The sequence below is a fragment of the Corylus avellana genome, chromosome 1, assembly GCF_965113065.1.
Source record: "Corylus avellana chromosome 1, dhCorAvel1.hap1.2, whole genome shotgun sequence".
NCBI lineage: Eukaryota > Viridiplantae > Streptophyta > Magnoliopsida > Fagales > Betulaceae > Corylus > Corylus avellana.
The window spans coordinates 47913311-47974258 of NC_142490.1; the positions used below are offsets into that span (position 1 = coordinate 47913311).

At 38.6% G+C, this 60948-nt stretch overlaps 10 protein-coding genes, 1 non-coding gene and 1 pseudogene across 13 annotated transcripts in view; 6 read left to right on the forward strand and 6 right to left on the reverse strand.

Moving 5' to 3' along the window:
* OPT3 (oligopeptide transporter) overlaps window positions 1-2753 on the forward strand; it is a 4517-nt gene extending 1764 nt beyond the window's left edge. For both annotated transcript variants that reach the window (XM_059583187.2, XM_059583186.2), the window contains 4 exons: window positions 159-728; window positions 1201-1456; window positions 1609-1791; window positions 1875-2753. In XM_059583187.2, the coding sequence (XP_059439170.2) occupies window positions 159-728; window positions 1201-1456; window positions 1609-1791; window positions 1875-2492 (1627 nt within the window). In that variant the 3' untranslated portion in view covers window positions 2493-2753. The remainder of the gene's footprint in view (window positions 1-158; window positions 729-1200; window positions 1457-1608; window positions 1792-1874) is intronic.
* Window positions 2754-3722: 969 nt separating this feature from the next.
* Window positions 3723-7310, reverse strand: LOC132170677 (SNF1-related protein kinase regulatory subunit beta-2). The gene is made up of 4 exons (XM_059581748.2): window positions 6704-7310; window positions 5599-5777; window positions 5334-5496; window positions 3723-4219 (listed from the first exon to the last, which is right to left on the reverse strand). Exons 1-4 carry the CDS (start codon window positions 6911-6913, stop codon window positions 3893-3895), a joined length of 879 nt encoding a protein of 292 aa, XP_059437731.1. The 5' UTR covers window positions 6914-7310; the 3' UTR covers window positions 3723-3892.
* A 1708-nt stretch (window positions 7311-9018) lies between these two features.
* On the forward strand, window positions 9019-10141 carry MTACP3 (mitochondrial acyl carrier protein 3). The gene is made up of 3 exons (XM_059582331.2): window positions 9019-9141; window positions 9382-9590; window positions 9762-10141. Exons 1-3 carry the CDS (start codon window positions 9126-9128, stop codon window positions 9927-9929), a joined length of 393 nt encoding a protein of 130 aa, XP_059438314.1. The 5' UTR covers window positions 9019-9125; the 3' UTR covers window positions 9930-10141.
* Window positions 10142-10302: 161 nt separating this feature from the next.
* LOC132171104 (Pollen Ole e 1 allergen and extensin family protein) lies at window positions 10303-12623 on the reverse strand. Its single transcript, XM_059582330.2, has 2 exons — window positions 12349-12623; window positions 10303-10689 (listed from the first exon to the last, which is right to left on the reverse strand). The coding sequence occupies exons 1-2, from the start codon at window positions 12596-12598 to the stop codon at window positions 10346-10348; spliced, it is 594 nt and encodes a 197-aa protein (XP_059438313.2). The 5' UTR covers window positions 12599-12623; the 3' UTR covers window positions 10303-10345.
* A 4981-nt stretch (window positions 12624-17604) lies between these two features.
* On the forward strand, window positions 17605-18611 carry LOC132171818 (nuclear transcription factor Y subunit B-3-like). Its single transcript, XM_059583221.2, has one exon. The coding sequence runs from the start codon at window positions 17764-17766 to the stop codon at window positions 18319-18321; it is 558 nt and encodes a 185-aa protein (XP_059439204.1). The 5' UTR covers window positions 17605-17763; the 3' UTR covers window positions 18322-18611.
* Window positions 18612-22086: 3475 nt separating this feature from the next.
* NUDT2 (nudix hydrolase homolog 2) lies at window positions 22087-34041 on the reverse strand. 2 transcript variants are annotated; one of them, XM_088516751.1, is made up of 14 exons: window positions 33953-34041; window positions 33734-33801; window positions 30955-31415; window positions 30625-30850; window positions 30432-30500; window positions 30277-30341; window positions 24823-25219; window positions 24035-24100; window positions 23804-23941; window positions 23366-23443; window positions 23229-23279; window positions 23098-23132; window positions 22893-23001; window positions 22087-22753 (listed from the first exon to the last, which is right to left on the reverse strand). In XM_088516751.1, the coding sequence occupies exons 7-14, from the start codon at window positions 25192-25194 to the stop codon at window positions 22184-22186; spliced, it is 1419 nt and encodes a 472-aa protein (XP_088372877.1). In that variant the 5' UTR covers window positions 25195-25219; window positions 30277-30341; window positions 30432-30500; window positions 30625-30850; window positions 30955-31415; window positions 33734-33801; window positions 33953-34041; the 3' UTR covers window positions 22087-22183. The 2 variants fall into 2 exon arrangements, with proteins under 2 accessions (XP_088372877.1, XP_088372881.1); XM_088516755.1 differs by lacking the exons at window positions 24823-25219; window positions 30277-30341; window positions 30432-30500; window positions 30625-30850; window positions 30955-31415.
* LOC132172120 (Homeodomain-like superfamily protein) lies at window positions 33856-38624 on the forward strand. The gene is made up of 3 exons (XM_059583571.2): window positions 33856-34407; window positions 37346-37974; window positions 38283-38624. The coding sequence occupies exons 1-3, from the start codon at window positions 33971-33973 to the stop codon at window positions 38303-38305; spliced, it is 1089 nt and encodes a 362-aa protein (XP_059439554.2). The 5' UTR covers window positions 33856-33970; the 3' UTR covers window positions 38306-38624.
* A 1757-nt stretch (window positions 38625-40381) lies between these two features.
* On the reverse strand, window positions 40382-40792 carry LOC148589980 (uncharacterized). The gene is made up of 2 exons (XM_088516000.1): window positions 40766-40792; window positions 40382-40579 (listed from the first exon to the last, which is right to left on the reverse strand). Exons 1-2 carry the CDS (start codon window positions 40790-40792, stop codon window positions 40382-40384), a joined length of 225 nt encoding a protein of 74 aa, XP_088372126.1.
* Window positions 40793-41041: 249 nt separating this feature from the next.
* LOC132171452 (uncharacterized) lies at window positions 41042-45053 on the forward strand (annotated as a pseudogene).
* Window positions 45054-45994: 941 nt separating this feature from the next.
* On the forward strand, window positions 45995-48091 carry LOC132172851 (nuclear transcription factor Y subunit B-6-like). Its single transcript, XM_059584418.2, has 2 exons — window positions 45995-46111; window positions 47313-48091. Exons 1-2 carry the CDS (start codon window positions 46060-46062, stop codon window positions 47945-47947), a joined length of 687 nt encoding a protein of 228 aa, XP_059440401.2. The 5' UTR covers window positions 45995-46059; the 3' UTR covers window positions 47948-48091.
* Window positions 48092-48470: 379 nt separating this feature from the next.
* On the reverse strand, window positions 48471-48542 carry TRNAT-CGU (transfer RNA threonine (anticodon CGU)). The gene has a single exon. It is a non-coding gene; the product is annotated as a tRNA-Thr (tRNA).
* Window positions 48543-49176: 634 nt separating this feature from the next.
* TRM10 (tRNA (guanine(9)-N1)-methyltransferase-like protein) lies at window positions 49177-51936 on the reverse strand. Its single transcript, XM_059584417.2, has 3 exons — window positions 51374-51936; window positions 50138-50497; window positions 49177-49510 (listed from the first exon to the last, which is right to left on the reverse strand). Exons 1-3 carry the CDS (start codon window positions 51929-51931, stop codon window positions 49301-49303), a joined length of 1128 nt encoding a protein of 375 aa, XP_059440400.2. The 5' UTR covers window positions 51932-51936; the 3' UTR covers window positions 49177-49300.
* Between the last annotated feature and the right edge of the window lie 9012 nt (window positions 51937-60948).

The following is a 60948-nucleotide window of genomic DNA, read 5'->3' on the forward strand; positions in this document are numbered from 1 at the left end:
TGGAGAATTTGCATATGGACAAAGCAAAAGTAATCCATGCTAAAAGAATTCATACATCAGTGTAAAGCAGTTAATCTGAATATGTTTTATGATTGACTGTTACTTATTTCCAACAATTTGATATTGATGGAATCAAGTACTTTTTTGTTTATCTACAGAGCACTACATGAAAGGGAGCCGAAAAACAAAGGCCTTACCCGGATGAAATTTTTCCTTATTGCCATGACTGCGAGCTTTCTCTATTATGCACTCCCCGGATATCTGTTTCCAATTTTGACATTCTTCTCTTGGGTGTGCTGGGCATGGCCCCGTAGTATCACAGCTCAGCAAATTGGGTCTGGTTACCATGGACTTGGTGTTGGTGCCTTCACTCTTGATTGGGCAGGGATATCTGCTTATCATGGCAGCCCTCTTGTGACTCCCTGGCCTTCCATCCTCAATGTTGGGATTGGATTTATTATGTTCATCTACATAATTGTCCCTTTGTGTTACTGGAAGTTTGATACCTTTGATGCTCGGAAATTCCCTATATTTTCTAATCAGCTATTCACTCGCACCGGGCACAAATATGATACCACGAAGGTCTTGACGCCACAATACGATCTTAATGTTGCTGCTTATGATAGTTATGGGAAGCTCTATCTTAGTCCTCTGTTCGCCCTATCTATTGGATCAGGATTTGCAAGATTTACAGCAACACTAACTCATGTGGCACTATTTCATGGCAGGTAGGCCACTTTCGAACTTTTGAGTCATGTAAGCAGTTACACTTTACTAGATATTTGCCATCTTTTCCGGTGATTATCATTTGTTGTCTGTATACTGATACCCAATTATAAATTACACCAGATGGTGACCATTAATGTCAACATTAAACATTGAAGTATAGGCATATCTTATAAGCTTTCATTTCTGATGTGCTTGCTACCCAAGAATGGTAGATTTAAAAGATAGATCAAAATGCTGTGACTTCTCTCATGTTTGGAGAACAAGAGAAATGATGGTTTGGGTTACTTGTCTTGTTTTTATAGTTACCTTCAAATCATCAGAACTAGCAGTTTACTGATAAAAAGAACTGGCTATGAATATCTTGTTTGCCTCCTGGTACAATCCGCTACTTCAATATATATATACAATCTCAAGTGTAATTGACTAATTAGAATCCAGATTGACAAATTATAATTAGTTTCCTTTGTCTAGTGATATTTTGAAGCAGAGCAGATCAGCAATGAAGAATGTGAAGTTGGACGTCCATGCTAGATTGATGAAAAGTTACAAACAAGTGCCTCAATGGTGGTTCCTCATTTTGTTACTAGGGAGCATAATACTATCCTTAATAATGTCTTTTGTGTGGAAAGAAGAGATTCAACTCCAGTGGTGGGGGATGCTATTTGCCTTTGCCTTTGCTTTTGTTGTTACCCTCCCAATTGGAGTCATTCAAGCAACTACCAACCAGGTGATGAATCAACTTTCTTATTTGTTGTGTTTCTTCTTGTCTTTGCCCTTTTGAAGGACAAGAAAATCATTTTTAATGTAGAGCTGGAAGGAGTAAGATCTTGTGAATTCTATGATGTTAACATCTCAATGTTTTTGTTGACTACTATGCAGCAACCTGGATATGACATCATAGCACAATTTATAATTGGTTATGTCCTGCCCGGAAAACCCATTGCAAACTTGCTTTTCAAGATGTATGGAAGAATCAGCACCGTCCATGCTCTCTCTTTCTTATCTGACCTCAAACTTGGGCATTACATGAAAATTCCACCACGGTGCATGTACACAGCTCAGGTCTCTGCAGCTCAAATTTATATATTAATATCAGAACTTTGTTCTTAGAATGCTAGTTGCTAACCAGCCCTTTTGTTTTCCAGCTGGTGGGAACCATTGTTGCTGCTACGGTGAATCTTGCAGTTGCATGGTGGATGTTGGGGAGCATCGATAACATCTGCGATGTTGAAGCACTCCATCCTGACAGCCCCTGGACTTGCCCTAAATTCCGAGTGACTTTTGATGCTTCTGTTATATGGGGCCTGATCGGGCCAAGGCGGCTATTTGGACCAGGAGGGATGTACCGGAACTTGGTATGGTTGTTCCTCATCGGAGCGGTCTTGCCGGTTCCTATATGGGTATTGAGCAAAATCTTTCCTGAGAAGAAATGGATTCCCTTGATAAATATACCAGTTATATCATATGGTTTTGCTGGAATGCCACCAGCAACTCCCACCAATATAGCTAGCTGGCTTATCACTGGAGCCATCTTTAACTACTTTGTGTTCAAATACCACAAAGGCTGGTGGCAGAAATATAACTATGTTCTATCTGCGGCATTGGATGCTGGGACAGCTTTCATGGGTGTTCTATTGTTCTTTGCTTTGCAAAATGAGAACAAAGAATTGAACTGGTGGGGGACTAAGCTCGACCACTGTCCTCTGGCGCAATGCCCGACTGCTCCAGGTATTGTGGTTGAAGGATGTCCAGTTTTTAAATAGTCACACACTCTGCTAAAGAGATGGATGTTTGAAGATTTGAAGACAAGGTGGAAACAGTGCAGTTTCAAAGGAGGAAGAGAGATTATGCTAGAGTTGGGTATAGAGCAAAATTGAATAACCAATTGCTTTGCATTTTTGTACATGCATGCTTGTTTACTCTCATTGAAAGTGAACAAGGGTCTTCCTCTTTGTACTTGATAGTAGGAAGTTGATATTCGCTTTGGAATATATATATGACTGTCAGTAGTTTTGACAGTTTCACATTATTAATTAAGATGTGTGCATTGCAATGTTTCCCTACTACCTTATTCTGAGCCTCTTTTTAGAATCTTTCGCCTTTTCGTTTCCTTTTAGGTAAATCTTCAACCATTCTCTAGTTGCTAAAAGTGCCTAGAAAAAATGATGGGGAAAAAAGAAGCCAGAATCTAATAAGAAAAAGCAGTTGAAAAGGTTAAAATTAAAGGTCAATCTAATAAAAAAAGCAGTTGGAATCAAATATTTACTGCGTTTGCTGGGGTTTGTACTAGAAATCCAGATGGAATCCAATTCCTACAGAGAACTTCTCTTTCAACCTCTAAAACCTTAGGGGACCTTTTATAGGTGGCAGGTGGTGCTTGCTTTTCCACGGAATAGGTCTAGGAGAGATGCGGTTTGTACTAGAAAAAGTTATAAAGAAAAACTTACAGGGAATCCAATTCCTAGAGAGAAGTTCTCTTTCAATCTCTAACTGTTGAACCTTTTTCTATGGGCTGAGAGTTTGAGTTAAAGAGTAACCGTATTCCGAAAAGCATGTGCTGCTTACTTTTCCAAGGAATGTCTAAGAGAGAAGCCGAGTTATAACCGTGTATTCGGGCAGAAAATGAGAAAACCCGAATTCTCTACAAGGAATTCCGGGGGATCCAAGTCCTATAGTAACAGCCCTATCTCCTATAAAAGCTACCACTCATCATGCCACTATACATCTTTGTTTTTTTTCCATTTCTCCCTTGTATCTTAATTCAGCGTGGCATTTGGAAAGGTTGTAGTTTGCCAAATACACCATTTGTGTGAGCTCGCATCAAATGGCATATTGAAAAGAATCAGTTCTACTCTCTATTCCTGCTTTAGCTTCTCCACTGCAGGAACCCTACAATAATTTAGGAACAGTTAGCAGTACAAATTCAAAGTTTCATCAAAGACTTTTAGCAGAAGGGCAGCTCAACATCACAAACAGGAAGAACAAGCAATAAATTTGTGGGGTCGAAGGTCATCAAGAAATTGCATTATGTGAAATACAACAGTTGAATTTGATCTGATGCACCTGCCTGAGTAAGCTATTGGAATAACATTGCCTCTTAGAATATTTTTAACTACATAAACGCGCTTAAGATTACAAAAGTTGGCATAGATGTTGTGTATGTTTATCTCTGCAAGGACTTGTAGAGCACCACTGTCACATACTTGGCCAGAAACCTATGAGTTGTACCAAGTGCTACCACAGATGGGCCACTCTTCCCTTTTTGCATGTAAAGATGATTCAGCACAACATGCTGAGGTCTTGACAAAGGAGGCGGAATCTCCATGTTTGATGCAGGAACGTTGAGCAAAGTCATCTGTAAGTGTGGAGGCACCAAAGGTGGCTCCTTTGCAAAATCTTCAGAGCCAAGTTGCAAATTGGTATAACTTGATTCTGGGGACTGAGGAGGTTCAAAACTAGAAATGCTTTCGATGTCTTCTGGAACATAATCCTGCACAATACATCAAGAAACAAACACCATTCAGTCTCAATTAGAAAATCGCTGCCCTAAAGTAGCCAAGCCTTATTTTCCAAAATATTTTGACAAATGGAAAGTTAAGTGTCTCTGCAGCAGAACCTTAAATGAAAGCAAACACACCAAGACACAGATATCCAAAACAAAAGATGTATGGTTAATACATGCACTTGCATACTATTGCCATCATGCCATATTAAATTGATTGCATCACAGGATACATCCATGTGCAAGCACGGAATAAAACATAAAACGTAATACAGCAAAGATTAAAACTGAATGGAGAACATTAATAATTATAGAGGCATCAAGAATGTGAAATTGAGAATGAATCAGAAGTTGCCACAAACTTGACGCAGACAATCAACCAGGACAACATCTATCCACACAAAAGCTACCATAGCTGACTAGCTATTTCTAATGAGGTGGTCGCTGAGAAAAGCTAATTTCTCGGCAAATCACTTCAATAGGCCCACAAATATTGACCGTGCAAGCTCATCTTGCATTGATGCACCCCACAACTAATGTTTAAAATAAAAATAAAATAAGAGGAAAATGAAAATCCCATGGTCAAGAAATAACAGGTTTTGTATTTTCATACTTACCAGTAAAAGTTTTTGTAATTTCATATGGAGCACTAGAGGTTAATCTTAGTCCATTGAATTCAGCAGCAAAAGAGAACTTTGTCTCTATTCAGATCTCAGAAAGAGCAACAGAGAGAGATCGAAGAAGATTGTACAAGCTAGATTTTTGTGTTTTCATGCAATATTAAGCAAGATGAAGGCAAAAAAGAAATGGATTGAGATAGTTGGAAATAAAATGACATGTAATATAATGTACAACCCAAAACAAGGTTGATTGCTAACAAGAATTAGTTGGTATCCCAACCACTAGTTGCTGAAACAAAGTCACTGTAAAATCAAGTTCAAATGAGTTCAGTTTATACACAAACCCCTGGTCATATCTTTAAAAGGCATCAAAACTCATAAATCTGGCTTTAGTGTTCTCATTGAGATAATTTTTTAATGCATAGAAAGCATTCATCATCATACAAAGCATAGACGATAAAAGTGGAGAAGAAGATATTAACCTGCAAGTCCAAGACATTGAAAGCGTTGCCTGCCTCATCTTGGGCCCAGGGAAAGTCAGGGGCATACCTCCACTGTCCATCAACAATAAACCTATACTGGTAAACACCAGATGGCAGAACTTTCATTATAGTGAAGTCTTTTCCTGATTTCTGCAGGGGCATTCTGATCAACAAGGTAAAAGGGATGTTAGGTGTTTAGACAGTAGTTTATGGAGCACAAGTAGAGTTTAAAGAGTGAAATAGGAAGGCACTGAGTTTCTGGAACCTTGTCCTCCAATTATCCCACGATCCCTCCACAGCTACTTCCTTGCCATCATAGCTCCATGTAATCATTGTTGGAATTCCTTGCTCACTGCACATGTCTTCATAAGCTGAAGCAGTTTGCATCCATGAATGGCTTGAACTGTACATGTCATCAGGCCTTTGTAATGGAACCACGGGGACCTGGAAAGAGGTAACGAATAAGATTTACGAAAAGTCATGCTTTGATAGAACCATGCATAGGAACACTGAACACACATCAGAATGAACATGTCACATACATGTGCAGTTAACGGCAACATATTTCAGGTTGAATTTGCTAATAGTGATTCAATGGTATTTAAAATCTTCCTCGAGGGACCTTAGATAAAACATAGGACAACAAATAAAGCGGCAAACAAAACCATGCTTCTGTCGAAGTTTAAGATCATCTCCCTGGTAAGCTGGATCGGATCAGCAAGTCACTTCTTTCGTACAGCAAAACCAAAATTCAGCACTTTGGGTGCTATTTTTGCATTTAAGGCTTGTGCCCCCGAACAAGTGATTATACTTTTAACATTCTGTCCCCGATTCCAGTGACCAAAACTACAACAAGCTCATCACAGAAACTATATTCTGAATGCATAAACTAACATAGAAGCACGCATCGCAAGAGGTAAAAGCAATTAACTTTTTCATCTGTTTACCGAAGAGGCGGATACAGGAAAAATGTATAACTAAATGCTTTTGAAACACCGGTATTCTCTTTGGACTTGCATCGAACGGGTAGTGAGTGTTCCGGAGAAACACGAAACACGACATCGAGGAGGTAAAATCTATTTGGAGGTATCTCCAAAAGATCCCAAACAACAAAATTTAAACTTCAATTCTGCTGAATAATCCACCACCACCCATAAAACCATTTCAAACCAATTGATCAGATTCCCTTTTGCCACAATACTAAAATTAATCACTGATGCATAAAACCCCACATGCAAAATACCGAACTTTAGCAATAACTGATGTCAAGTCTAAACCTCCCTACTCAAATTTATAACAATTAAAGACATGCATTTAAATAAGAAAATAACAGAAAAGAAAAGAGGCACAGAGAGAGAAAAGGAACTCACTTGAGGAGTGAACATCAGAGGTGACTGGGTGGCCCTTGGGCTATGCGGAGGGGACTGGCCCATCAAGTCAGGAGGAGACACACCATGGGCTCCACCCGGTGCAGCCATGCCTTCTTCCAAACCACCACCACCACCACCACCTTCTACACCACCTTCCTCACCCCCAGATGGGCTACCACTCCCATCTTCTCTTCCATTCACATTACCCATTTTTATTATGACCGACAAAAAAACAAAAAAAAAAAAAAACCCCAAAAAGGAAAAAAACCCACTTGCAGAATCTCAAATAAGAGTCCCCCACAATAACACAATTATACTTACACCCACTATAAATTAAGGAAAATCAAGAGCAACCCATCAAAGAAAAGCCTTTCCGGATGCCCCATTTTGGAGAATTTTGTCCCCAAAACAAAACTGCAATAACAATCATAATGTCAATAATATTTTTTTAAGGCTTTTGAGAAGCACTGAGGAGCACAAAACAGAAAGCGAAAGGCAAAGGGTTAATTAAAAATCAAGTAAATATAAACTCCGACGAGTTTGGAAGATCCAATGGTGGCCCATTGAAATGATGTTTTGGGGTAGTGGGGATGGTCGTCACGTCATCATTTTGACAAAGTCCTTTCCTTTCGTTTCTTCCCAACTTTTATTATTTACTGCTAATTTTTTCAACTCTCAATCCGCTTTTTTTTTTTTTTTTTTTTTTTTTTTAATCTCTGCTTTAGGCGACTCAGAATGAACGCCATAAGAAAATTGCTCTTAATATTTATATTTTAATTCTTTTGTCATTCTTAAAATAATAAATATAAATTCTTTAATCAAGATGTGCTCATCTGGGCGTTTATGTGACTCACCTCCACTATTATTCTTATTTCCCATTATTATACGTTGGGTAAATTGTTCTCACTTCCTGAGGTAAAAGAGGAAAAAGATGTGAAGTGAAAAAGACACGAGCTTTTCTCTTTTTTATTTTTCAACTTGTTTGAACTATTTCATGACATGACTAGAACTGGTTTTCTACTTTCTATGTTTCTATGGTTTGAAAAAAAAAACATGTAACTTATGCTTTTTTTTTTTCTTTTTTTTCTTCATAAAATTACTCTTAGTCAATCAATTCATCACTCTATTTGCAATGTTTTTCAATATTTTAACTTGTTTGATGTGTCGACCCTACTAAATTTTTTCAGAAAGACAAAATACTCCTAAAACTGTAACAAATTGAGGGTTAGTACATGTGGTATTGCAACGTTAATTACAATAAAATTTAATTATTTAATAATTAACTTGATAAGGTTCATCTGGGGCAACACAACAAACACCTTAATACAACTAGTAAAGTGCAACCAAAAGATTGGCCCAGCCCATTTAAAGCTTGGCATCTTAGCCAAGAATTAGGCTGCTATGAGTGGCGGTTTGAAGTCGCACGATTCCTCTAGTTTCAAACTTTCAACCACGAAGGGACTTGGACGACTGGGAGAGAGCAGCCAGGTGTCATTATAGCGCTATGACTTCTTTCGGGCAATAAACCAAACACATAGGCAACGTAGCACCAAACGAAAGAGCCAAGCACAGTTCTAATCTCGTGAGTGTTCGATCACCTCTTGCTTGCCTCCTTATATTTGTTTCTTTGTGGCTCCAAAATCCAACACTCATGTCACCAATAATACTACCCAGTACTAGGTTTCTGAACTTTCTGTCAATTTCTCTGTGATGCTTTTCTAATCAAAGTTAGATGGCTTGTGTTATTTCATTTTCCTACTATTGTAATAACATCCTGGTTCTGTATCACATATGCAAGGTTGGACTAGTTTTCTACAGTTTGTTTGTGTCCCTGAAATTGTAAATTGAATAACCTTTTGCCAGGAGAATTATTTGTTGTTTTGAGTATTTGACAAGCAATTTGGAATTGATTTTCGAGCAGACCATATGAGTGAACATCAAGATTGGTCCACTGGGTCTAAACCCTAGCTCAAACTGCACGTGCTCCCACCCACCTACATACACACACAAACTGTGTTGGGGAGACAAACACTCGGGGGGTCGCCATATGTTGTGGCTTTGATGTAATATGTTAGGATCTCATCTTAAGATTATGCGTGTCAGGATTCGGCGGTGTGCATGCCTATTATAGGTAAGTGCCAATGCTGACGGAATCATCAACATTTTGTTAAAAGAAATCTAAGAACTGTGTTGCTTTGCAAAGCTCCTACATTGCTTTGGTACAATTCTCCTATGCTTTTTATGATTTTCTTAACTTTTAACCTGGGAGTTTCCTGGAAGTTTCCTTGGTGGCATATGATACAGTTTGGGGTCCCAATCACCAAACGGGTATGCTATGCATAAAAACTACTAGAAGTTGAGATTTTTACTGTATTTTGCAAGGGATCGAGTAGTTTTCACCTGCTAGACCTTACTAGCTGCAATGGTCATATGTTTAGGTGAAGTCTAATCTTTGAAGCCAGAATGTTGTGGTTATTGTATAAGCCCCATCTAATTCAAGCTGTTATAATTGTAAACACATTCCTTACCCAGTAGCATATTTTAGATGTTAAGAACCTTTCTAACTGGTTTGAATTTCTGTGTTCCTTTCTTGACATCAGTTTTGGTAATAACCAGTTCTTGTTTGAGTACCTCAAATGAAGCAGATTTATGTTAATTCAATTACTTGGATTTCTCAGATCTCCTGAACATGCAAAGCATAAGAAATTCCATCTTGAGGCATGTGAGGGTGAGGGGATCGGCTGAAAGGTGGTTTTTAGCTGAGAACCGGAATGTGCTCCAGCAATTGAGCCACCAGATGTGCTCATCAACAACTACCGGCCCTGATCAAATAATGGATCGAGTGATTGGACTGGTTAAGAAATTCGACAAAATCGATGCCTCTAAGGTAATAGATGGTTATTGTCAAAACTCACTACAGACTCTTATCATTTGTCCATCTTAAATTTGCTTTTGTGCATTCTTGTTGGACAATTTTCTATGTTGAGATAAATGTTTTTACAAAATTAGGCTACTAGTGAAATGAAATTAATGTTATTTTCGAATTATGCTGGAACAGGTTACCGAAACAGCTGATTTTCAAAAGGACTTAAGCCTGGACAGCTTAGACAGGGTAGAGCTTGTTATGGCTTTTGAGCAAGAATTCTCCATGGAGATCCCTGACGAGAAAGCAGATAAGCTTACGTGCTGTGCAGATGTTGCAAAGTACATTGTTTCTGTTGCTTAGCAAAAAGTTGTGGAGAAGTCCTCTTATGTTTTTCAATCTTACCATGCATTCAAGGTTTTATTGGAGGATGTGCACTCTATGGTTTCTTGTTATCGATTACTCTTATTGGCTGCAAAATTTCTCTTTGGGTTCGCCTTGATGTTGCTTTAGAACACTCTGTGTTCTTACATAATTCTCTTATAGTTATTGATACTACAATTCAATCATTTCAATTTTCTTTTGTGGAAGAACTATAATATATGGTATTTCTCACTATGAGAACTTACTATTATTTACACACATGCTGTATATGTTATTACTTTCCTTTTTATCCATGCATCTTTACAACTGATAGGTTGAGCAGGATGGTACCCTTGTAACTCAATGCTGTGACTGAAGCGCCATCCAGATGAGCCATGGTGCTCTATATATATTGCCTACCATATCATCTCTTTGTCACCACTTCTCTTCATGCATGCTTCCAAAGGTCTAGAAGTCATGTGCAGGAACTTTATCCTTCCAGCATTGTAAATGCGAATGCTGTTCCCAGCTGATGACAGTCTCAGTCCCTTTTGTTTTCTGACATAAACTGGCCGACAGGGTGAGTCCTTTGGGACTCGAAGAACTGTAATGGAACATGTTTTTTCCAAGTTGGGGACTGCATGGAGTTGGGAAGGAAGATCCACAATGAAATCTCCGAATTCATCGGTGACACCTTGTTGTGCCCATCTTGATCTACTCTTCTTCCCAGGGTTATGGCATTTGACGGCCACCAAAGCACCTGCAGATTTTAGAGTAAACCACATGGTGATCATGATGATGATGATGATGGGCAGATTTATCCACAATACCACTTAATTTGCAAATGATTGAAAGCTTTGAGCATGCATGATGTACCACTCAATGGGATAATGATTCAAAACCTTCAAATTGAACATGCACTTTTATACATAACATCGGGGTATATGTGAAAATCATGCTCTGTTAATCTTATTGGAAATGCATATGAAAACAATATAATCTAAGAATGCTTTAGTTTAATAGACCGGATTGGAGAGCAAAACTTTATCCTAAATGTGCATAGACAACATAAATTTTATGGTTAACTTATCTAGGATTAAATTCAATTAATACATCATTTTCAACTCTTACAAACAAATCGTTGTTTTTTCAGCATAATTAATGTATATATCCTTGTCCAATTTTATTCACGACAAAATAATCATAAATGCAAATGGTTGTTTCTGCCATTCATTTAGATCGACATAATTTCCTTTCTTTTTCTATTATTTTTGTTGGGCAGGGGTTTACAAACTATAATTGGTTGTTTTCAGCGTAATTATATCCATGTCAACAAATCATAAATGCATAATGATGTTTCTGCTTCTCATTTAAATCAGAATTAATCTTTATTTGTCAATATTTAAGGGGAGATGACGCTTTGATGTGGCATGATGGCATCTCCATTTGTCCTTCTTTTTATTATTATTATTTCGTAGGACACAACACAAATTTCCTCCATTCTATAGTTTCCTCCGACCTAACTATTTCAATAAGTGATAAGTGTTGTTCAACATATTTCGGTTTTTCAAAAATTTATGTTTAGGCTTCTAGGTTAGTAAAATGACTAAAAAATATTAAAAAAAATATATGTGAGAGATGTCACTCGTCACTTATTGAACTATGTTAAAGGAAATTTCTTCCAAACTGGTCCATATAAGGTCAATATGAGATTTTAATTGGTTACAATTTTCTGACCGAAATGCAGCCAATTTGGAGAGCTCTGAGAAAAAGATTGGTTGTCTGTTCCAGGCAGCTCAAGGTGTGGGACAGTTCCGGAGGTGAGCTCTACACCCACTCTCTTTGATTGAAGTTGTCCGAATTGGCTGCAATTCGGTAAAGTGGAGCCGATCCTCATGCGGGCTCATATGTCTTATGTTCTACAAGAGGTTATTACGTACTAAAAGTCTCCGACTCATAGGAAGACAGGACAAATCATGAATGTTTTTGGCACAAATCAAACAGAGTAAATAATTTGATGATCAATTAGGCCATGCATGTAAAAGTACTCCTGTACCAAATTCTGCAGCACAAAAGGAATCTGGCTGAGCAATCTATTTAGGCACTAGCCTTTTACCTATGGAATTTATTTTTCATAGAAAATATGATTCTCCAAGAGCCCTTCTGTCCTATTTTAATTACTTCAATTTATGACTACCTTGAATGAATGTTTATGGTGTGATGATGAAGGACAAAGGCATTCATTTTTCAACTAGTAGCTATAATTCATACTTGTTTCTCAATGAAGTCCAAACATATGTAGTCCATAAAGGACTATAAAAAAAAGTGTTTGCTTCCTGAGAAAAAAGCAAAAGAAAATTGTTATAATATTCTGATAAATTAAAGAAGCTGAGCCTAATAATTCAAACATGTTAAAAACCTGATACGGGCCAGGCACGAAGTTGATCATCAGCATGCAGGCACGCTTCGCAATGGATTGAACCGGTGACAAGCACGGTGGAGAGCTTCTCCTCCCCATATCCAGCAATTTGCACCAACTCTTCTCGGCTGGACTCTTCGAACAACAGGTTTTCTTGGGTGACGCGGGCGCCCAATGCCGATGCTGCGGCGAAGAAGATGAAGATGATCAACAACACCACAAGCTTGTGGAAGCCGCAAAAGTGGCTCATCTTCTTTTAGCTTTTTCTTTCTAAAACTCCCTGATTTACTTCACGTACGTTGCTTATGGAGAAGCAATATATATATATAGAACGAACAGACTCCCCACCTTTCTTTTATAAGTTTTTTTTACTTTTATTTAATGATTATTCTACCCTTATCAGTACCATAAATTACAACCACAGCCATCCTTGGATGTTCAAACATAATTCGCACTTTTCATACCCCCCATGGAAAATTACATTTTTGCTGTTTTATTACGTGACTTATTTAGTTTTATATATAAGAGACTTCCCACCTTTCTTTTAGTAAGTTTTTTTTTATGGTTATTCTGCCCTTATCAGTTCCATAATTACAACCATAGCCATCCTTGGATGTTCAAATATAGTTTTCACTTTTCAATTTCGATCATATTACCCTTTTTGCTGTTTTATTACTTGACTTCTTTAGTGCTCGATCTTATCCCATATTACAGGCCATGTTGAGAAAATTGAACTTGTTAAAGTGATATCATTAAATACATTGTTTAATAAACTATATAAGTTTTAATTAAGAATTATTCACTCTAACAAAAAAAAAAATGAAAAATAAGGATCTACTTTTCAAATAAAATGAAAGGTAAGATAGAATGATCCTGGAATGAGTGTATATATATAGATTAACTAATTAATTACCCAAGGATTCTACTTGTTCATCAATCTATATACATCAATATTGGAGTTGACAATGAAATTTTTTTTGCCAATTATCAAGTATTTACCATATGATTGACTAATGGTTTAATAGATATATGGTGTTTTGGCCAATCTACATTTTATGTAATTGCAAGAAAAATAAATAAGTTAAGAATTATTGGCTCAATGACATTTGGCAAGAATGAGTGATATTTAATATGATATATATATATATATATACTTAGTGTGCAACAATTGATTTTGCAAGCTACAATGCCAATTAATTAGCTGGTTATAATCATAATTTTGGCCAATAGATTAATTAATGATGACTAATTGTTATATATAGTGATGGTGTTTACATCATGTATTGACTAGGGGTTGGGGTTATTAATTTCTCTCTCTTTTTTTTTCCTTTTCTTTTTTTTTTGGCCATTTGAAGAGGGGTCTCTCATTCTCTCCAAGCAATCGTCAAGGGTGTTTATGGTCAAATAGCAACATGGCGATCGATGGCAATTTTGAAGTTAAAAAGAAAAAAGAGGGGCAAAAGATTGGTCTTGGTCTTAGCTTGGTTGAGATTTTGGAAGTTGGAAGTTGGTAAAGGAAGTTAAATGTAGAGGTTGGTAGCCTACTCTTATCGTCTACGTATTTCAATTTTATTATAGATCGAGTAGTCTTTAAAGGGCAAAATAAACCGTTTACCAAGCTTTGAAGAGAGACACGTCTTGTAACCTCAAATTCTCTCTGTTCATTTTCCAGCCTGCCTCATCTATCCCCCATCTGCACAAATCTTCTACAACCTTCGGTTATTCATCTCTTTTCTTTCTTTTTTAACCTCTCAACTTCGCAAATTACAATTATATCTATGATTTACTGGGTAATCACCCGATTGGCCCCAGGTTGAGGAGATCCATTTGGGCTGAGCAACCGGACCCAAGTCATAGATTTCAATGGCCCATGGGAACTAGCTAACTAGCTGCTCATAGGGCAAAGGAGATAATTGTTTTAATTTGCCACATGATTCTAACTGTTCTAGCAACACCCCACACTTGGTTAAGATCATGCCTGATTAGCGGATAACACATGGCTAGAGGCATGCAAGGAGAAGAAACACTCTGCCTATTGCCTAAGGGAGGGCGGGCGGCCATTTCAGGTACGTACATATAAACTCTTGGCACCCCTATTCTCTTGCATTGTAATTTTATTTTATTTTATCAAATTGCTTATTAAATTAAGCATAGAAGATATCAATCTCCTGCAGACACTTCCAACAAGAAGTCTTTGAGTTTGCTTCCAATCTCTCGCTTACATGTATTCCTCATGGTCTGAAGTTGGACATGTATACGATGAACTGCATGTGTCATCAATCTCAACATGGCATGGTAACATGTTGCATACCCATGCAAGTGGGTAGAGCATGAGTAGGCGAGTTGATATATCTAGCCGAGTAAAAACATGGTAACAACATTAAATTAATGTAAAAGACAATATTAAATTTCTTTAAAACGGTCCTTTTTCTAAGAATTACTCAAAACTAATTTCGACTATGAAGGTGACAAATTAACAAGCAAGGTTTGGTGTACGTATTAATGTGCAATTACCTTAATGGTTGAGCAAAACACTTGGGGTTTGGATAGAAAAATGTATGGGACCATAATGACTGATCAAAAATTATATGCATTATTAGTTGGATGTGGACATGATGGCCTAGTTGTTTATGCCTAAATCACACCTTAATATTGATAGGACCCTGATGATCGTAACCGCAAGCATTAGCAATAAATGCACATATAAAGATGAAAAGCACCATATGGTGGATTACACATGGTCGTTTGAGTAAAAAATAATATACGTACATTGACCCAATTAATCTTCAAGTCTCCTTGAAATCATATAATAGGGATATAAAGATCTCACAAAGCTAGGTTTTATACCTACTTCTATTGGCTTACTTTTCCTCTGAAATAGGTTCGAGAAAGTTTTTTTAATTTCGTTTACAAAATTGTCCCTTAGCATGAGAAAAACATATGATTTTACAATAGTACTAAAAAATATTTTATAGACCGGGTCGAATTAATTAACTTCTTCAATTCAGTTTAGAAAAAATCTTTGTTCTAATTAACCGAATTTATTTTTTATAATTAAAAAAATGTGAATTGGGATTGCTTGAATTTCAATGAAATTCGGGCAGCCTGAGATATGAGGGTAATGAGATCCATCTACTTGAATTTCACACTTTCGACTCTCTAGAGTAGGTGAATCCCGTATAGATTGTGTCAAATCTTATATCTCAAAAGAACAAAAAGAACAACTTTTGCTCATGAAAGTATAAAATACGATAATTATTTTCGTCCAAAGATGGGGTTTGAGTATTTGATTGGATGTGAAGTACTATAGTGGTATTGGATGTCTAGGGTCGACCAGTGACACAGAAAGTGGTGCACCTGTCCCTCCACTTTATTTTCACTTTGAGCATAAACAAATTACATGACCTAATTATATTAATTTAATATATTAAAATCAATTTAAAATTAATATTTAACTCACTTTATAGGTATTATATAATTTGTTTGTTCTTAAACACTAAGGTATATGCGAGAAGCATTAACACGTACTGACAAGAAGATTCCAAGCTTTTCATGTTATCTCTAATCTAATTTATTAAGAAAATCTTGGTTCTAAAAATTTCTTACATTTTTTTGTAATTAATCTGACAAAAACTATACACTGAAAACGCATCTAATTGGTTCCTTAAATAATTGGTTCCTTAATTATGTTGTGCTATACTGCTTCACTGTTGGCTGCTGAAGATAAAGCATACCACTTTGTGAAGTGGAACCCCTGCATGCCCCCAACATAGAAACATGACCAATAATTAAACTTAATGATAAAACTTTAATTATCAGCTAATGAGGTGTCCAGTAGGCAAACCTACCACCAATCCTAATCATCAATGTGCCCACGTAGCATGTCTTGTAACAGCAAAAGGGGACCCACATAGTCATGGCTTTTGAAATCAGGGCCGTCAAATGTGGACAATTAAGAAAAAGTCTTAGCGCCATCGGATCATCACATTGGCCCACCACACACAACTGGACATCATCAATTGCACGTAAGGCTGACGAGATGAGTTCATTGGCAGCGTGGCACGGCTTGAGAAGGTTGAGCCCCCAACAGGCTCTTTTTACGTAGGTGGCTCTTCCATTCTCTCGTTCTGATAGGAATTTTAGCTATTCAAATTATTTAGACAGTTATTATGTGAAAGAATATATGAGATTTATTTGTTCGAACAAACGGTCAACAATTCAAATTTTATTTAAATAAATTGTTTTTATATAAGCTTAATTTCTCATAATAGCTACCCCAATTGCTAATTAATGTGAATCTTAATCTCCTTTTTTGTCTCTTATTTTCTTGCCCAAGTGATGCAAGAGATTCCAAATCTAGTCCTTAATTTGTTCCTTTATTTCCTCATCTTTTCAAGCTTCTTGCAATTTTTAAGAATGATAAGGGCTAATAATTTGCAATGAATGACTTAAAATTTTTCGTTCAATAGAGTGATCAACTACCTCAAATAAATGGTGATCAATCAACTTAAAACATGTTACAGATGGTCAGACCACCCTTTTGAAGTGAGGGAATGGTCGATCACTCCCAATATATTAGAGTGGTCGCTCACCCCCTAAAATGACTTGGAGGTAACCGAATCGCCTCTAAAACCATATTTTTGAAAGTAGTCGGACCATCTCTTCATTTTGAAGAGGTGGTTGGCCAGTACTCTCAAGACATAAAAATACCTTCTTCTTTTTTTTTCTTTTTTTTGGGCTCTTAATAATGTAGCTCGTTGTCAACCATTCATTATAAATAAACGGCTAAAATTGAGTAAATTGGTGCCGCCAACCATTTCTTTATGAGAATTGCAAGAATCTCAATCCTTTGTATATCCATTATATTTGAGATAAGTGAAGATATCGTAAAATCATTGAGGGTTCATTTTAGGTGAGGATGAAATAATGCAAATGAAACAACTAAATTGTAGTTTGGGGCAATATATATCGAGATCCCATTTCCCCCAATGCATGGGATGATTCAGTGTTGTAAGCTTAAATTCAAGCTAGAGGCTGCAGCTGAGCCGACCCCGCCAAGGGGTTGGATCACGTGATAGAACCTCAAACAAACAAGATCTCTTCTCTACCCATTTCAATCCAACGTCTCATCCCACGTCCACATGTCAGAGACTTATCGAAAAAACGAACGGCCCAATACCATTCCACCTGTCACACACGATTTAATATTTAATCCGATGATTAAACCATACTTAACTTGGCTTCTATACTCTCAATTACAAACCACCATACCACATTCCCCAGCTTGCTGCTACTGCTTGGCCTCTCTAGCTTTTACCCAAAACCCTAACTTCTCTGCAAATTTACACTCACTTTCATGCACTCTTTCTTTCATTCTCTTTGACGTTCTTCTGCAAAACCCATCTCTGCAAATTCATGGCCGACTCCGACAACGATTCCGGAGGGCACAACACAAACTTCAGCAGCGAGTCGTCGCTGAGAGAGCAGGACAGGTTCTTGCCGATAGCAAACGTGAGCAGGATCATGAAGAAAGCTCTGCCGGCCAACGCGAAGATCTCCAAGGAAGCTAAAGAGACTGTGCAGGAGTGTGTGTCGGAGTTCATCAGCTTCATTACAGGAGAAGCGTCCGATAAGTGCCAGAGGGAGAAGAGGAAGACGATCAACGGCGACGATCTTCTGTGGGCCATGACTACGCTTGGGTTCGAAGAGTATGTTGAGCCTTTGAAGATTTATCTGCAGAAGTTCAGAGAGATGGAGGGAGAGAAGAGTGTTATGGGAAGGCAAGGGGAGAGAGACGGTGGCGATGGCAGTGTTGGGAATAGTGGGAACTCTGGGGGTGGGTTTGGTGGGGGTGGGATGTATGGTGGGGTGCAGTCCAATATGATGATGATGGGACATCATCACAATTATCATCAAGGCCATATGTATGGATCTGGTAGTGGTAGTGGAGCCTCTTCCGGAAGGCCAAGGTAGGTTTCAGTTGTTTCAAGGATGATGACGACGACGATGATGATGATGATGATGATTCTAATTTCTCACTTGCTCTGAAAGAAATTGAGATATGTTTCCCTGGTGATTATATATGGTGCCATGTTTTCTTCTGTTGTTTTCCTGATTTTCCACTTCCCTTTTGATTAGAGTGATCGGTTGTGTGGGGATAATGTAGGTTTTTCTCTTCTTTTTGTGAAGTAGAAGGTGAAGAAGAAGATAGAAAAAGAAAAAAGAAAAAAAAGGTCTTTTAGATCTTCCAATTAAGCATTGTAATTACCCCATATCATATTGATTACTTTTGATAATTAAATTTCTTTTTCATTAATTGTTACTAGCTATTCCAATCAAGTGATATAGGATAAATGCTTCATATAAATCCTTAGTAAGCAAGCAAGCTGACAATTTGTACTTAAAATATATATTATGAGTAAATCCAATTCCGATCTCTTAAGTGGGCATCGTAGTTTTCTTTTTGTAGGGTGTCCGAATCATATTGTAATTTTTGAATACCTCAATTGTAAGAGATTTTGATCCCAACAAATCATATGTTTAGTATAAGATTAGCAATTTTTACACGACGCACGAATTCGACAAGAATTCAACATTAAATTAGCAGGCGGTTTAAGATTAAGAGATTTTACCTGTTCAATTAAATTGGTTAGTTAATTAAAGTTAATTTATACAGTATTATATTTATACCTTGACACGACCCGAATTGTCATCCTTAGTTCAATAACTGCAATCAAAGATTCTAAACATCATAAATGGGTAAAGTTTTTTTTTTTTTTTTTTTTTTTAAGATTTGAGGATGAAGTGCTAATAATGTACTATTTTCTTTTCTAATTAGAACACGTTATTAATGTATAAGTTCAATAAGGATTTGAGATGGATAACCTGTTCATATATATTGAAAATGTACAAAACTTTTGAGAAATTGAATAATGGATAGAATTCATAGCTAAGTGGATAACATTGGGCCTATTTTGCCCACCGTGGATTGTAAACATAATCCCCAGTAGTTAGCTGTTTGTCTCCATGTCTAGCGATCTACCCTCACAAGAAAACAGACGAAGCACCTTTGTCTCCACTTGAGTTTGGCTACTTCCAACTGAATTACATATTTTCAACTACTTTTTTCTCCATGTACGATTGTATCCACGTCCGACAAAGTTTTCCTCCCACGACAATTTTCTCCAATCAAATTCATTAAATTGACATATGTAATTAATTCAAATTTTGAAAATTGCATAAATGTTTGTGTTTTCATTTCAAATGAAAAGAATAATGTTCACTATTTCTCTAAAAAAAAAAATTTTAAAGACGGATTGACGGTAACATGTGACTAATAGTATTACTTAAAATAAAATGTTTAACCATTAATTACTTACTAAGTAATAATAAAAATTATATTTTTATCTCATAATTATCTTACCCGGGTAACATTACATACGGTGCTATCTACCCTTAAATTATCAATAAAAGAGCATTGTTGTCAATGCTCCGAACGGGTGTATTGCTTTTATCGTTGGGCCTTTTGCCAAGAATGAAGAGTTACCTTTTACAAGTTTAAGAAGGCAACATAATTTCAACTTTTTGATGTCTATTCTTAATAAACTGCTTCAAGTAGTCGTCAAGGCTACCCAAAGGTCTAAAACAGCCTTAATTTGTCCCGAGCACTACCCCAGTGGTTGTGGAATTTGAGTCAACAAAATATACAGTGCTTTAAAAGCCTTCGACATCATTGAGTAGTGTCTAGCTGCCGGCCACCGACTCCAACCATGATCAGATTCTATTTATTTCAAGTAAAATGGAGAATATTTATTTTATAGTTGAGGGTTTGTTTTGTTAACAGTGTATATTATGTTGTTTTAACTGCCGATTGAATTTTTCCTATTATCCCATATGTAGAAGTGAAGAAGGATGCTCTTCTTCATGCCAGTGCAGCAGGGCGGCAGGCAGAGTTTGCACTGTACTTGAGGGAGAAACATGATAACGACATGTTTCCAAAACCAAGACATTTTGGCTACCATGCTTGAGGAGTTTCTATCAAGGAATCTCAATTTGAATGGATGCCAAACAAAGGATAAAGTTTTAAAAATTACGTGTATTTTGAACACATATCAGTTTGATAACGCAATTGAATATACCAGGATGCACAACGACAGCTATGTAAATTTAAATGAAAATTGACATCTGAAATATAAAAAAGCCTACATCACAATTGATAAAGCTTCTCATAACGCCCAAAACATTCATAACTGCATAAGTTTTTGAAATTTAGGATTCGGATTTGAGTTGAGTCCACTTCCAAATAAGGCACGATTACAACAATTTGATGCAACAACACATTTATGATTTTCCTCTACAACAAGGATAGATGAATCCTGTGGCAAAAGCAGCCTTCCTCAGGTCAAAGTAATAAGAATCTAAGATGAAGAAAAAGAGGAAATAATAACAGCAGTAATTGAAAGAAGATGCAGAGGTTTACAAAAAAGAAAATCAGCTTTGGGGATTACTAGAATTGTTGTAAACTTGTAATTATCCTCTTTTGCTTTATTATTTGCCAGAACACCAAAACTGCAATTGTTGCATTCGATACTAACAAAAAACTTAAGCCTGGACAGAGAGCTTGTTAATTGTTATGGATTTTGAGCAACAATTCTCCATTGAAATACTTGACAAGAAAGCTTACTTGCTCTGCTGATGTTGCAAAGTTCATAGTTTATGGAGAATTCCTGAGTGGTTTCAATTTCTGGGAAACGGCTTCTTGTCATTAATTAGTCTTATGTAGGCATTTCACAATACAAATACGTATTTTCATCGGTATCGGTGTTGCGTAAAGGGTACGTAGGATCTGACTATCTGAGGCTTAATCTAAGGAATGTTTGCTAAGTTTATTACTTTTATTTGTTCAAGGCTTCAAGCTATCCAACTGAATCTGGTAAGTTTTCCCTACTTAGACTGAACTTTCAATCGGATGGTAGAATAAAAATCAAGGGACAAGCAGACTAACATGGTGGACATGCATCAGAATGTAGCAGATTCGTGCTCATGCCAATGATTCTGCTTATAAAGGAAATCTACTTGATCCATATCAGAAGAAATTTACTTGTAGCAAACTCCAAACGAAGTTTGCACAAGTGTTTATGTTCTAGTTGCTGGAGGACATTTTGTGTAAAGGAGAATGATAGAAACCAAAGAATTTCATTTGTTTTCAGAGGTTGTGTGCGACCAAGTAAACAGGTTTTGCTTTGTTATTGCAACTTTATGATTGCCACTTACAATACAAGCTATTGAACAAAATTTCTGCTTGAAGTAATCAATTATTCTCATTCCAGAAAGAAAGATGATAAACAACAGATTTGTCCGTTTAGCTGCACTCTTGGGGAGCACATTGTTTGTTACGATTCTAGTGTCCCACATGGGTTAAGTCTAAATCTTGACCATATGTATATAAGCTCTTGAGCATCCTGCCCTTGTAAGCCGGTTTTCAAGGGTGAGTTCTATCCAAAATTGGTAACATTTAGTATTAGAGCCAACTTTCCATAACCCATCGCTTAAAATTACCAGGATCGTCTCTCCTTAGCTTCCCTATTATTGAGAAAATAAGCAAAACAATTCTAACAGTAGGATTTCGAGAAATCCTGGACCTCCTTTGGTAGAGCAATTTGAGAAGCTCTTAAACTCTCACAAACACAAGCTTTGAATAAATTCTTGATTGGTTTCTTATTCATAAATAATAAGGTATTTAAAGACAATAGAAAATGGAGTCACACATGAGATAAGACTTCCATTTAAAATATAAATCAAAGAATACAAAAAATTGGAAAAAAATCAAATTAAATCATAGGCCGCTGATGAGCATGTTACTCCTCATTTCCAAGCTTGGCCTTGGTCTGTTCGAATACAAGTCGCGCTCTTTGCCAGAAATACTTGATGTTGATCGCATCAGAGTAAATCCAGAATACTTCCTATCAATCTTTTCCAAGCAAATGTCCGCAACGCTGTTCATAAACCCGTCCTCTTGGATAAATGGCTGTGCTGCATATTCCTCCAAGCTTGACTTAGGTCTGTTCGAATACAAGTCGCGCTCATTGCCAGAAATACTTGATGTTGATCGCATCAGAGTAAATCCAGAATACTTCCTATCAATCTTTTCCAAGCAAATGTCCGCAACGCTGTTCATAAACCCGTCCTCTTGGATAAATGGCTGTGCTGCATATTCCTCCAAGCTTGACCTAGGTCTGTTCGAATACAAGCCGCGCTCTTTGCCAGAAATACTTGATGTTGATCGCATCAGAGTAAATCCAGAATACTTCCTTTCAATCTTTCCCAAGCAAATGTCGGCAACGTTGTTCATAAGCTCGTCCTTCTGGATAAATGGCTGTGCTACATATTCCTCGAATGGCATCCACTGCAGGCAATAAAGAATATGTGAAGCAAGTTTGTCAGTAATTGTTTTCCTCTTTTCTTTGTTAAATGTAAGCAACAATAAAAGCTAAAACAATTAGTTTCTCAGAGTTGCCATATGCTCTTCTTTGATCAGAAATTACCCGAGCTGCATCTATCTCTGATTCCTGTATCTTGATATCGAAGGAAAGCGGTCGCAGCATGCAAACAAAGCATAAATCCGACTTCTGAAAGAATGCCTTGAGGCTTTGTCTGTAAGTTATGTCAAAGAAGAAGCAAACTCTATCATTATCTTTCTATAAAATGAGTATATTTATCAAATTATTTGATTTTGAGCAAATGCATTACCTGAATGCTAGTACTTCCACAAATTCTGCATCAATCTGAAGCAGAACAAAAATATGTAGATGGCTTAAGTAATTGACATTCATAATAATTCAAATCTGATTAAAACTCTCTGTTACACAATTATCACTTACCCCTGTCTCTTCTTTGACTTCTCTCTCTGCAGCTGCAAATATGTCTTCCCCCTTTGGACATGATGAAGTTTAATAAGAATAATATACTCAATGCATAGTTTATATGTAAGATGAAAAGCTCAGCCAGATATAATTACCTCATCAACAACTCCTGTAGGTAACTTCCAGATGCCTTTTCCCCGGAAAAACCCAAGCTTTTCTTGGACCACTAGCAACTACAAGTAAAAGTTGAAAATGCAGAATTTTAATGCAATTTTCTCAAGTTAAATATGCAATATAAACTATACAGGGGTCTCTTCTATTACTTCAAAAGCAAGAATACATAAGTTCTTCCTAAAATTCAAAAACAACTGCGAAAAATAGATCGATTCATAGAGAATACAAATGCCAGAGACAGAGAGAAACAGAGACTTAGAGCAACTAGCATTTGAAGTTTGTCAAATAATGAATCAATCATGAACAAGTTTGCAAAGGAAACAACCAAACAATGAAGGCAGAAAAGATTACAAGTGAGGTACACATCTTAAATGCAGAATGGTAACCAGCATTTCAATGATGAGAATATAAGGAATTACCTCTCTTCTGTCATTCATGACAAAAGCAGCAATACCAACTCGGTGGGTGGCATTTCCAGGAAGACTATGAGTTCCTTGAGGAAGCCAATATATAAGCATCAAGTACTGTGGCTCCGCATGGTGGTACGAAAATCCTTCCTGCACAAGAGCATGGCAGAAGTTAAACGTTAATGGAAGAGATTAACACTGAACAGCTGTGTAATTTTCAAACATGAGCTTCGGAGGAGTCACCTTTACAGCAACGTCAACAAGACTGGATTGCTCAATAGGTATTTTCATCCAAACTCCCTTCTTACCCTACAGGTTGAAAAAATAAAATTTTATTTAATATATTTAATAATTCTAAAATATTTTTTTTTCTTAGCACCTGTAGCCTGCAGTCCCATCTCTAAGAATATATATATATGCAGTAGGGTATTCTATGTTTGTAGCATATTTACTATTTAGGACCCATAAAGTAAATAGTAAAGTGCAAATAATTTAAGGTTTAATTTACATTGCGCTTGTGTTAGACCAAGATTTTTGGCATTAACAAATATATGTTTCAATTATCCAAAAAATAAATAATTTTTAGATTTTTAGACAAATCTCCCAAATGAGTGTTCCACAATTAAAAAATAATAATAATAATAATAACTTCAAAAACTATAGTGTTCCTGATTCATAACATAAGAATCATATACAATTTACCCACAAAACCATATAGTCAGTGTGATAGAAGAAGAATTGTAGTTTTGTCCGTTCAAGTTTGTGATTTTAAAACGTGCAAATTAAAAATAATAAATTCAAAATGTGTTATTCGAAAATTTGGCCTTTAAAACCATACGTTTTTAAAAAAACATATCATTTGCATGCAGTTTCAAAACACAAATTTTTCTACATTTTCAAATTACAATTTTTTAAAACACACTTTCAAACGAGTTGATTTACTATATATATATATATATATCGTATTTTTTGTTCATAAAATTGCAGTGCCAAACACACTCTCGGGTTCTCAACCCCAACGGCAAACCTACCTGCAGTCTCCAACAAGAAATGGAAGCTCTAAGCTTGGTGGCGAAGACAGCAGCGTCCATAGGCTGGTCGGCCATTTCCACAGTGAGGCCTCCGAAAGGATCCTCCACCGCCGTCAGCAGCTTCACGCTTTGCCATTCACTTTCACTCACAACAACAATTTCCTTTCCCGGCATGTCTCCAACACTAGTCCGACACCACAATCTATATGTGTTTTTTGTACGTAACGTGAAGATATAGAGAGAGTTTTCGTGCTGAGAATGGCAGACATCCTCGCATTTTATAGCCTTGAATTTCTTTGAGCACCAACATACGCTATTAATTTGAATGATTCTACGTAGTTTACTCAACGACTCGACGTGGCTTCCGGGCATTGGACTTTGATTGCTCCTCACGACTCTTTGAATTGAATGAAACGCGCGAATAATTAAGTTCACATTTCATTAACAGGCCCACAACTTCTTTGCCATGCAGACGACGCGGTTTTATATATTAATTGGAAATCAAAATCCACTCATAATTTATTATTAATTTTATATAACATGCTTGTTTAACTGAAAAATTTTAAAAATAGTTTAGATTTCTTAAGGGAAAAAACAGGTATATATATATATATATAGTTTATTAAAAAAATCAAATATAAATGAAATATTGTGTAAAGTAAATAATAAACAAAAATAATATGCATGAAACATATATGAAAAGAAAAGGAGAAAATTATATATCCGTAAACTTTGGTGTAACCGCGTAAAGCAAGCTAGAGGAGTTCGAGCCGGGTTCAGGTTTTTTTTCCTTACAATTTCTCCGGAAGGAAACATGCAATTACTATTCAAATTTCAAAGCAGAAACAATCAGGTCCAGATCAAACGGGTATTAAAAATTAATGATAATAATAAGATTGTAAACGAGTAAACTGAGAAAAAAAAAAAAAAGAATGGGGGATTTTCTTGGGGGTTTCCAAGGAATCAGACAGAAAAAATGTTAACAAACCTTAACTAAAACTCTTCCTTAATTAAATCCACTTGCAATATTGAGACAATATTCAAGAATTAATATGCACATTGTACTTAATCAAAGTGAGACACTTAAAATTCTAACATTTCACCACGCTTTTGAATTTAACGTTGGTGGCCCTCCTCCGAAAAAAAAAAAAAAAAATTCTTTTTTAATTAACTTTGGCCCTTAAAAAAAAAATCAATGTACTTCGGCCCCCTAAATTTAATACTTAAAACATTTTAACCTAACCAATAAATTGGCCATTATATTACAAAGATATAAGTAAGGTTGACAAATTTTTATAAGATTCGTAAATTTGATACAAAATTACTGAGTTTGCCTTAAGAGATCTAAACCAATTAATTAAGGCTCCGTTTACTTCGATGTAAAATGATTTCCAGAAAATGATTTCCGTATTTTACGGTGTTTACTTCGACGTAAAATAATGGTCAACGGAAAATATTTTCCTTTTGACCAAAAATTCTTCTTTAATTTTAGGAAAATGGTTTACGGTTTTGAAAACCGTAAACCATTTTCCGACTATAAGCATCTCATTCTTAAAGTAATGGATCTTGCCAAGACCTTCCTAGATCCTCGTCGAGACTTGACCGGGACCCACCCGGGACCTGACCAGGACTTGACCGAGAATCGCCCGAGACTTGACTAGGACCCGCCCGAGACTTGCTCGGGACCCTAGAGGGACCTGCCCGGGACCTGCCTGGGACCTAACCGGGACTTGCCCAGGACCTGACCGGGACCCACCCAGGACCTACCCGGGACTTGACCAGGACCCGCTCGAGACTTGACCGGGACCCGCCCGAGACTTGCTCGGGAACCGCCTGGGACGTAACCTGGACGCGCCTAGGACCTGCCCGGGACTTGACCGGGACTTGACTAGGACTTGCTCGGGACCCGCCCGGGACTTGACCGGGACCTGCCCGGAACCTGACTGGGACTTGCCTAGGACCCGCCCGGGACCTGCCCAAGACTTGACCGAGACCCGCCCTAGACCTGACTGGGACTTGCCCAGGACCTGACCGAGACTTGACTGGGACCCCGGAGGGACCTGCCTAGGACCCGCCCGAGACCTGACCGGGACTTGACCAGGACTCGCCCGGGACCTGACCGAGACCTGACTGGGACCTGCCCGAGACTTGACCTGGACCTGACCGGGACTTGCTCGAGACTTGACTGGGACTTGCCCGGGACCCGCCCGGGACTTGACCGGGACCTGCCCGAGACTTGATCGAGACCCGCTCGGGACCTGACCGAGACCCACCCGGGACCTGCCCGAGACTTGACCGGGACCTGCTCGGGACCTGACGGAGACTCGCCCGAGACTTGCTCGGGACCTCGGCAGGACCTGACTGGGACTTGACCGGGACCCACTCGGGACTTGACCGGGACCTGACCGGGACCCGCTCGGGTCCTGACCTGGACTTTACCAAGACCGAGCAAGTCCCGGTCAGGTCCTAGTCAAGTCCTGGACGGGTCCCGGGCAAGTCCCGGTCAAGTCCCGGGCGGGTCCTGGTCAAGTCCCAGTCAGGTCCCGGGCGGGTCCCGGGCAGGTCCCGCCGGGGTCCCGAGCAAGTCTCGGGCAGGTCCCGGGCGGGTCCCGGTCAGGTCCGGAGCGGGTCCTAGTCAGGTCCCGATCAAGTCCCAAGAGGGTCCCGAGCGAGTCCCGGTTAGGTCCTAGGCGGGTCCCGGGTAGGTCCCTCCGGGGTCTCGGGCGGGTCCTAGTCAGGGCGGGTCTCGGTCAAGTCCCGGGCGGGTCTCGGGCAGGTCCCGGGCACGCCCCGGTCAAGTTCCGGAAGGGTCCTGGTCAGGTCCCAAGCGGGTCCAGAGCGTGTCTTGGTCAAGTCTCGGGCAGGTCCTAGTTAAGTCACTACAAGAAATTTGCTCATTAGCGGCGACCCAAAGTCGCCGCTAATGAGCAAAATGTCGCCGCTATTGATCAATAGCGGCGACCCTTGGCCGCTATTCAGTTGCTGGTATTAATCCGCCACTGATGATCAATAGCGGCAACATTTCGGGTCGCCGCTATTGACAGTCAATAGCGGCGACCATCTGGGTGGCTGCTATTGACTATCAATAGCGGCCACCTTCTAGGTCGCTGCTATTAATCCGCCGCTAATGACTTTTTTTGTTGCTGCAAAAAAAGCTTGAAATGGGCCGAGTGTCGCCGCTGATGATGGTCAATAGCGGCGACAAAAATGTCGCCGCTATTGACAGTCAATAGCGGCGACCATCTGGGTGGCTGCTATTGACTATCAATAGCGGCCACCTTCTAGGTCGCTGCTATTGACTATCAATAGCGGCCACCTTCTAGGTCGCTGCTATTGACTATCAATAGCGGCAACCTAGATGTCGCCGCTACTTAGTATCAATAACGGCGACCTGGTCGCCGCTATTGATAATCGTAAAAAAATAAAAAAAATCATTAGCGGCGAGCTAATGATATTTAAAAAAAAAAAAAAAAAAAAAAAAAAAAAAAAAAAAGGACCTGCTTATAATAGATGTTATTATATAACAGTTATGAGAATTACATCAAGCCTATTTATAGTCAAATCGCTCGAGATAACTAAAGTTAATTGGTGCAAGCATTGCATATATATGAAAGGACAAGTGGATTCAAGGATTCACTTCTTATCATGAAACAAAAAGTGAAAAGAGGGAAACAACAACACAAAATAATGACATGTTGGGGACGTCCGGACAATAAGGTTATAATCAAAAGTAAACTCATGCCAAGTCAATCAAACTAAACCACCCAATCCAAGGCTTGCCTTTGAATTGTGGACCCTAAGAGCAACAAACCTTACATATATTGAAGGGTTTGAGTCCTCACCTATGAGCACAAACTATGTCCAAAAAATAATAAAGGACTTCATCTCATCAAGCAAAGGAATAATAGGTAAACCATTAAAACAAGTTGGTGCAAGCATTGCATATGGAAGGACAAGTGGATTCAAGGATTCACTTCTTATCATGAAACAAAAAGTGAAAGAGGGAAACAACAACACAAAATAATGACATGTTGGGGACGTCCGGACAATAAGGTTATAATCAAAAGTAAACTCATGCCAAGTCAATCAAACTAAACCACCCAATCCAAGGCTTGCCTTTGAATTGTGGACCCTAAGAGCAACAAACCTTACATATATTGAAGGGTTTGAGTCTTCACCTATGAGCACAAACTATGTCCAAAAAATAATAAAGGACTTCATCTCATCAAGCAAAGGAATAATAGGTAAACCATTAAAACAAGTTGGTGCAAGCATTGCATATGGAAGGACAAGTGGATTCAAGGATTCACTTCTTATCATGAAACAAAAAATGAAAAGAGGGAAACAACAACACAAAATAATGACATGTTGGGGACGTCCGGACAATAAGGTTATAATCAAAAGTAAACTTATGCCAAGTCAATCAAACTAAACCACCCAATCCAAGGCTTGCCTTTGAATTGTGGACCCTAAGAGCAACAAACCTTACATATATTGAAGGGTTTGAGTCCTCACCTATGAGCACAAACTATGTCCAAAATAAAATAAAGGACTTCATCTCATCAAGCAAATGAATAATAGCTAAACCATTAAAACAAGTTGGTGCAAGCATTGCATATGGAAGGACAAGTGGATTCAAGGATTCACTTCTTATCATGAAACAAAAAGTGAAAAGAGGGAAACAACAACACAAAATAATGACATGTTGGGGACGTCCGGACAATAAGGTTATAATCAAAAGTAAACTCATGCCAAGTCAATCAAACTAAACCACCCAATCCAAGGCTTGCCTTTGAATTGTGGACCCTAAGAGCAACAAACCTTACATATATTGAAGGGTTTGAGTCCTCACCTATGAGCACAAACTATGTCCAAAAAATAATAAAGGACTTCATCTCATCAAGCAAAGGAATAACACTATCTTTTATTCAAATGCTTCTAGTATTTGCTATTTACATGCTTGCAAATTCTTATAAAAAGAAGAGCAACTCACATAACGGTGGAACAAACAAATGTTGAAAATAAAATTCACCAGAAAACAGACAAAAATTTAAAAAAAAACCATCCAAATGAGACCTTCTTGGGGTGTCAAACTAGTTGTTAGATCTAACTACAAACTGGGTATAGCTCACTGATCTGAAACAAACATTCATATGAACAAACTAAAAAAAAAAAAAAAAGAATTAACTAAGACTAAAAGCAATTCTTTTTTCCTGAAACAAATAACGTAAGACAAAAAAAGATCGTCGGCCTTAATTACCACAATCAAACACAAACATAAGCTTATATGATTAATGAGGTCACAAACGCAAACCAACAAACAAATATAATCAAAAACCAAACACTCCAATTCACATTCTACTCATCCTTATAACTCCATGCAAGCCTCCCGCTCGCTACATTTCACAGTACTTCCACCAACAAGTGAGTGACAATAGGTTTGAAATAACTTACCATCAATTGAGTCCTTTAGTGCAGCAATTTCTTGCCTATCTTTCTCTCCAGCCATTCTACATACACTAAAAAAAGAAAATAGTGTTATATACTTGTATTAAATGGAATTAACTTCCCACCAACAAGTGAATGACAATGGGATTGAAATATCTTACCCATTGTTATTTGAGTCCTTTAGCGCCACAACTCCTTGCACATCTTCCACTCATGTCATCCTGTATACACTTAAAAATGAAATATTGTTATATAATATTACTCTCTTGCATTGTTTACTCAACTTGATAAACATGTCAAGAGAGGTTCACTAACTCAAAGTTCTTAAACAAAAAAACTGTTTGAAGTTCTTACCTTCTAACACAAACCAAATTTGTTATAATCTTTGTAATGTTAAAACTTCTTCAACAAAGTACAACTAAAGCACCCTCCAAGTTCTTAAACATTCAAACTATTTAAAGTTCTTACCCTATAATACAAATCTTAATAATATTAAAACAAAGTCTTAAACTAAATACAACAAAAACTCTTTCAAATGTTGCTTCCGCTTGCTTGAGATCCATAAGAGCTCCCTCCAATCCTAGGAATAATAGAATTCATATCATAATCAATGATCTTTCTAACAATTACTTGATATGTGTGCGAAATAAAAAAATAAAAAAGTTATAGGCAAGATTCTTTTACCCTCCTATATGTTTTAGCAGCATTTCCATTTGTGCTTGCATAGCAGCTTGAGATGCTTTTGACTCCTTAATTTGGGCCTGAAATGCTGCCTCCATAGCAGCTTGTGATGCTTTTGACTCCTTAATTTCGGCCTGAAATGTTGCCTCCATAGCAATTTGTGATGCTTTTGACTCCCTAATTTCGGCCTGAAATGATGCCTCCATAGCAGCTAGTTTCTCTTCGGTTTCTAGCTGTTTAGCCAAGCATTCATCATGGTTTTGTTGGTTGCATGAGGAATTTGACTTGGTAGGTTTGGCACCACAACCTAATTCATAGGATTAAACATTTGATCAAACATTTGATCCCATCACGATCAATCGAACTAATTCATAGGATCGATGTTTGATTGATCATTTGATCATATCACGATCAATTGAACTAATTCACCTGGATCGATCGGATGTTTGATCAATCATTTGATCCTATCACAATCAATCGAATTAATTCACCAAGATCGGTCAATTGTTCGATCAAACATTTAAATAAGAATAAGAAATAGAAAACTTCAATAATAATTAATAGGAGAATTTGTTTTCTTTAAAAGAAAAAAATAAATATTGATTTTTTATATAAAATAAGAATAGAAAATAGAAAAATAGAAAAAATTCACCAATAATTAATATAAAAGAAATAATGACATATTATCGGAGGATTCGAGGTGAATTTTTGGTAAATAATTTTTTCTATTATATATGTAGGATCAATAGCATCGCCCCAATATTTGTAATTTTTTTTTTTTTTTTTTTTTTTTGTGGTGTCAATAGCGGCCATCCCTATAGTCGCCGCTATTGAGGAGTCATTAGCGGCCACTAAAAATGTCGCCGCTAATGACCCATTAATAGCGGCAACTTTTGGGTCGCCGCTAATTAATTGAAATTACTTTTTCCCGTGTCAATAGCGGCCACCCAATAGTCGCCGCTATTGAGGGGTCATTAGCGGCCACTTTTTTAGTCGCCGCTACTGACCCATTAATAGCGGCAACTTTTGGGTCGCCGCTAATTAATTGAAATTACTTTTTCCCGTGTCAATAGCGGCCACCCAATAGTCGCCGCTATTGAGGGGTCATTAGCGGCCACTTTTTTAGTCGCCGCTACTGACCCATTAATAGCGGCAACTTTTGGGTCGCCGCTAATTAATTGAAATTACTTTTTCCCGTGTCAATAGCGGCCACCCAATAGTCGCCGCTATTGAGGGGTCATTAGCGGCCACTTTTTAGTCGCCGCTACTGACCCATTAATAGTGGCAACTTTTGGGTCGCAGCTAATTAATTGAAATTACTTTTTCCCGTGTCAATAGCGGCCACCCAATAGTCGCCGCTATTGAGGGGTCATTAGCGTCTACTTTTTTAGTCGCCGCAACTGACCCATTAATAGCGGCAACTGACCCATTAATAGCGGCAACTTTTGGGTTGCCGCTAATTAATTGAAATTACTTTTTCCCGTGTCAATAGCGGCCACCCAATAGTCGCCGCTATTGAGGGGTCATTAGCGGCCACTTGTAATAGTCGCCGCTACTGACCCATTAATAGCGGCGACTTTTGGGTTGCCGCTAATTAATTTTAATTACTTTTTTCCTCTGTCAATAGCGGCAACTGTAGAGTCGCCGCTAATGACCACTTATTAGCGGTGACTTTTCAGGGTCGCCGCTGTTGACTCTCATTAGCGGCGATCCTAACGTTGCCGCTGTTTGGTGTATTATTAGCGGCGATAAGGGTGGCCGCTATTGTTGTTTAATAGCGGCGACCCCGCAGAGTCGCCGCTAATGATGCTTAATAGCGGCGACTTATAGTCGCCGCTATTGTTGTTGCTGCTAAAGAAATTTTTTTTTGGTTTTTAGTGTCGACTATTAGCGGCGACCCAGATGTCGCCGCTATAAATGGATCATTAGCGGCAACTAAAAAAAGTCGCCGGTAATGATCCCTCAATAGCGGCGACTTTTGGGTCGCCGCTATTTGTTTGGTCGCTAAAGACCATATTGCTTGTAGTGAGTCTCGTGCAAGTCCTAGTGGGGACCTTATTGGAAAAAATATATATTAAAAAAAAAATTATTTTCCGTGTGCAAGGTAAACGCCGTAAAATGTTTTCGACGGAAAATATTTTCAGGGAAAATGAATTTTCTGAAAATATTTTACGAAGGAAACCATTTTACGTCGAAGTAAACGGAGCCTAAATGACAAAGTTTTCTTTCAAATTGGATTGAAGGAATTTCCTTTAATCTAGTCTATAAAAGTGACATGTGTCCCTTTTTTTAATAACATGTGCAGTGCACATTAGTTTTTAATAAAATTTATTACAACTTTGTCCCTACTATTAAAAAAAACATGTGCATCTCACATGTTAAGGGACACATGTAACTTTTATAAACTAGGTTGAAGGAAATTCTTCCACAACCCAGTTTGGAGGAAAACTTTGTCCTTAATTAAATAGGCCTAATTATGGTTGACTTATATAATCATATATTCATATCTTAATACAATTGTTGATTTTTTATGACCCTAGAACTCAACACAAAATTAGTTGGTTAAGATTAAAAAATTTGACTCGTTTAATTAAATTAATTATATTAAATTTAACCTATATAATCTTTTTTTTTTTTTAAGATATTAACCTATATAATCATGTATACATGTTTCAATATGATCCAAACCATGCACGCAAACCGAGATTATCACGTCAAGTAAAAAAAAAAAAGAAAGTATAACCCTAAATATAAGAAATTATGAACTTGCCACAGAACTTACCAAGTAGGAACGTTAACGTACATGCCGACGCGTAAGCTCCAAGGAGGCAAGGACACTGCAGTAAATAACTGCAAACAAAGGGCAATCCGAGTGATTTTACGAACACAGTCAAAAGACTCGAGAGGCACAGAGCGCTTTATTGGGGATTTTTACCCTCTTTTACTCTCATTTACCGAACAACTCAAAACCCTCGACAGCGCTAAAAGATATTATTTTTACCATTCACACCACTGTAAAATGGAGCGGTTCGCCGGCGACGGTGGAGCTCCGAGCATGGAGATGGCGTTCCCGGACCATGTGGCGCCGTTTCCCGAAGCGGTGGAGCTTATCTACGCGCATCCGACGGTGGCGATTCACTCGTCCGCGGAGCTAATCGGGCACGGCCAGACCCTGCCGCCGAAGAAACTCCGTCCGATCAGGTGCTGCAGTGTCCGGTATCCGGAAGCCCTCTCCGGGACTCTAGGGAGTTGCTCGACGGAGGAGGAGGAGGTGGGGTTTCTTGACGTAGTACGCAGCGAGTGCTTTGAGGCTCCGGGGAAAGCTTGTGCCGGTGAAGCTGTGAAAGGCGGTGGCTTTGTTGGTGGTTTGATGGGAGATGACCCGGATATAGTCGTTTCGGGTCCGGGGACGGGTGAGTGGGGTCCGAGCTGTGAGTACGAAGCCGAGGAGTCTAGGTGAGTCCGTGAATGTGTTTGGCAGTTATCTACAGCGTTCACTTTCAATAAATTTAGATCCTTTTTTTATTTGGTTCTCTTTGAGTTGTCTATTTTATTAAATTTCTTTTTTATTGTTTGGAAAAGTTAAAAAAAGGGGCTTTCCCAAAGTGATCTAGGTATAAGTTCTTGCTTTTCTGTGTTGTTTACTTGTTTTTCCGTTTTACTAAGAAGTTGGGTTTTAAATTTTGATGCCCAATTGCATAAGAACATCCAAGAGACTTCTTTTATGGGAATTTTTTCTCTAAGCACTTTGATGAATTCTATGAGAATTTTATAGGAAATTGAGATATGGGTAAATGTGATAGGTCCCAAACAGATAATAGAAACACAACTAATATTTAATATAATATAAAGATAATACACGTTACAAATCTCCACTTATGGCTCCACTTAGGGTGGGAGTTGAACCACAACAGAATTAGAACTCTACACCAAATCCTCCATATCCCTACTACCCTCACTAACTAGTATTTAAAGACTATACTAACACTACCCATAATACACGTTCCCAATTAACATAACCCACGTTTCTCTCCACATCATGGGCAGTTAGTTAGTGGCCTATCATTCCTCCCCTCTTCGACAAGCACCTTGTCCTCAAGGTGGAACGTGAGAATTTGAAGTTGAAGGTTTGTAACCACTCTCCAAATCACGTCCTCCGGTGGCAGATGTTCCCATTGGATTAATGTCTTTAACCATTCAATAGGATCATCTCCTTGATAACGTGGAAAGTTCATTTTGGCATAACATGGTGGTATCAGAGCCATCCCATCCAAACCTTCATCCATCCAAACAATCTAACATCTCAACCATGACCCTGTGGGAAGAAATTGATGCGATCTTTGATAGGATAGATCAAAGGCACATTGAATTCCAGCTTCGATTTTCCAAGCCATTCTATTCACTCACTGAAAAATTGCCCAAAATAGACCGCAGTTCCAGAAACCATTGCACTTGCCGCCAGATAGCCACACGCCACCGCTCCACCCACTCCGCTACACCAATGGATTTTGCACCGCAACACAATCGTGTTCCCATCCCAGTTCCACATCTTCCTTTGTGGCTCAACAAAAGCAAAAAGAAGATGATGTGCTTTCTTCATTTGGCTCAGAACAAAAAAAATAAAAATTCTTTGCGATACTGGACGCACCTTTCACCATAGCAGTTACAGCACAAGTTTCTACACATCAATCTTGCGGACAAGGTTTCTCTTCAAGGGAGGGCGAATGATAGGTCTCGTAGGACTGAACATCGACCTCGTCATCATGGGTTAAGACATGGGTGGTAGTTTTTAGCTTCAATTGTTAACTTTATCATTTAATGTCAATATTTGTTAACATGGGGTAGTGGGTAGTTTACTTAGATTGTGGGTAGTTATCTTTAGTTAAGTGGGTAGTTTACTTAGGTTGTGGGTAGTTATCTTTAATAAAAGTAGTAACTGTTGTTGTATTAAGTTTATATATATATTTGTGTCATTAGAATAGAAATGGTAGAGAAGAAAGTGTTTCTATTGTGGTATTCCTCCAACCCTAAGTGGAGATTTGTATTGTGGTTACACCCACCCCAAGTGGAGATTATCAATTTATCTTATCAATTGGTATCAGAGCACAAGGGTATGGCTACTAATCGTGAGAGAATTGAATCTTTGGAGGTAGATGTATATGACGTTAAGGAAGGCATTCAACGCTTGGTGGAAGGAGCAACTAGCTCCGCTGATCGCATGCAAAGAATTGAAGAAGCCTTAAATGAAATCTCAACTCTTCTTTTAGTGCAACGTGGACCAGTTAACCGTCAACCATACTGTACGTATTAGCAGGGTGGTCTTTCAAGAGGTTTTCATCAAGGAGGGGCAATTGGGCGACAAGCAGTGGTGCCACGTTATGCCAAAATGGACTTTTTACGTTATCAAGGAGATGATCCCACCAAATGGTTGAAGACATTAATCCAATGGGAACATCTGCCACTGAAGGGCGTGATCTGGAGAGTGGTTACAAACCTTCAACTTCAAATTCTCACGTTCCACCTTGAGGACAAGGTGCTTGTCGAAGAGAGGAGGAATGATAGGCCACTAACTAACTGGCCATGATGTGGAGAGAAGCGTGTGTTATGTTAATTGGGAACGTGTATTATGGGTAGTGTTAGTAGTCTTTAAATACTAGTTAGTGAGGGTAGTAGGGATATGGAGAATTTGGCGTAGAGTTCTAATTCTGTTGTGGTTCAACTCCCACCCTAAGTGGAGTATTATCTTGTTCTGACTGGGACCCACTAGGGTATCAGAACGTATTATCTTATTTATGTGTTTGTATTGTGGTAGAACTCCAGCCATAAGTGGAGATTGTAACGTGTATTATCTTTATATTATATTAAATATTAGTTGTGTTTCTATTATCTATTTGGGACCTATCAAAATGTTATCTTCTTTTAAAATGGTTATGGTCCTGCCGATTTTGCCATTATTGCTCATGGTTTGGTTTATTCTTTTTCTAATTTGTTGGATGTCAGTGGTGGTAGCTTTTCGGACTCTGGTATTTTGGTATTACAGATAGGTTTGGGGTTGAAATGGTGCTAAACGAACTTGTGGTAAGCCCAGTGATGTAGGAACTTGGCACCAAACCATATAGCTGGATTAAGAAATTTTTTGTAAAAGGGTTGTATTTGAAGTAGCATCCCTTGATCTTTCCACAGAAGAAAAAAGAAATTTGCTTGCTGGAATGTTATTAGTTTCTGTTAAGACTTCGTAAAAATAGTGGGGGTAGAAATTAGGACTAGCGTAAAAATTTGGTGGTACAAGTCATGGACTCTTCAGGTTTTCAAGGGTTTGGATATTAGGATTATGTTTTAAACCAAACCCCAAAACACTTCTAAAACCAATTTGACAGATTCTTTCTGCTTGCAGCTCATCTTCAGATGATGAGAATGGTTGTGATGATTCAACAGCAAACTTCAGAGAACCTATGAACGGGAAGAGGAAGAGAAAATCAAGGAGAAAGCTTGAGCTTTTTCTGGAAAATTTGGTCACTAAAGTGATGGAGAGGCAGGAGCAGATGCATAAGCAGTTGATAGAGATAATAGAGAAGAGGGAGAGGGAGAGAATAATCAGAGAAGAAGCTTGGAAGCAGCAGGAGATGCAAAGAATGAAAAGGGAGGAGGAGTTGAGAGCTCAAGAGACATCTCGAAGCCTAGCCCTCATTTCCTTCATCCAGAATCTGTTGTGCCAAGAAATTCAAATTCTCGAACCTGTAACCACTCAATGCAAGGGAGAGGATGGAGGTCAAATGGGTATGCAAAATGACATTAAGTGTAATCCAAATAACAGAAGATGGGACGAGGCAGAAGTACAAGCGCTGATTACACTTCGATCTGCTTTGGAACATAATGTTCCCCTTACAGGCTCCAAACAATCTATATGGGAGGAGATATCTGTTGGGTTGCGCAGTATGGGCTACAACCGGACTGCATTGATGTGTAAACAGAAATGGGCGGGCATCAACAGGAACTTCAGAGGGAAGAAGCATCCTACTGATGGTAAGATATGCCAATATTTTCATGACTTGAACATGCTATACAGAAATGGACTCATTGATCCAGGGTTTCTTGGTAAAGTCACAAACAGTGAGATTGAGACCAAGAGTGAATGTAGGCAAAAATGTTATCAGTGGTTTTTTATGACATCAGTGATTTCAAAGAAGCAGCTTTGGAGCAAATATTTTTTTCCTGTGGAACTCTTATTATATCAGCTTTGAACTTTTGGATATATACATATAGTATTGTATTTTATTTGGCTGGCTAAAGCGGAGTGTTTTAATGCTTTTTTTTTTTTTTTCCAACTGCAGATGATGCTATGGAGTTAGCCTGAAATCGACTGCTGGACTGGAGTTGGTATTGCCTTTTATTCTTCCTCTGTTCATTCTAGCTTTTGTTAGCAACTGGTAGTTGGCAATATTGGCATGCAAGCTTAAAGAGTTCTAAATTGGTTGATACCCTTATCATATACCTGGGCTTTGGTAGCTGGTGAACGTGCATATCCTGAAGGTGATCGATTTTGTCAGCAAGGTTTTGGGGGTCGGAGTTTTACAATTAAAATTTGCCATGTATCCGGTAAGCCACAACATTGTTCAGGCCCTTCTGCCTAAGACTTATTTTTCATGAATGGAGACATCTAGTTGAATAAACGATATAGCGATGTGCCAGATTGAGGAAAAAAAAGAAAAAGAAAAAAGAACAACCCTTTATACCAAAAACCCCTGTAGCAATTTCTGCTTCCAAAATGAAGAAGAAAAGAAAGTGAATCCTGGACCCTTCTGGCGTTGGAAAAGCTATCGCACTTCAGGAGCTGAGTGCTCAACAGAATAAAACACTAGCAGCATTGTTTTTAATCTTCAATAGACTTAAAAATTTAAGATCAGCCTCAGGATTAGGGGTGTTCATTTTGCCCGCCCACCGCCACAGCCCCGCTACCAATGGTTGGCGGCTAGTAGGCGGAAGAAAAAAAAAAGGATTCCCGACTTTGTTGGGTCGGACGGCATAAAGGATTATGAAATGTCGGTTTTGGGATGGCATAAAGGATTATGAAATGTCGGTTTTGGGATGGCATAAAGGACTTTGTTGGGTGTTCATTTTGCCTGCCACAGCCCCGCTACCAATGGTTGGCGGCTAGTAAGCGGAATAAAAAAAAGGATTTCCAACTTTGTTGGATCGGATGGCATAAAGGATTATGATATGTCAGTTTTCGGATGGCATAAAGGACTTTGTTGGGTATTCATTTTGCCCACCCACCGCCACAGCCCCGCTACCAATGGTTGGTGGCTAGTAGGCGGCAAAAAAAAAAAAAAAAAAAAAGGATTTCCTACTTTGTTGGGTCGGACGGCATAAAGGATTATGAAATGTCGGTTTTCCGACCCAACCCGACGTAACAAGGAATAATAATAATTTTTTTTAAAAAAAAAATTGGTAGTTTGCTCAAACGGCGTTGTTTACACAGGTACGTAATATATTCATGATCACCAAGTTAGCAAACCTTGTAGTCACTTCATTTTTCAATGTTGAAGCACCAAACGCCCCTTCTTCTCTGACTTTCTAGAAGTTTCCTCATCTTCTCATCTCACCATCCCTCCGTCTCACCGGCATGACCACTCAAATCTCACCGTGATACCGTTGTATGTCTTGTTTTATTCTGTATTTTTATTAATGTATCATCATGTTTGTTATCGTTATCGTTGTGATACTGTCAATTTTTTTCCCATCTCACCGTTGTCGGTGTAACACCTCTGAGTCTCTTCGTCTTTGGTCTCTCTAGGTGAGGAAACGCCCTTTTTTCTGTTATGCATGTCTCACTGCCACCGGCACCAACTTGGCAATGTTGGTGAATGTCGAAAACTCCCCTCCGACCGAAAAAGTTGGTGACATATCTGACTTATATGGTTTGGGAGGAGGCCAAAACCCCATTTCCACCGCCAACTTCACCAACACGTAGCCTACTCTGGATTTGTTGGGTTCTTCCATGAACACTGCTAAAATAGACGTAAGTAGTTATTGTTCATGTGTGTACATTTGGCACTTTCTCATTACCATACAAACATAACTTTAAAAAAGAAATGAGGAAATATATAGAAGAAGATGGGGGAGAGAAGGATGACTGAAATAACGATGATAATTCAATAGAACAAAGCACAGTTTGTCTTAATTATCGCTTGTAAGGATCATCCTTGTTTGGTCAGTGTAGGCAATGACGAAACATAAATTTAATAATAAATCGAAGACTAAGAAAGAAGAAATTATATATGGTAATTAAAGGGCTTCAAGAATACATATATATGTGTGTGTTCAGAATTAAACTATCTCCAAATGCACATTACATTCTCTCTCACAAACGGAGAACCAAAAATGTGTATTACAAACGACAAATCTCAAAGGCTATTAATGTATATATACATCAGTTGGAGGCTTGATGGAGGAAAATGAGAATGGCTACCAACGCCACCACGAAGATAAGGATAATAGAAGCAGGAGGCGGTTGCAATGGACCCATCAACAATGGAAGAGAGAGGAGCAGAACCGCCACCAGGACTATCATCACTAATGAACCGGCGCCACACCCATACTTTTCCATCTTCATCGATCGTAGCCTCTTCTGCAATGCCACCAAAGGTTAACTGGTAGAAAAGAAAAAGAAAAAGAAAAATCACATGCATGCGCCCATTTGGGCGGGTATCGTTTCATTGGGCATATAAATCGTTTGGATGGTGTCGCTTGAGAGAGGGAAGCAACAGTTGGCGAAGTAGGATGCTAATTAATTTCCATATAAATTTGAACACACTTCCATAAGGAATAGATCCTGGTCCATTTTGGACTGGGAAATATCCAATTAATAGTCAAATACCTGTCTCAATAATAAAATAAAATAATATACATTTTTAAAAAACTAACGGGACGGCTGGCCACCCTAGATTTTATTATTATTTTATTAATGGAACATGTGTCTCATTTATGGCCTAAAATCTCTTTAGAAAGATTCTGACCATTAACTTGATACGAGGATCTATTCCCGGGATTAGAGGCCCCCTCTTACTCTAGTTAAATATTTCTATGAAAACCCTAATTCCATCTTTTCTTGTCTAGGGCTTGAGTAATTGTAACCTAATTCCATCTTTTCTTGTCCAGGGCTTGGAGTAATCGTAACCTCACCATGGACCCGGAGATCTCGAAGACCCAGGAAGAGCGGAGGCGCATGGAGCAGCAACTGGCGTCCCTGACCTCCGTCACCTTTGACACCGACCTATACGGCGGAAACGACCGCGATGCCTACGTCACGTCCATCCCCGTCAACGAGGATGATGAGAACATCGACACCATGGACAACGAGGTCGCCCGCAAGCTCGCCTCCTACACCGCATCCAAGTTTCTCCTCAAGGAAATACCCCGTGGAGGAGCCGAAGACGACAATGACGTCCTTCTGGGATTCAAGAAGCCTCAGCGCATCATCGACCGCCAGGGCGACTACCGCAAAAGGAGTCTCAGCCGCGTGATCTCTCCCGAGAGGCATGACGCCTTCGCCGCTGGCGAGAAGACCCCGGACCCCTCGGTCAGAACCTACGCCGACGTAATGAGGGAGGAGGCGCTCAAGAGGGAGAAGGAGGAGACTCTCAAGAGGATAGCCAAGAAGAAGGAGGAAGAGGAGGCCGCCATCAAGGAGAATAAGGCTGCTGAGGATAAGGGTCCCAAGAAGAGGAATCGGTGGGACCAGTCCCAGGACGAAGGCGTTGCCGTGGCGGCCAAGAAGGCCAAGACGACGTCGGATTGGGACTTACCGGAGGAGACAACCCCGGGGCGGTGGGATGCGACTCCGACTCCTGGGAGATTGGGCGATGCAACACCGTCTGCGTCTGTTGGAAGGAGGAATCGCTGGGACGAGACGCCAACGCCTGGGAGATTGGCAGATGCCACCCCGGCCGGTGGGGCTACTCCTGGAGCCACCCCGGCTGGGATGACGTGGGATGCCACGCCAAAGCTTTCAGGCCTCGCCACGCCCACTCCGAAGCGGCAGAGGTCAAGGTGGGACGAGACGCCCTCCACCATGGGCAGCGCGACCCCAATGGCGGGGGCAACGCCTTCTGCTGCTGCTGCTGCGGCGTTCACACCTGGGATTACTCCCGTGGGCGGAGTCCATCTGGCGACCCCGACGCCGGGGGCAATCAATCTGCGTGGCTCCATCACCCCGGAGCAGTACAATTTGCTGAGGTGGGAGAAGGATATCGAGGAGAGGAACCGGCCTTTGACCGATGAGGAACTGGACTCCATGTTTCCGCAAGAGGGTTATAAGATTTTGGAGCCTCCAGCATCCTATGTGCCTATTAGGACGCCGGCAAGGAAGCTGCTTGCGACGCCCACTCCCCTGGGGACGCCGCTGTATTCAATTCCCGAAGAGAATCGCGGCCAGCAGTTTGACGTGCCCAAAGAAGCGCCTAGTGGCTTGCCGTTTATGAAGCCCGAGGACTACCAGTACTTTGGTGCGTTGTTGAATGAGGAGGATGAGGAGGAGTTGTCCCCTGAAGAGCAGAAAGAGCGGAAGATCATGAAGCTCTTGCTTAAGGTCAAGAATGGAACACCACCGCAGAGGAAAACGGCGCTGCGGCAGCTTACTGATAAGGCGAGAGAGTTCGGGGCCGGCCCCTTGTTTAACCGGATTCTGCCGTTGCTTATGCAACCCACTTTGGAGGACCAAGAGAGGCATCTCTTGGTGAAGGTAAGTGATAGGGTTCTTTATAAGTTGGATGAGTTGGTACGCCCTTATGTGCATAAGATTCTTGTTGTGATTGAGCCCCTGCTGATTGATGAGGATTACTATGCGCGTGTTGAAGGGCGAGAGATTATTTCCAATCTTAGTAAAGCTGCTGGCTTGGCCACCATGATTGCTGCTATGCGACCAGATATTGATAACATTGATGAATATGTCAGGAACACGACCGCCAGAGCTTTCAGTGTTGTTGCTTCTGCTCTTGGGATTCCTGCTCTCTTGCCCTTCTTGAAGGCCGTGTGTCAGAGTAAGAAATCATGGCAAGCTCGGCACACTGGGATTAAGATTGTTCAGCAGATTGCTATCTTGATCGGTTGTGCTGCGCTTCCTCATCTGAGGTCTCTTGTGGAGATCATAGAACATGGTCTGCTGGATGAGAATCAGAAGGTGAGGACAATCACCGCATTGTCTTTGGCTGCTCTTGCTGAGGCTGCTGCCCCCTATGGTATTGAGAGCTTTGACTCAGTGTTGATGCCTTTGTGGACGGGTATCAGGTCACACCGTGGGAAAGTCTTGGCTGCGTTCTTGAAGGCTATCGGCTTTATCATCCCGCTTATGGATGCGAAATATGCTAGTTACTATACTAAGAAGGTTATGGTCATTTTGATTCGTGAGTTTCAGTCACCCGATGAGGAGATGAAGAAGATTGTTCTGAAGGTTGTGAAGCAATGTGCGAGTACGGAGGGTGTGGACATTCGCAATGATGTTCTTCCTGAGTTCTTTAGAAACTTCTGGGTCAGGAGGATGGCTTTGGATAGGAGAAACTATAGGCAACTTGTGGAGACAACGGTGGAGATGGCAAACAAAGTTGGTGTTGCCGATATAGTAGGGAGAATTGTTGAGGATCTTAAAGATGAGAGTGAGCCTTACAGGCGAATGGTTATGGAAACCATTGAGAAGGTAGTTGCCAACTTGGGTGCATCTGATATTGATGCTCGGTTGGAAGAGCTTCTTATTGATGGAATCCTTTATGCCTTCCAAGAGCAGACCAGTGATGATGCCAATGTAATGCTTAACGGGTTTGGTGCGGTTGTGAACTCACTTGGGCAGAGAGTGAAATCGTACCTACCCCAGATCTGTGGTACCATAAAATGGCGATTGAATAACAAGAGCGCAAAGGTGAGACAACAAGCAGCTGATCTCATTTCAAGGATTGCTCTTGTCATGAAGCAGTGCCTGGAGGAACAACTGATGGGTCACCTTGGTGTTGTCTTGTATGAGTATCTTGGAGAAGAGTATCCGGAGGTTTTGGGATCAATTCTGGGAGCTCTTAAGGCAATTGTCAATGTTATTGGTATGACAAAGATGACTCCTCCTATAAAGGATTTGCTTCCTAGGTTGACACCAATTCTGAAGAATAGGCATGAGAAAGTCCAGGAGAACTGCATTGACCTTGTTGGACGAATTGCTGACCGTGGGGCTGAGTTTGTTCCGGCAAGGGAGTGGATGAGAATTTGCTTTGAGCTTCTTGAGATGCTTAAAGCCCACAAGAAGGGTATTCGGCGAGCTACAGTGAACACCTTTGGGTATATTGCCAAAGCCATTGGACCACAAGATGTCCTGGCTACCTTGTTGAATAATCTCAAGGTGCAGGAGCGGCAGAACCGTGTCTGCACAACTGTCGCCATTGCTATAGTTGCAGAAACCTGTTCTCCCTTTACGGTTGTGCCGGCTTTGATGAATGAGTATCGTGTGCCAGAACTTAATGTGCAGAACGGTGTCTTGAAATCCCTCTCTTTTCTGTTTGAGTATATCGGTGAAATGGGAAAAGACTACATCTATGCCGTGACCCCATTGCTTGAGGATGCCCTCATGGATAGGGATTTGGTTCACAGGCAGACTGCGGCTTCTGCTGTTAAACACATAGCCTTGGGGGTTGCTGGTTTGGGTTGTGAAGATGCTTTAGTCCACTTGCTCAACTATGTGTGGCCAAACATTTTTGAGACTTCCCCGCATGTGATAAATGCTGTCATGGAAGCAATTGAAGGAATGAGGGTGGCCTTAGGTGCTGCTATTGTGCTAAACTACTGTCTTCAGGGGCTCTTCCATCCTGCTCGCAAGGTTAGGGAGGTCTACTGGAAGATTTATAACTCGCTGTATATTGGAGCACAAGATGCTCTTGTGGCGCATTATCCTGTGCTGGAAGACGAGCATAATAGCAATATTGTATACATGATCAGTAGGCCTGAGTTAATGATGTTTGTCTGAATTAAGTGTAGTTTCATTTTACGTACCTTATAGTACGTAGTTCATTCGATCCCTCCCATTAATTAATGTTTGCTGTCTTTTACCAATAGCAGCATCCCAATTGACTTTAAGAATACCAACTAGAGGACACTTGTTTGTTAACTTCAGGTTGTCGATAACATTTGTTAAATCTCCCAATTGACTTTAAGAATACCAAGTAAAGGAGGAACCCACACCACTTCTTTGTTAACTTGAGGCTGTCGATAACATTTGTTAAATCTAAGTAGCTCTACAAATTGAAAAGCAATAGTAACTGTTCTTGAAGGAGAAAGAAAATCTTCCCCAAAAACAACAACATTACTCGCGCCTCAACCAGATCTAGCACGCCACAATCAAAAAGATATGAATCTCCTCGATCTTTATCCAATCTCTGCATAAGCATTTCAAGAAGTTGAACAAATTAAAGAAACAGTATTATTACAAGCATTCCGATCCAAAGGAATATTTTCACCACTCGTGAACACGTACTGAATATTCCAAATCTGTTTCCTGAAACAATGTGATCAGACAGTAGCACTAGAACACAATTAATAGAGTTAAAATTGAAAGATCATATACAAATTTAATTAAATAAATTATATTAAAATTAACCTATATATAAGAATATATAGATATTTCAATACGATGATATTCATACTGATTCGTAAATATATATGAATTGTCACCCTCATATATCCACGTACGTGTTCATACTACATGAGCAAAGGGCGTAAAAACAAGATGTGCCAAGAGTGTCTCAACCCCATGGCCGCACCGGACGTGGGTCCAACTTGAAAACTAGCTAGGCCCACTTCCATAACGCGTCAACCGTGGTGCAAATTGGGGGTTCAGGGAGCAACCTACGACTGCCGGTCATGTCAACCTGCAGCTCTGAGTGCAGTCCAACTGTAACTGTTGTTTCTAACCGGGTAACACCAGGCCGGGTTCCTCGTTCATGTCGCCGCTTCCACGTGGTGTCCGCTTTTGGGCATTATATACCTCGACACTTGCCAAGTAATACATACAAGCTTCAACTCCACATTGATCAATTTTTCCAGAGAGATAGAGATCGGTGTGTGGAGAAATCCCAAATGGAACGTGGAGGCTTCAATGGCTACCGCAAGATCCCCAACGCAAGCTCTGGTAAAGTATATGTCGGGAGAGAACTACGTGATATGCATTTCATATGCTTATATATATCTTGCTTATCATTTTCGCATGAAAGGATGAAAAACAAGCTGAAAATAGTATCATTTTATTAGTATGTCGAAGATATTGCACAGTGTAGTGTTCTTTTCTTGCATGCAAATGAATTAATGTCTTCTTTTCTTTTTCACGTTGGATGAATATATTATGTACATTATAGAAATGTATCTTCAATCTGATCGATCAGCTCCTCTTAGCAAGAAGATAGGCTGCATTTTGAGCTTTCAGACTCGGATCGATCAACTTTTTTTTTTTCTTTTTTCAATATTATTTCCTCATCAATGTTCAACATTATTGGCACCACGATTTGAACTGCGAGCCCTGGCTAGGGCTTTTGAAAGAACTCGATCGGACCATTTAATTTTGTTGATATTTTTGGCATTTTTTTTTATCTCTATTTGAACTTTATTATGTTGGATATGTATTCTGGTTTTCTATTCACAATAGAATGGTCTAAACATCTGCAAATAGATTTATGGGATTGACTGTTGCTTTGGTATCCTTCATTTCAGTAATAATCTCGATCGATCTCCATGTCTCTTCTTTTCTATTCAACTCAAAAGTACCATGAGCTGAGAGTGCTGTAGGGTAAAATCGTAGTTGAAACGAAACGACTGAGGAAATTTTGAAAATATTGCTGTGGGGTTGTACAAGTGGCATGCACAATCCATGCAACATATGACCCCACAGGAGACAAGTGCCTTCCATGCATAAGCTAGCATAATTAATTTAAGGATATACCCCCACTATATATGTCTGTCCACTTCAAATTTATGTCCGTACTCGACATCTAACTCCTATTTTACGCACCCGTTTTGAGTTGAACTGGATTATTTATCAATTATGAGAGAAAAAAACAAAACAAAAAAAGCTACTTTTTTTTTTTTTTTCTTTTCTTTCTTTCTTGGAGTTAAGAGCGACTTCGGAACGCACCTACTACTTTTCTCGAGGTGCGTTTAAGGTGATGACATATATATGAAGACGAAAAAACATGAATAGGCCGGGTTGGCTGGTTGTTTGTCTTCTTTTTCCGAGTCCAATCACAGCCAGTAGTCATGTCAAATTTGTGCTATCTATATATATATATATATATAGAATTGCGTCAGATAAATAGAACTTTTTTTATAACTTCTCGCAGGACTGAAGCTGACAAATATGAAAATGAGGCCGGCGGAGATGAACCGCGCCAACAATCATTCAACCACGGCTGAAGACAACGAATGCACGGTGAGGGAGCAAGACAGGTTCATGCCGATCGCTAACGTGATAAGGATCATGCGCAAGATCCTTCCTCCGCATGCCAAGATCTCGGACGACGCAAAGGAAACAATCCAGGAGTGCGTCTCTGAGTACATAAGCTTCATCACCGGCGAAGCCAACGAGCGGTGCCAACGCGAGCAGCGGAAGACAATCACCGCCGAGGACGTGCTGTGGGCAATGAGCAAGCTGGGCTTCGATGACTACATCGAGCCGCTCACGGTGTACCTCCACCGTTACCGTGACATGGAGGGCGATCGTGGGTCCATAAGAGGTGAGCCGCTGGGGAAGAGGGCGGCGGTCGAGTTTAGCACGCTGGGGGTTGCTGCTGCTGCTGCTGCTTTTGCGCCTGTTTTCCAGATGGCCGGGCATCATCATCACCATGGGTTTTTTGGAGCTGCGGCGGATCATCATCATCACATGGGTGGTGGGTATTTGAGAGATGCAGCGAATGCGGGGTCATCCCAGCAGGCTGCTGCAGTGGCAAACGGTGAGCCACATGGGCAGTACAAGTGAGTGAACTAATTAACCTACTTAATGATCATTGATCGATCAGGGGTAACACTAACGTAGTTGGTGGAAGAAGAGGGACTTTGGCTGTTTCAATCTAATGCATATGCATGCAATGGAATAACATGGTTTTTTTCTTTTCTTGAGAACGAGACCTACTAATTTCTTGCCTTACAATTTTCGATCCATGATATCTCCATATCTCTCTAAGGAATAATTAAGAAGAGAGAACGTAATCACCAAAGCCATCATATATATATATATATATATATATATATAAACGAGAAACACCAACGTATATATATAGAATGAATTAATGGTTGAAAAACTTACATCTGGAGATAATTAATTGAGCAAAAACGTGGATTTTGGTGATGAATAATCTTAATTCTGAAGCGCGAATTGAGCGCCATAGGAAGGATTGAACTCCACACTGCGATGTTAGGAGAACGATACTATTTGTCGTTTTGGGCAAACGACGACGTTTGAAAAAATGACAGCAAATATATGAAAAACGCGAAAAGAAAGGAGCTCCCAGCGAGGATCGAACTCGCGACCTTTCGCTTACGAAGCGAACGCACTACCACTATGCTATGGAAGCCTTGTTGTTAGTTAATCGGAAAATATATTTATAACGGAATAAGGACCCGCGCTTTTGCCAATGCTTTGTCTCAAGTCTCAACCTTTCTGTCCAAGGATGAAACGAATTTGAAGAGCAGGACATAATACATGTGCAAAGTAATGAGTGGGTTTGCTCGAGTTCGAGTCAAGTTAAACCGAGCGGGTTGTCGAATGGACTCGTTTATTTACAGCCCTTGCACATGAGCTTTTGTAGAATTATTTTTTGACATGTTTAGTTAAGTATTTCTTATATTTATTTTTTGATATTTCCTTTTTGGTTTTTCATAGCAATTTGCTCTTGGATAAGTTTTGGTACTTAGATATGGATGATGAGGTTAGTGGCGGAGTACTATTTGAAGTGAAAGTTGATCATAAGGGCTTTTAATCTTTTAAATAACCATAGATGCTTTAGGTGTAATAGGTACTGCAAGGTAGTTTCGCCGGTTGAAATCACAAACTTTTTCAGGATTTAACGAATAAGAGAGGGTTTTTTTTTTTTTTTTTTTTTTTCTAAGCTCGGCAGAGGAATATGATTTTGAGGGAGAAGAGCTATCCTCCAAAGCACATATATTTAGTATAGTACTCTTAATTTCTAGGGCAGAAGACATGCCATATACATGAAAAATTTGAAGCTCTCATTGAATAATCAATTACATGGCATAAATTTCTTTTTGTGCTTTTACAAATGCACCATATGAAAGGGAAAAAGAATCTGTTCCGGTCAATAATTTTCCCTGGCTAGCCATGGGAAGGGTCTTCAATACACTTCTTTTTAGTATCCAATTGATCATCTTGCTCTTCGTTTTCTTCCCCTTCAACCTTTTGATATCCTTCTGAATCAACTTCAGGTCTTTTCCTTTGAGGAATCACTTGAAAGAAAGAAACTTTCCAATCCTTCGTTTCCATAAACTTGAGGAGTATCTCCATCACTTGGTTCACTGTAAGGACCTGCACTCAAATAGACAAGATGCAGATTTGAGAAAAGTAAACAATCAGGCAGGTGACACTCTAAAAGATGTAGCAGGAAGAGGGACCATTCAGGGCTCTATCCAAGTACTATTATATGGCGATATTCCATTGAGTTCTACTACAAACAAAATTGACAAAAATAGAATAACCCCAGTTTATGTGTAAGGTTGAGACTGATGTTTATGTAGATCACTTTATCTTCACTGTGAGTGACATATAGGCTAATATAGATAAATGTTGCATTATAATTTGAATTACTCCTACAACAACCAAATATGCAGGTTCGTATGAACAAATAGAGAATTTTCCATAATATACTTTCTAATTTCATTGCTGAGAACCATAAACTGAGACGCACAGTGATTTCCAAATGCCAAGTATGCTGCCCCAGGAAACCAGAACATTTAAGAGAATGTTTGCTGTTAATATGCCAATTGAGAACATGTATACTAATTGTTAGGCAGCTCAGAGTGAAAGTAGTGCGGCCAAAACCAAGACAAAGACATGCTTTCATCACAAAAATTACATTTTTATCATTAAAGCAATAATGCTGCGCATGATAGTCAAACTTCCAATAGAAAGAACAAGCCAGACTGAAAACTATACCTGGGAACTTGACATCTTTAAGTAATTTCCAATGGGGAGCTTTGCTGTTTGGATTCCCTGCTCTTGTGCTTTCTTCATGGTTATCCCTTTCCACCGATTACGGTCCACTAATCCACCAATAATGTAAATTTTCTTCAGATCAAGTTCCTCGAGAACAGTTTCAGCATCCGCTGTGAGATATACCAGATTTTCCTTCTGATCTTGCAATGCTTCAATGTAAGATCGACTTTCCTTCTCAACCATCCACTTATCAAACCCTGGAAGCCTTTGCAATTGACTTCCCATTTCTCCCTCGCATCCCGTCAACCACAGATGACATGGGCTCGTACATCTTCCATTCACCGCATAACAATACATAATCTGCAAGTTTTATCAATAATAAAGGACATAAGATTACCGAGCATGTTAAAACAATACCAAACTGTTCCTCAACAAAATGAATTAACCATTAACAGGATCAATAAAACCAAAGAAGAGTGCTCTGATTCGTGATCAGAGACAAACATCAATGCTAAGTTGCAACAATTCAATTACAAAAAGGTTTAATCCTCCCCATTCCCAGATCCTCACATGGAAAGCAACAAGGCAGGCCATATTATTCGTGACCAGTGATTACGAGACAACATCAATTATGGAGCATACAAGAATGACTTCTCGCGAACTAGAAAGATTTCATATAGCAATGCCAACTGGAAGATTTCACTCTCTAACATCTTGAACCAACTATAATGTGACTGCAACTGCAGCAATTCAAATACGAATAACTTCTATAGCTTCTTCTTAAGATATAGATAAGCCAATCACTTCTCGTTAAAAACTCTCATCCCAAGCACATAACTCATTAGTAAAATTCTAAAATATTAACCTCCATTTTAATTAAATATTTTAAATTTGACCATGTTGAGACACGAAAAGATCTAGACAATCCTCATCCAAGTGACGCATACATTCTCATGGATCAAGATTCTTAAAATTCTTAGCATACTAGGTATCCTTTTAGCTGCTCCTATCACAACCCAGTATTTACCGCTCTGATATTTATCATATTTTACTATATTTTGAAAATGACAAATGCGGATTTGGTGGACTCTTAACCATTTAATTTGAGAAATGTAGGGTATAATAATCTTAAAAAATCTGCAAGTGCCAAAACGGCAGCGTCTCAACCCATTTAGAACAGCAATAGCTCGAAAGAATGAAAATATAAACATTTCAAAAAAAAAAAAAAAAAAGGACCTGTTGAACGAGGCTGTGAATCTCGGAAGGGGTCATGAGGTGAGCGAAGTCGAGGTCAACGACGATCTTCTGGCCGAGCTCTCTGGCTCTCGTGAGCCGCTCGATCTTCCTCTCCCTCTCCTCCGACCTCTTCTCCATCCTCTCCTTCCTGAGGCTCCGCCGGGACTCGATCAGCCTCGACCGCTCCTCCTCCGGCACGCCCGCCAGCTTCTCCTCCCACTCCTTCCGCTTCCGCTCCCCATCTTCCCTCTTCTGATGCTTCTCCTGAGCCTTCTTCTCCGCCTTCCTCACCTCGAATCTCTGCTGCTTCAGCAGCTTCTTCTGGGCGCTCTTCGAGAGGGCTTGGGGAGGGCTGGGGAGGGCATTCGAGGGGTTAACGACGGCATTTTGGTCATTTTGCATGTCCTCCATTGTTCGAACCAAGCCCCTGCGCGAGGGTGTGTTCGATAACACTCGGACCAGAGAGTTTTTGGGTTTTAGGGTTTTGTGGAACGACGTCGCCGTTATCTTCTTCCTTTTTTCTTGAGGCAATATACCTTGATAATTGAATGTTGCCATGTTGGAACGATTTCCTGTTCTAGTTGTTTACTGCAATATACCTTTGTTTATTAAATAAAAATAGATATGATAACAAGAAGTACAAATATGTTTTTAAAAAAAAAAAAAAAAACTACAAATAAAATTATAGTACAGTTAGAAACAAAAAATTATAGAATGCAAAATATATAGATAAAAAAGAAAATTTAATATTGACAATCATCTCCATTTCAAATCTCTTTCATTTTCATTTTCTAAAGTGGTGATCATAAATACTACCAGTAACGCTCATTGTAGCAATCCATAATGGACCTTGTGAGTATCAATAAAAGAAACTCATTTTAACTAAGTTTTTGACTACATTATAAGGGAGCTTGGAAAAATTAAGAGATAGTTATAAGTAGTGGAGGAAACACCATATGAGGCAGTGAGACAATTAACCACCAAGATCACGTTAAGACTTGGATTTTAAATTTATGGGGAAGAGAATCATCAATATACTTTGATATTATGTTATTGACATGGAAAATTGCAAAATCAATCACTATGATTGTATTGGTTTATAATTAGCTTTATAAAAGTTACTAAGAACTCTCTATGGTATGTCAAAAAATTAATTAGGTTCTTGCACTTATTTTTAAGCTGATTTTTTTATAAAAATTGCCAAATGTCAAGTCTGCATCAATCATATTATTAAAAAATAATAATAATAATAATTTCTTACATTTAAGAGCACTATTTGCAGCATCACTAAAACTATTTTTTAGTTATTTTGGTGAGGCAATTTGGTGAAAGTGGCTAAGAATTTCCAATTTCAGCCTCACCATTTTAATCAAAAATAAAAATAAAAATTGTGAGTAAACAGTACTCACCTATTGAATAAAAAAATAATTTATCTCTCTCCCTTTTTGTTTTTATGTTTCTCTCTCATCCTTTAATAATTAGAAAAAAAAAACAAATATTTGAAATATAATATTTAAACGAAATAGTAAAAGTAGATTGTTAAAATAGTGAGACCGTTGGAGGGGTGCTTTAACAATCCATTATTTTAACACCCTCATCAGCTTCACTATTTTAACAATCCACTTTATTCAAATATTATTTTTCAAAGTTTTATTCATTATTTTTTTTAACTATTAAAGAAGGATAGAGAAACATAAAAGAGAAAGGACGAGAGAAAACTATTTTTTATTCAATTTGTGAGTAAATAGTACTCACTATTAATAGTGAATACTGTTTACTCACCTTTTATTTTGGTTTAAATTGTTAAAATGATAAGGTTGAAAATAAAAAATTTTAGCCACTTTCACCAAATTACGATAATTACCTCACCAAAATAACAAAGAAAAAAAGATTTTTTGTGAGGTTGCAAAGAATGCCAAACAAGCCTACTGACCATTTTATATACAACCCGATTTACCATCTAACAAATCTTCCAACGGCCCACAATTGCAGCCCAATTAACGCACGCTTCCTCGTACATTAGAAACGTGCGTCTTAACCAGCTTCCTACAACAAGCCCATTTGTTAAACTACTTACAAAAGCCTAGCTTCTAACTGCTTACAAAAGCCCAACTGCTAACCAAACACACTGTTCTCAGTCTCGCATTTTAGGATAAATATAAAAGTGGAATAATAATAATGAAATGAAATAGAATAAACATAGAGATTAAGGTGATTCGGCATATAGTTAACATTCATACATTATTAAAGCCTTATAGTTATTGGCTTTATAATCTGAATAGACAGCTCTATTTATAGAGCTTTACATGTGGGATCCGGCTTATGTACATCTACAAAAAAATCAAGGGTTCAGATCCAACCCAACAGTTTTTAACTAAACGTTGTCGTTGCTTTCCTTCTCGTCAATCACAGGCACTTCTCATCCTCTCAGACCTCTCCATCCCTCACTTCCCTCATGCCCCACCATTCATCTCCTCGGTTTAAGACCCTTCTCTGCAATTCAAACTACAACACATCTCCTATAAAAACTATTAACCAATATACTTTGATATTATGTTATTGACATGGAAAATTGCAAAATCAATCACTATGATTGTATTGGTTTATAATTAGCTTTATAAGAGTTACTAAGAACTCTCTATGGTATGTCAAAAAATTAATTAGGTTCTTGCACCTATTTTCAAGCTGATTTTTTTACAAAAATTATCAAATGTCAAGTCTGCATCAATCATATTATTAAAAAAGAATAATAATAATAATAATAATTTCTTACATTTAAGAGCACTATTTGCAGCATCACTAAAACCATTTTTAGTTATTTTGGTGAGGCAATTTGGTGAAAGTGGCTAAGAATTCTCAATTTTCAGCCTCACCATTTTAATCACAAAAAAAAAAAATTGTGAGTAAACAGTACTCACCTATTGAATAAAAAAATAATTTATCTCTCTCCCTTTTTGTTTTTATGTTTCTCTCTCATCCTTTAATAATTAGAAAAAAAAATAAACAAATATTTGAAAAATAATATTTAAACGAAATAGTAAAATTGGATTGTTAAAATAGTGAGGCCGTTGGAGGGGTGCTTTAACAATCCATTATTTTAACACCCTCATCAACCTCACTATTTTAATAATTCACTTTATTCAAATATTATTTTTCAAAGTTTTATTTATTATTACTTTTTAACTATTAAAGAAGGATAGAGAAACATAAAAGAGAAAGGACGAGAGAAAAAACTATTTTTTATTCAATTTGTGAGTAAATAGTACTCACTATTAATAGTGAATACTCTTTACTCACCTTTTACTTTGAGTTAAAATGATGAGGTTGAAAATAAAAGAATTTAGCTACTTTCACCAAATTACGATAATTACCTCACCAAAATAACAAAGAAAAAAAGATTTTTTGTGAGGTTGCAAAGAATGCCAAACAAGCCTACTGATCATTTTATATACAACCCGATTTACCATCTAACAAATCTTCTAACGGCCCACAATTGCAGCCCAATTAACGCACGCTTCCTCGTACATCAGAAACGTGCATCTTAACTAGCTTCCTACAACAAGCCCATTTGTTAAACTACTTACAAAAGCCCAGCTGCTAACCAAACACATTGTTCTCAGTCTCGCATTTTAGGATAAATATAAAAGTGGAATAATAATAATGCAAGGAAATAGAATAAACATAGAGATTAAGGTGATTCGGCATATAGCCAACATTCATACATTATTAAAGCCTTGTAGTTATTGGCTACATATTTTCTTAATTTATAATCTGAATAAACAGCTCTATTTATAAAGCTTTACATGTGGGATCCGGCTTACGTACATCTACAAAAGAATCAAGGGTTCAGATCCAACCCAACAGTTTTTAACTAAACGTTGCCGTTGCTTTCCTTCTCCCCAATCACATAGTCACTTCTCGTCCTCTCAGACCTCTCCATCCCTCACTTCCCTCATGCCCCACCATTCATCTCCTTGGTTTAAGACCCTTCTCTGCAATTCCAACTACAACACATCTCCTGTAAAAACTATTAACCAACCTACTACTTCTCATGGAATTGCATATGAAAGCAATTCAAAAGTACTGTTCACATTTGCAGCAATTCAACATCTTAGTTATAGACGAACACAAATGGAGACAGACCCAAATGCCTCAGTACTGTGATTGAAACTGAGGCCCATAATCAAATTCGTTGAAATTGACCCAGACCCGAGATGGGATTGCAGAGAATAAGCCATTTAATGAGGAAACTACCTTCAAGAAATTTAATAACCAATTTCATATAATTTGATTTATTGAAAGTCAACAATCTATTGCATGATATCAAATGTGTTATCTCATAGTCTGCAATCTACCTCTGTGTAGCAAGTACTGGAAATTTTGCTATTATTCATGATTTAACTCTAAATTCAACATAAAATTAACTTTATGATTATTAGTGCGAATGCCTATATGACCAATTCATAGTTCTAAACTTATAGAGCCCACACGTGGTTATAACTTTTTAATCTAATTGGCATAGCAGTGGCTTCTTGAATATGGATGAGAATCATGTTAAAGCTGGCCAGTGGAATTTCCTGTCGATGGACTCAGAACAGTAATGTTTTATAACATCAATCAGACATTTAACTGATTTCTGTAATTGATATCATTGAACTGCTAAATTATTGTTTGTGTGCTCTCTCTCTCTCTCTCATTCACACATATTCAGAAAGATAACACATTAAACGCAACCATGGTTTCTTTTTCATTGCACACACATTAATAGTGTTTTGGTCACAAATTGTGTTGCTCGAGTGATTTTGAGCAAAAAATAAGCCAAAATCATAAATATAGTAGTGTCAACTAGTTCTTATGTTTTTGATCTGGATGTTGTTTCCTTATGCTCATTTTTTTAATTTTCTTTTACAAAATATATAAAATCTGTATATTTTGTTAAATATACAGATTTTAACTTTCTACTTTCAAGACTGCTCACAAGTCACAATTTTTTGCTGTGTTTCACGTGCACACATATCGCATGCGCAGACACATAAATTAAATGAATAGGGTGAATGTGCAGACACATATTGCATTCACCTGCACACTATTAATAGGGTTGAGATATCCGCTGGGTAATAGGGTGGATCACTACCGCTGCCTCACTCTCAGAGTCTCACGGTCTCACCACCATTCACTCCTGCTTCACTCTCTTCGTTCACCACTCCCACTCTCACCATGGCCGGCAGATTTGTCGAACTCTTTAAAACAACCCTGATGCCTAAACATATAGAGAGAGAAGCCATTTCGTCTCATCTTTCCTTCAGTTTATAGCTACCCTTCCCGCCTAGTTCGCAAACTTAAGGTCCATTCCTACCCGTGTTTTCTTCCTCGAAAAAACATACAAGGATTGTCGATTGAATTTCTATGTTGACGTTTCTAGTGTTAAATTTAAACTTCATCTTGTTAATCTCTTTGATTTCTTAAATATGAGAGTCAACCGTCTTCTCATAGCAACTTTCAGGTGGAACCTGCCCGCAAACGCAGGTCGAATTGAATGATGTGCGAACAAATTTTGTGGAACTAACTGCTACCAAGTTGACCACCACGGACATTATTCTCGGGCGTGTACTCATTAATATGATGGACATTACTCCTTTCCGTGATTCCTGTACTGAGAGATTAAGACTACCATAAATGAAGGCAAACCATTTTCAGTAGCAATATTTCCCCGGGCCTCCATCAAAGTTTCCCGGCAGATATATGCTTTGATAGGGGCGGAGACTACCGAAATGGTAGAATAGTACTGCACAACTATCTTGCTTTCGGGAGCGAGACCCTCCAGAATTTTCGGCTGGTGTAGATCTTCGAATATGGTATCGAGTGCAGTTTGGCAAGATTCAACTTGCCTTAACAACCAACCAATATCCCACGCCTCTGTTACGTATTATTTATTTATTTCTAAACTTTAATCATTTATTTTCTTTTTCTAACTCCCCCTTATTGTTTATCTAAGTAGGAATGAAGACTAAATATGAAGATAATCAGGAAGAGCTCTCGTATCCAGTTGTAGCTGCGGTGGCGAGAACAGAAGGTTTTATTGCTTCTTTCCAAGATAGGGGTGTTTTTGAATGTAATGGCTGGATATAGAAATGAAATATCAGTTTTTACAGTAAATAAATAAAAGACCATATATATAGGCACGAAGTAGTGGAAGTCCCCTAACCAATGACTTTCTCTTCTCTGAGTTAAGATCATCCTTACCGAGATCTTTGGGAATTAAGATCCTAATATTTGGTGGTTACATGTATCGCTTAATTTGAATATTTGTATGCAATCGTTGGATAATATATCTGATTTGAATTTTAGATAGATATGACAACTTTTGAATAAACAAGATTACTTATCCATTAATAGTTGTATCTCTCGAGATATCCGAGTTATCCTTGTTGTTGAGACCTATGTGTCCTGAGTTAGTATCGGACTAAACGGTCTCGGCTTAAAGGGTCTCGGATTTCATGGGTCTCGGACATGTAGGTCTCAGATTTCAGGGTCTTGGGCTTGGTTATCCAAATCCAGTGGAAGTCCCCTAACCAATGACTTTCTCTTCCCTGAGTTAAGATCATCCTCACCGAGATCTTTGGGAATTAAGATCCTAATATGTGGTGGTTACATGAATTACTTGATTTGAATATTTGTATGCAATCGTTGGATAATATATCTGATTTGAATTTTAGATAGATATGGCAGCTTTTGAATAAACAAGATTACTTATTCATTAACAGTTGTATCTCTCAAGATATCCGAGTTATCCTTGTTGTTGAGACCTATGTGTCCTGAGTTAGTCTCGGACTTAATGGTCTCGGCTTAAAGGGTCTCGGATTTCATGGGTCTCGGACATGTAGGTCTCGGATTTCAGGGTCTTGGGCTTGGTTATCCAAATCCTTACTGGGCTTGGACCTTTCTAGGGTTAGACTGGGCCCGAGGATTGCTGGGCATTTAATGGGTTGATCTATGACCCAACATGGAATAGTGGGTTAGTTTGTTTTGCATTGACAAGAGATACTAATCTGAAACAAAAAATTTCTACCGCTTGATCTCAATAAAGGGTTTTTATTTGTATATCTTCTCTGTTTTGTCGGTTCACTGCTATGTGCAGTCACGTAATTTTGGTGAGTATGAAAATTTGCATTCTTCTAGAAAATTTGTTCTGTATTTTACTGAATAAACAAATTTTGATGAGTAATTTCTTCCCTTGATATTTTCTGCATATTTTTTAGTAGTCTCTTTGCATAAAAAAAATGTATTAAGTCATTCTTTTTGACCCTTATATAAACTGTTTGTAGCCTTCCCCATCTAAAAAATTCGTGGGTGGGATGTCTCTGGCAGTTAGCTTTTCCCTACTTTTTATTTCTTTTTTTTTATTTTTATTTTTTTTTAACCAAAGGTAGGATGTCTTCTGGAATCCTGCTATCAGGCTGCCAAAAGTCAGACAAATATTTGTCAAAGTCTGATGTGATTTTATTAAAAAAAAAAAAAATGTAGAAAAATCTCTCTCTTCCTAGTCCTGCTAGATTTTGTTTTTTTGTTTTTTTTTGTTAAATTTTTATAAGTTAATATTTAATTTCTAATGCCTCAAAATTTATTTTTTGATTTAAAACTAAAACCTATGAATGGAAGGTTAACCTTTTAGGAACGATATCACTTAAAAGATATTTTATTATCCTAAATTTAGTGCTAATACTTCAAATTTGAATTTTCCTTTAATATCTCTCTTCTCCAATTTTTTTTTTAAAAAAATTAAAATAAAAAAGAAAAAAGAAAAGGTCATGTCTAACGCTTGGCTGCCTTGAAAATGTCAACTCTGTCTTCTGTAGATCTAATAACCGCCATTCTAAAATTTTGTAATGTGCAGTGATTATCATCCAGAAAGTGTTCTGTCGTCAATGCAAACAATCATGGTCAGTCTCTTAGAAGAGAGTGACGATGTCAGAGAGGATCTATTATTTGTTATAGATATTCTCTATATTGGGTCGTAATAAAAGTGTAAGTACCTTTTCTCTATGTTGTTATATGCGATTAATTAAAGTACCCCGTATTTTGCTGCTATTACGTTAAGTATCTCTTGTAATACTAATTTATCAGAGAATTGATTTTTATAGAACTTGAATTCAAGCTATGGCTGCAAGGAGGCTTGTGATGAATGTTATAGAGCACTGTGCAGGAAAACTTGAAGCTGGCATAAAGCAGTTCCTTATATCATCAATATCAGGAGATAACAGGTCAGTGAATAGTCAAACTGACTACCTTGAAGTTATCTATGATATATCTCGCTGTGCTCCTCAGTTCCTGTTGGGAGTTGTCCCAAACCTCGTAGATGAACTACTGGTAATTACTGATTCAGAGGCTTACGTTTCTGTGCTTCCTCTATTTAATGATATTTAATTATGATAAAAGCCTTCTCAGTTACAAGTTGTATTTTAGTGCAGCATTAAGTTTTCAAAGTTAAAAAGTTTGTTATGTTGTTTATGTGCGCCCAAGTTCCCTTTTGCTGGTAATTTTACCTTTAAGAGTGGGAATTCTCAACAAATCACAGTATGTGGGTGCAGGAGAGATTTAATTAATCGAAACACAAGGTGGGTGGGATGCCCCTTCATATTCTTAACTGGATTAGGGTGATCACTGATGGCCATGCTCATTGGCTACATGTCTGCTGCACTGCTTGTCCCCTATTCATTTGTACATTTGAAGTGAGATGGGGACCACGCTTCTGCTTTACATTTCTTTAATAAGATGCATATGATTATCAAAAACACAGATAAAGTGGTTGTGTGATTTAATTTTTCTTAGATGGTGTTGTATAGTGTTCTGGTTATTGAAATGTGCAAAGAGGTGACTAGTGAAATGTGCAATAGCCTTTTCAGTTTAACTTGGCTGACTTTGTGAATTGTGAATGTAACTTTTAGGTACCCACTTTGGTGTTGATTTAGTGCATAGAAAAGCTGAGGTGATGAACATAACGATAGATGCGCTAGCCGCTACATAACTTGGAGGATGAAGGAGTGGTTGAGTCGCTTAGGAGAATGCTGAGGCCGGTGATGCGGATGCTCTGGCTTTTGCGTAATATTTGAGGCTAGTGCATTTATAAATCAAGACCCATGTTTTGGGCATTTGTAAATAAAAGCCACTATAAGTTTTTTTGTCAAATAGATAATACAAACTGAAATGAAAATGCAGTTATGCTCTTCAAATTTTTCTTTTTAAAAAAAGGTGGTTGGGGTTGGGGGGTTGCCTAGCCCAGTCAATGGTTGGCTGGGTCGTCTCCAAGCCATTGCGGCTAGGCATGAGTCATGACCCAATTGGGTGACACCTTAGCCATTTCTATTTTTGCTATAATTCTATTTTAATATTATTTATTTTATGCAAAACATTGAATGAGGTCTTGATTTGTAAATTCTTGAAGCACAGGTCTCGTTGTTATTTAAACTGAAAATTAAGATTTCAATGTTAAAGAACCGAAAACATGAGTATGTGTTTGGGATGGCCGAAACTTATGTGTATAGGGTGGATGAACTCGAGCTTGTGTGAAGTTAGAG

Coding starts and splice junctions, on each gene's coding strand:
- LOC148589980 (XM_088516000.1), bottom strand. CDS start 40,792: ATGGACCAGGATCTATTCCTTATGGAA. Junction 40,580..40,765: donor AGGATCTATTCCTTATGGAA/GTGTGTTCAAAT, acceptor GTGGCATTGCAG/AAGAGGCTACGATCGATGAA.
- LOC132172120 (XM_059583571.2), top strand. CDS start 33,971: ATGGAGCGGTTCGCCGGCGACGGTGGAGCTCCGAGCATGGAGATGGCG. Junction 34,408..37,345: donor TACGAAGCCGAGGAGTCTAG/GTGAGTCCGTGA, acceptor TTCTGCTTGCAG/CTCATCTTCAGATGATGAGA. Junction 37,975..38,282: donor GAAGAAGCATCCTACTGATG/GTAAGATATGCC, acceptor TTCCAACTGCAG/ATGATGCTATGGAGTTAGCC.
- MTACP3 (XM_059582331.2), top strand. Junction 9,591..9,761: donor ACAAAATCGATGCCTCTAAG/GTAATAGATGGT, acceptor ATGCTGGAACAG/GTTACCGAAACAGCTGATTT.
- LOC132172851 (XM_059584418.2), top strand. CDS start 46,060: ATGGAACGTGGAGGCTTCAATGGCTACCGCAAGATCCCCAACGCAAGC. Junction 46,112..47,312: donor GATCCCCAACGCAAGCTCTG/GTAAAGTATATG, acceptor AACTTCTCGCAG/GACTGAAGCTGACAAATATG.
- LOC132171818 (XM_059583221.2), top strand. CDS start 17,764: ATGGCCGACTCCGACAACGATTCCGGAGGGCACAACACAAACTTCAGC.
- TRM10 (XM_059584417.2), bottom strand. CDS start 51,931: ATGGCAACATTCAATTATCAAGGTATATTGCCTCAAGAAAAAAGGAAG. Junction 50,498..51,373: donor TTCACAGCCTCGTTCAACAG/GTCCTTTTTTTT, acceptor TAAAACTTGCAG/ATTATGTATTGTTATGCGGT. Junction 49,511..50,137: donor TAAAGATGTCAAGTTCCCAG/GTATAGTTTTCA, acceptor ATTTGAGTGCAG/GTCCTTACAGTGAACCAAGT.
- NUDT2 (XM_088516751.1), bottom strand. CDS start 25,194: ATGCCCGGAAGCCACGTCGAGTCGTTGAGTAAACTACGTAGAATCATT. Junction 23,942..24,034: donor TTGTTGACGTTGCTGTAAAG/GTGACTCCTCCG, acceptor GCTCTTGTGCAG/GAAGGATTTTCGTACCACCA. Junction 23,133..23,228: donor AAGTCAAAGAAGAGACAGGG/GTAAGTGATAAT, acceptor GTTCTGCTTCAG/ATTGATGCAGAATTTGTGGA.
- LOC132171104 (XM_059582330.2), bottom strand. CDS start 12,598: ATGAGCCACTTTTGCGGCTTCCACAAGCTTGTGGTGTTGTTGATCATC. Junction 10,690..12,348: donor TCGTGCCTGGCCCGTATCAG/GTTTTTAACATG, acceptor TAAAATCTGCAG/GTGCTTTGGTGGCCGTCAAA.
- LOC132170677 (XM_059581748.2), bottom strand. CDS start 6,913: ATGGGTAATGTGAATGGAAGAGAAGATGGGAGTGGTAGCCCATCTGGG. Junction 5,778..6,703: donor CTCTGATGTTCACTCCTCAA/GTGAGTTCCTTT, acceptor ACCTCTTTCCAG/GTCCCCGTGGTTCCATTACA. Junction 5,497..5,598: donor TGGGATAATTGGAGGACAAG/GTTCCAGAAACT, acceptor CTTGTTGATCAG/AATGCCCCTGCAGAAATCAG.